Source organism: Molossus molossus, unplaced genomic scaffold (assembly GCF_014108415.1).
Source record: "Molossus molossus isolate mMolMol1 unplaced genomic scaffold, mMolMol1.p scaffold_m16_p_1, whole genome shotgun sequence".
In the NCBI taxonomy this organism is placed as follows: domain Eukaryota; kingdom Metazoa; phylum Chordata; class Mammalia; order Chiroptera; family Molossidae; genus Molossus; species Molossus molossus.
The window spans coordinates 157289419-157356773 of NW_023425344.1; the positions used below are offsets into that span (position 1 = coordinate 157289419).

A 67355-nucleotide genomic window follows, 5' to 3' on the forward strand; every position below is an offset into this window, starting at 1 on the left:
CTAGCATTCTGTGTAGGGCTGTGCTGACTCCGCCTCTGTCCGTTAGAACAGCTCACTGCGCATCTCGAGCAGGAGTGCGGAGGACTTCTGGTCTGAGAAAGGGGTTAGGGATGCTTCCAGCCACTGGGAACATGGAATGGTGTCCCTTCCAGAAATGTTGAGTGACCTGTCAGCAGAGGCAGCCAGGCATTTTGTCCCCCAACTCACAGGGTTCCTGTAAGGACTGTTGCTCCTGTCTGCTGTTATGTCCCTGGCCTCTCCAGGCCACGGTATCTGGGTGTAAAAGAATGTGTTGGAGGGTCAGGGGAGGGATTTCTGGCTATATTGACTCCTGGTGAAAATATTCATGGTTCTAACTAAAGCCAAGTTATGCTGGCTATAAATCCCTAAAATGCATGACACCACATCTCTAGTCATCCCATGCCAGGTGTTTGCCAAGGTTTTCTTTAAAATGTTTCTTCTATTCTTTTTGAAAAACTTTGTTTGTTTGTTTTCTACTTTTATACACAAGTCACATTCCCAGAAAGCAAAGAGTGAAAAAGCTTCTTTCCTCATACACATGCTGCTAAGAAAATAGTTTTATACACAGAATTTCAACAGGAGAGAGAAAAGGGCCAGGGAGGAAGGGAGGGTGCAGGAGAGGTGCTGAGGGCGAGGGACGGTGGCAGCAAGAGCAGGACAGGGCAGAGCAGCTCCTAGCCTCCTGTCTGCATTGTAATGGGATTTTTGGCATCATCAGAATGACTAATTCCACCCCACCCTGGTTTGCTAGAGTTGGAGTTTTTAATTTTAGAAATGAAGGGGACCGGGGGTGAGATTCACAGAACATATAGGAACTAGGGACAGCCATTTTCCTCCCCCTCTCCCATTCCGTCTTTTCTGCACATGAGCCACTGCTTTGGTATAACGTGTTCACAGAGTGGAGTGACAGGCTGGGAAAGCCAGATCCAGGGCTGGCTGACTAGGTGCACAGGAAACGGAGAATGGGAGTGGAAGCCTGACGTCTGGAAGCAGACTCCCTCGAGAGAGTTCTGAGGGGCAAGGGTAGTAGGAAAAACTGTCTGGAGGACTGGGAAGGTTGGGAGGCTTTTCTTTGCTCAAATAAAACACCTGCTTCTGCACCGTATTTCCCTTTAGCTGGGCTTTGGGGTTGCCACACTTACCACCTGATGCTTATAGAGATAATTCGGAGTTGGGGAGCCCTGTGTCAGTTCATTCCCCTTCTGTTGGTTCCCCTGGTGATATCACCCTATCAGAGATTCACCTTGTGCTTCTGTCCTCTCCTTGCCCACTCGTCTTCCCTGCAGTCATGTTCTGGCCCCCATGGGCCTCACCACAGGCCCTGGCTCCTTTTGGGGTATCCCCAGCAGCTGCTGCTTACTGGAGGGGCTGGGCTGAAAGGAACAGGCGCCAGGGCAGAGGACAAGGGGGAAGACCACAGATGGGGAACAAGGGTCCCCAAAGGCAAGGAGGTTTAAGAAGTGACCAAAAAATGTAAAGGGGCCCATAGGGAGGGAAATAGGGGTAGGGGTTTGTGAAAGAAGTGAGTGAGAAGAAACGGTGGTTTGCTACATTGAAAGGAAGCATTCAGAAACCAAACTGCCCTGTCCAGCCCTTTCCTCCTGGCACTGCCAAGATATTTTTGGCAGCACTGGCTTTCCTAACTCACAGCTGGGAATGAGGGGATGTTACCTCTCCTAATAAATACTCAGTCCTAGGGCAAGGATGGGTCTCCCAGTCTCTAGGCTTCTCCCCATTACCAGTCCCTCCTCCCCACCGCTGGGCATGACCAGGGCAAGGCTGAGTTGCTTTGCCCCAGGATCACCGTACCCATGCAAGGACTTAAAGCCATTTGATCTTCCAAAGATGAGGTGCTTTAAAGAAACCCTTAAAATGGGGGGAAGTGACACAAACAGGAAAAAACCACTTGTTTGATGGAAGAGTTTTCAGGGTTGGTTTTTTTTGTTTGTTTGTTTTTCCTGTATTTTCCAAGTTTGTTTCTCTTCAGTTCATTCCTCTGGTCTATCCATCTCTTGCTCCTGCGCACATGTGTGTGCTCTCTTTTTTGGTTGTGTGTGTGTTTCAGTTTTTTTTTAAGAACTTTGGATTTGCCATTGGTGGGCAGCGCCAGTCCCAGAGGCTGGACCCTGACGTGGCAGGGCTGGGACAAGGGGCAGGCCCACGGCTGCTGAGAGGATCTCTATGTTTAAAGCCTTTGAGAATAAGTTACTGCAGTTCCCAGGGTGCTGGGTGGGGGTTGGCAGAGGGGTTCCTGGTGGCAGCTTCCCCTGGAGTCCAGGCCACAGGGGCTCCCTGTCAGGCAAGGTTAGGAGGGAGGGATGTGGGGAGAGTGAGCTGGGAGCACTTCTCCCCCTGCCAACCTAAAGTTTGGTTAGTTTTCTGGGCTCCCTGCCCATCCCAGGCTCCAACCTTGGGAGCCAACTGGGTATTTGGAAAGTTTTTTGAGCAGTATGGTGCTCTAGACAAGGGGCAGGAAGGAGAAAGGGGATGACAGTTTATTTTCCTTCACCCTTGTTGTCTTGGGGTTTCTTTTTTCCTTTCATCTTCTTTTTTTCTTTTCTTTCTTTCATTCTTTTTTTTTTTTTTTTTTGGTGTTTTCTCAGTCAGTGGAACAGCATGGGAGAACATGTATTTGTGTGTGTGTGTGTTCATAGAAGTTGGGGTATGACTGGGAATTCATTGGGGAAAAAGGGTGTAGGAAGATCAAGGACAGAGTCTGTGTGTGGTGGGCAGGGCAGACATGAATGAATAATCAAGATAAGATGAGAGTGATCTATGAAGACATAGGGCAAGGAGTTGTGGAGAAGTGTGTTTGGGGAGGGGAGGAGGCAGGACTCTGCTGGAGGTGGGGTGTGTGAAGCCCACGGAGGGTGGGAATTGAAAGATTCCCAAAAGGTGGGCAGAGCTGAAGGTTGGGGTGAGGGATTTGAGCTCCCACCAAATACCCCTTGGGGTAAGAGAGGGAGCTCCAGGCCCTCCCCTCTCCCCAGATCTTGGTTTATCTGTTTATAAAGCTAGAAGTGTAGAGGTAGTAGTAGTTTTTGGGTTGGAGTCCGTGTGAGGTAATCTTGCTTCCTCTTTGGCAAAGGCCACAGCAGCTGGGGCAGCAGTGGCGGCGTTGGTGACAGTGATGGGTGGGCCCCCTGGGGGTGGGGCCGCCTTTCGCCTGTGGGCCGAGGAGCGCAGGTGGGAGGCCAGGGCTTCACGCCCACTCAGCAGCACCTCACATGCCAGGCAGTGGTAGGTGCAGATGGGCACCCGAAGTGGGGGGGGCACTGAACCCCCAGAGCCCCGCCCAAAGAAGCAGAAGGATCTCTGATGAGCAGCAGCTGGGGCCTCCCCTTCAAATGCCATCTTGCATTGGCGGCACAGGTAGCGGTGGGTCACATCCACGGTGGAGATGCCAGTGCTGCCTGTCAGCAGCTCGTCCGCCTCCCCGGCCTCCCCGTCCCCTGGAGTGGGCAGTTCAGGAGGCTTTGGTGGTGCTGTGGCTGTGGGCTCAAGGGGCTGGGATGGTGGCTGGAGGAGGGTGTTGGGGAGCAGTCCGATGAGGGTCTGAGGTATCACGGGGTTCATGGGAAATAGCCCCTTCTTCATGCCATAAAGCTGTTGGAAGTAGGCTCCCTGTAACTGGGGGCCAAAGACAGCCGGTGGTGTGGCCCCTCCTGCAGGGGGCAGTGGGAAGGGCAGGAACTGGCCTCCCAACAGGGCTGGGACAGTGGCCTTCAATGCTTTGAGGTTCTTGAGGGCATCAGTGGAGGAGTTGGTGGGGGCTGCAGTTGGTTTTCGCTCACCAGAGACCTTGTCCCCAGAGGGCTCAGGAGGCAGGCCTGGGGCAGGGTCAGCGGGGCCTGCTGTGGAGGTGATGACTTGGTCGGGCACAGGTCTCTGAGGTAAGGAGCAGCCTGGGCCAGCAGACTGGACCACTGTGGAAGCAGGCAGGACCGAAGTGGCGAGGCCAAGGAGGCCTGAGGAGGCCGCAGGGCCTAGGAAGATGAAAGGAGTGATGAAGGATTAGCCACTTCCTGGCCCCTCATCCTTCCTGCTATAGGCCACCTCCAGCCTCCCTCACCCATTCCCACCACTAGCTTCCATGCTCCCTTTCCTCCCTTCTTTTCCCCAAGAGCCTGAAACAAAGGAAGGCCACAGGAGACTGGAGATGGGAAGAGTCAAGAAGGAAAAGGAAGGGCATGATATTAGAGGAAAATGCTCTCTGAATTCCAACTCCCACCAAACTTTCACTCACCTGAATTGAAAGGAGCTAAGCTGCCCAATGGGGGCTGGGCCAGAGCTGGGCTGGACAAAAGAACTGGGGCCAAGCGAGGCAAGGCTGGGGCAGCCCCAAGGGGCATAGAAGCAGGTGTGGTAGTAGGTGGGGCCTTGGGGGCCGGGGATGCCTCAGGTGCTGGGGCCAAGTCGTAGCACTTGCTTTCACTCTTCAGCTGGGCTCGGACCGCCTCCTTGAGCTTGGCCAGGTGCTGGCGGGAAAAGAGATGGCCGCGGCAGGAGACGTAGAAATCATACTTGACATCACAGTAGGGACAGTCAGTGCGCTGGGCTCCCAAGGGGCCCTCACTGCTGCCCCCAGCCCCACCAACTGCTGCCCCCTGCAGTTTGGCCTTCTTTTCCTTGGCACGAGCATTCTGGAACCAGACCTGGATGACTCTCTTGGGCAGCCCAATCTCCTCCCCCAGCACCTCGCACTCCTGCATGGTGGGGGTGCGGTAGGCTTCATAGCAGGCTTTCATGATCTTCAGCTGCAGGCTGCTCATCTGGGTCCTGTAGCGTCGCTGCCCCATTCCATCTGGAACCCCGGCCCCACCTCCTGGTCCCCCATTGGTCCCTCCAGCCCCAGGGGACTCTGGTTCAGCCAGGCTGGAAGCAGAAGAATCGCTTAGATCCCCTGCAGATGGACTGCAAGCCTCACTCTCAGGAGAAACTTTCACAGGTTCTTCTGGGCCCTCATCCTCACTGGGGGGAGGGGGAGGTGGGAGAGGGAGAGGTGACTCTGGTGTTGGGGTGGTGACCTCTTTCCCAGGAGGCAGGAATGGCAGGGGCCCTGCAGTAGGGGTGACTGTGGGGTAGGGAAAAGCAGGTGCTTCTCTCTTTGGGGCCTCCCTCCCAGGCCCATCATCCACCTTGCCCAGCAAGAGGCTGAACTTGGGGAAGGGTGCAGGGGTGGGTGTGACAGGGGGCTTGACTGCTGGATTGGGCGCTCCCCCAGGGGTGCTTCGAAACTGGCCTTTCCTCTCTCGGGCCCTGGTATTCTGGAACCAGACCTGCACCACTCGCTTTTTGAGCCCCACCTCCTCGGAGATGCAGTCGAGCATCTTGCGCGTCGGGTTGGAGTCCTGCATGTACCAGCGGTACAGGATCTCCAGCTGCTCGGGCAGGATGGTGGTGCGCAGGCGCTTGTCCCTGGGGGGCTCACCCTCCCCTCCACCCCCTGCTTCACTGCCTGTGGGGGACAGGCTGCCATCCTCGTGCTTCCGTTTGAGGGGTGGCCCTGGCACTGGTGGAGTGCCTGCCACCAGCGGGTTTCGCTCTCCAAACACCAGCAAGGGCAGATCTAGGAGGTGGGGGGCAGCACTGGGCTGCACAGATGGCAGGAAATGTAGTCGGCGGTGACTGGTCAGGAGGTCCTGGCTGGGGAAAGATATGGCACACTGGTCACAGGTGTGGACTGGGGAAGGTGAGGGAGGAGCCCTCCCTTCGGGCTCTCTACCCTCTTGCTTTGTTGCTTCTGCTAGGCTCAGCTCTTCCCTGTCTGGAGGTTCTGGTGATGGGCCCTCGGGCTCTTTGGGGGGTTCCAGGCCTTGTTCCTCCTCTGCGTCTTCCTCCTCTACTTCATCCTCCTCTTCCCCTCTCTCTGCCTCTTCCTCTTCTTCTTCTGGGGGCTGGTCATCATAGCATTTCTTAAGGTGTCGCACCAACTCAAAAACACAGGAGAAGGTGGTGTGGCAGCGCCTGCAGCCAGAGACTCCCCCAGTGCCCCCTGCGGTTGGCGCAGGTCCCCCCTCACTGGCATTTTTGCGTGCTTTCTGGCGGGCATTCTGGAACCACACCACCACCACACGGCTAGCCAGGCCCAAGAGACTTGCGAGTCGCTCCACCTCTCCATCCTTGGGGTAGGCACTGGTCTCAAAGAAAGACTGCAGGGCTTGGGTCTGGAACTCTGTGAACTTGGTTCTGGAGAAGCGGCGGCCTGCTGGCACTAGGGGAGGAAGATTCCCTCTGGGGCTTTCTTCCTCCTCTGGGGGCCAGTGTCCTCCTGTCCGGCTTCGCTCCTCAGGAGGCTGAGCCCCCCCTGTCTCAGGCTCTGGCACCAGGAAAGGTGGACCCAGTTGGGGAGCAGGTGAGTCCAGAGACCCATCAGGAGGTTTAGGGGGCTCTGCAGGGGGTGGGTATAGGCTATCATAGCTCTTTCGAAACTGAGCAGCATAACGGCTCAGGGCCTCAAAGGGCAGAAAGCGACGGTGGACATGCTCCTCGTGTGTCTTGAGGATGAGCATATTAGAGAAGAGTTTCCCACAGGCCCTGCAGGCCAGCTTATCCCTGCCCCCAAGGGCCTCTGGTGGGGGTGGGGTCGGAGGAGGGGGCACAGCCTGCTTCCCTTCGTTGTACTGGATCACCAGCTCAAAACCAAAATTTTCTAGAAGGGCTTTGGCTGCGGTACGGGCTGCCTCGTTGGGTGTTGGTTGGGGAGGTGAGGCTGTCCCTGCCTCAGTTCCCTCTTCAGCCATGGGGGGCCGCTCCCATTCCTGCTCAGCCAGCTCAGCCTTTTGGGGTGGAGGTTGGGGAGGAGGGGTGGCAGCTGGCAGGGACAGTAGGGGCGCAGGCCCAGCCAATGCCAGCTTAGGCCCAACCTTGAGGTCATGGAGGTAGAAGGGCAGGAGCAGCTGCTGCTGCTGGAGCTTAAACAGTGATTCGGGCACCAAAGGGAAAGGGGGCAGGACTGGTGGGCTGAAGAGAGGGGCTGGGAACCGGTGCAGGTCCAAGGGAGGGGGAGGAGGGGACAGGAAGGGCAATCCAGACATGAAGCCACTGGGGTCGGGGCCTTTCTTCTCAGTGCCTGCCTCCCCCTCAGTCTCGCCTTCTTTGGACTCTTCTTGGCCACGCTCTGGCCCCTCAGCCTTGGCATCAATCTTGGCGCCCCGTGATCGAGTCTGGTGCAGAACTGAGCGCATGTGGATCTCCAGGGTGGAGCTCTGGTTGTAAGAGACTCGGCAGACTGTGCACTTAAAGGGCTTGTCTGCAGCAGCAGCTGTGGCAGGCGCTGTGCCCGCCTCTCCCCGGGCAGGGCCAGAGGGGTCAATGGCAGCCTTCTTCATCTTGTGCAGGTGGGAGACAGAGTTATAATGGACTAGGAGGATATTCTTCTGTGTGAAGGACTCTTTACACACAGTGCACTTATAGGGCCGGGCAGGGTCTAGAAACTTGTCCAGGGCAAAGTTGGTGGTCTTCCGGTAGGTCAAAGGGTGGCGAGAGTCAGCTGGAGCTGGTTCTGCAGGGCGGGGCTCTCCAGCAGTCCCCTCTTCTTCCTCAGCCATAGGGGGAGGCAGAACCATTTCTTCAGCCTGGGCATCAGGTCTTGGGGCTGGAGAGGGGGCTGGAGAGGGGGGTTGGTCAGGGCTTCCTGTGGGCTTGTCTGGGGCCTCAGCTGAGGGTAGGGGAGGCTCAGGAAGAGGATCAGGACTCGCTTCTGGGGTCAGGTGAGGGCCTTCTGGGGAAGAGAAGGGGTTGCAATGAGAAGGGAACTTTAAGTCAGACCCACCCAATCAATACCTAGGGCAACTGATCCTTGCCTCAGTTGCCTTCAGGCCTTCTTGGTCTGTGGAGCCCAGGTCCCCTTTCCTGCCACCTTGGTCCTTACCTGCTGCCTGATCTCTGCTGAGTGCAGGCTCTGGCCCGGGAGCCAGGGGCTCTGGGCCATCCTCCAGAGGGCTTAGAGAGGGCCCAGGCAGCACTTTGGTCATAAAGGTCATCTCTACAGTTGTGGCCTGTAATGGAAGAAATCCTAGTGACTTTCCTCCCGCTCTCTGGCTACTCCTGTGCCTGTGCCCAGCCCCTTTTCACAGCTCCCAAGCCTCTTCTCTGGACAAACCTCCCACCTAACGTCTGCTTTTCCCACAGAGGAGAGGGCCTGGGCTGCACCTCTCCTGCCTGGCAGCCCAGGCCTGCTGTTGAATAGTTCTTCTCAGGACCTAGTGGAAGTGAAGGAAATGCTTGACTCTTACAGGCGAATAGAGGCAGCTAGATAAGCCTACTCTGAGGTTCCCTCCAACTCTAACATCCACCTTCAAATCTGTGAAATGCTGTTTCCTTCACCAACACCCCACCACCAACACCACTCCAACATGTACACGCTGCCCAGAGCCCTGCCTCTGCTTCTCCTCTTGCCCTTCCTGCCCGGCCCTGACAGGGCCCCAGGGCTGGATCCTCACCCAGCCTGTACTCACCACAAGCAGCAGCTTCTCAACACACTCAGGCACCACGTTGTGAAGGTGACTTAGGTGGAAGTGCAGGGCAGGCCGGCCCACCAGCTGCTCCTGGCACAGTGGGCATCTGTACTTGGGCTGCACTGCATGCTGGGACAGTGCATGAGCCCTCACCTGCTCAGACTCTGGGCTCAGGAAGCTGCAGTATGGACAGCAGTATACCTGAGGGGCACATGGCAGTGGAGAGGGTGTCAGGGATGGGGGGACCTACCATCACTCAGCCTGTGGCTCCTGGACACAGCCAGTCCCCCACTCATTCCCAATAAAGGAGGAGAGAGTCCAGGAGGAAGGCTTCACTGCAGACCCAGCCAGACCTAAAAGCTGGGCCCTCCCTCGTTTTCCATGGACTGGGACAAAGGCCTGAGCTAGGCCACCACCTTGCCTTCTTTCTTTGTCTGTCCCTCTCCCTCCATCCTGGCCTCTCTGTCTCTGCTGCCCTGCTCAGTTCTCCAGCTGACAGGGTGGACCTATACCTTCCTCCCTGGGATTTAGTTTTCTTTTCTCAACCATCTCACACTGCCTGTATCTTCTCCCTGAGACGGCTCCCCTTCCCTCCAGCACTTCCTGGACCCATAGTCTCCCTTGTCCTAACACACTGTGGCTCTCAGGGTCTCTGAACTAAATGTCTCAGGTAGGGTCCTCCCTACCTGACTCTCTGCTCTATCTGCTCAGAAGCCAGCTCATTCTCCCTCAGAGGTCAGCAGTTCCCACTTTCTTCCTTCTTGTCTTTTTCTTCCCTTCTTAATGCCAACCCTCTCCATAGCTCCCCTAGTGGCTCAGGAAATTCTAGCCCAGCGCATTCCCACCCACACCTCTGAAGGGTGGGACTGGGGCACCTGGGGTGGGGACTTGGAGGCCCCTGTCTCTGCCTTAGTCTCCTGACTGCCTGACCTCCAGCCTGCATTTACCTCCCTGGCTCACTTCCTTTCCTGCCCCCACACCCCCGTGGGCCAGGAGGGGGACCGCTCCTCTGAATGCACCTAGGCCAAGGAGCAGACATCGAGTGGGTCTGTTGAGGGACTAGGAGTTAGGAAGAGGGGAAGCTGAGGACATAAGCCATTATTACTGCAGCACGTTGCAGGAAGGCAGTCATGATAAATACTGCGTACTGCAGTTCCCGTTTGGAGAGCTGTGAGCACAGGATGGCACCTCAAGACCAAAGGCTGGGAGTTCCCTCAAAATCAACATTTTCAGGCCCCAGAGCTAAACCACTCCTGGGCCTGCCTAGGTCAGGCAGAGGCTTGGGTCCTGGAGACTTAGAGATTTGCAGAGCTTGCTGACTGGGTGCATCATGTGGGTTGGTGCCTCCACCCTCATGGAGGAGGTGCCAGGACACTTCCGTACAGGCTCAGGGCTTTCTGTAGGAGATGAACATCCATAGCTCGTCTTTCTGCTCATAACAGAAATAAAGAGCTGGGCAGTAGCTAGTTTTTTGCTTTTGCCTTTCTTCATTTCTTCACTTCTTTCCTCCTCTCTTCCCTCCACCCATCTCCAGTCTTTCCTACTCTCAGTACAGTTTCTCTCTTCACCTTTCCCTCAAATTCCTGCCCTCCCTCCCTCTGTGGCCATTCCTGGGGGCCAGCGCTGCCCCCTGTTGGTGCTGAACATCCATAACTGGGCCCAGGTGGAATTTCTTAAAGGTTGTATTCTAAGTAAAATAAGTCATAAGCGCAACAAAATTAGGTCTACCTTTGGTCTGAAATCTCTGTAAAGCTCTGCTGATTAGAATTTCAGCCTTTAGAGCATGAGCAGATCTCAGTAAAACTAGACCCCCTCAGCCCTTCCCAGTTACCCCAGTTCTGACCGTGGTCTGGTTGGCACTGTCTCCAGGAGGACCGGTCTTGTTCTCTGCCTCTTCAGAAGCTGAAGATGAAAGGAGAGGAGATTAATAGACTCTACAGACCCTCCTCTTCCTTTCACAGACCCCAGCTCTTAAGATGACCTGATTTGTAGAGCACAGCTTCCAGGGTGGAGGTGGGCTCTGGGGAGAGGGAGAAAGGGCAACACAGTGCAGAGCTATACCAGGAACAGTGAGGGGTCTGGCTCAGCGGGCTGACCCCAGGTTAGCGGGATGGGTCAGGTTTGGGTCCTCGCAGAGAACAGAAGCACCCAGCCTTCCGTAGCTCTACCATCCTTCCCTGATGTGTCCTTTCTTTTAATCACTTTTAATCCAGGCCTTGCTGGGTGTCTGGACTACTGCAGGGTCCTATAAGCATCTCAGAATGTATAGGATTAGGGATGGGGAGGGCAAGGAATGGAGGGAAATGGACCAGATGAGCAACTCACCCAACTGTTCTGTCTTGTTCTGGGCCTCTTTCTCAGGGGTGGGTAGCTCAGCTAAGGGGGCAACAGGAGCCTTCCCTGTGTAGAATGAGAGGAGAGTCAGCTTACAAGGATGAAGCATCAGGAAAGGCAGGAGAGAAAGCAGGACAAGCAGCCAGGCAGTGAGGGAGAAAGTGGATGGATGCATCAATAGGCAGAGGACGACAAAAAGAAATACAGAGGATGATGCGGGGACTGGGGGGAGAATTCAGTGTTAGAACTGAGAGGGCCTAAGAAATCATCTTTGGGAGTCCAGCCTCTGTCACTTGAAGATGAGCAAACAAATCCAGTGGTAGGTGACAGGAACAGGACCAAACTCGGCTCCTTGTCTTGGAAGTGAGAAGCCCAGAAATGAGGGAGCTGAAGAAGGAAGGTGAGGTTGAAAGGAAGCAGTTGTGGTGAGCGGGAGGCGGCAGGTCTAACTGGGAGAGGAGATTACCACTCAAGGAAGAATTGACAGATGTGTAGGAATTTATTTTCGGTGGTGGCCTAATTAAAGTGTTAAAGTTCTTTAACTCCATTCAGCCTAGCGCCAGGATCGTTAGCTATTGATCTGGGCCCCTCCGGCACTTAACTCCAGCCAGCATATTGGCAATTCAATTAGAACCAGTCAATGCTGCCTGTTCCTGGTTCCTGCTGCCCCTGCCCTCACCCTCGCCCACCACTGGCCTCTATGAAGCCCGGACGCTGTGCCCACCTCTGACAGCCGCTTCCGGGCCCTTCTCCTACACCCTCTGGATCAGTGGCACCTGGTGGGCCCTTGTCAGTTTCTGCAGGTACAACTGAGCTGCCTAAGGGGAACCCCCAGCCCAGCCTTCAGGCTGACGACCTCCTAGGAAACGGGAGAAGGCTGGGGAGCTTGTGAAGGGCTCCCCACCTATGCTGTCTTCAGACCATGCCCTAGCTCCCATCAGTCTCTGGCATGTCATAGCCCACTCTTTTCTGTCTTTCTGATTCTTCGTCCTTCCAAACCAGCTCCTGCCCACCCCCCACACCCAGCATTGCTAGGACACTGGTCACTACTTGGAATCACTGAGTGACTCCTCATCTCTCTTCCTGTTCTCTAGTCTCCACCCAGCAAAGTCCCTGCCCTTCTCTGCCTTCTCCCTCCAACAGCTTCTTGTTCCCTCCTTCACTCGGCAGCACCACTGCTCCTGAAATCTGGTTTTGTCACCCCTTCCAGCCCCTTTCCACCTGAATGCCCAGACCCATTCCTCCTTCCTTGTATCACTTTCTTGTCAGCTGCCCTACCTACTGGCCCTTCCTCTCCAGTCCCCTTTCTCACCTGGAGTCCGGAGTGGCCCATGGCTGAAGCTCAGGATGCTCTGAAGAGCAGAGAGCCCTTCCTCGGCTGCCGGGCCACTCTGCAGCAGCTGCAGGCGCCGCTGGGCCTGGGCATCTCGGTGGGCCGGGGCCCGAAGGTGCTGCAACACGGCCAGGCGGGAGGGTGTCTCCCAGGCACACAGCAGGCAGCGGAACAGCCCCAGCTCCGCCCCCGCTGCTGCCCCCTCCATCTCCAGCAGAAACTGGAAAAATGGAAAGAAGTGGCTCAGGCAAGAACAGATACCTCCAGATCTCGGGGGACTCCTTTGCCTTCCCCAGGGGAGCCTGACCAGCCGCACCCTCTCCCCTTCCAGCCCTTCCACCCTCTTGAGCGCCCCTATTCCTTTCCTTCCTAAGGCCGTCTGAGTATCACTGCTTTTTCTCCCCGATCTCCTCTTTCTCCCACCCATCCGGGACTCTCTCGTAGTTTGTGAATGGAATCTGGTTCTGTTCGCAAACTTCTGAGAAGACGGACTGAGCGGAGGCAGATTCCTTCCTCCAGCCACACACCAGAAAAGCTGAATAAAGCATTCGATTCGCTTTGTTGGAGTCCACCATCCCGGTCTTTCTCCATCTCTTTTTTCTAAACAGTGTATTACCTGGTGCATCCGGGTCTGTTTTGCCAGTTCTGCTTCCCTGGGTTTTCCCATCACTTTCCCATTCTGCATATCCATCCCCATCTCCTTCCCACTCCCCAGAGGCTGTCTGCTCTGCCCTTCACCCCAGGCCCCTGCCCCTCTCACCTTATAGACCTGGCTGTTCTCCTCGTGGGCAGCCCCCTGGGCATGCAGCTGCATCTTCTCCTTGCTGTTGGACTCAAAGTCACAGATGTTGCAGCGCAGATGCAGGGGGGGCACAGACCCATAAGGAGCCCCATCTCCCAGGGGCATGGGGGAGGGAGTGCCCGTGGCCCCACCGCCCTCCCTCAGGTGGGCTGCCAGCTGGTACTTCTGAGCGTGTTTGTCAGTCTTGAGGTGGAGCTGGAAGTTGGCCTTGAGCTGGGTGCCATAGCAGCAGAGCTTGCAGCGGTGGGTGTCACCGGCCACCTCCTTCCACTCGGCCTCTGGGAGACTGCGGCCCATGCTGCAGTGGTAGAGCAGGAGCTCCAGGCTGTCCGTGCTGAAGGCCTGGCACACGAGGCAGCGGAACACCTTCAGAGACTGGCCGTCATCTGGGGGCGGCGAGGTGGGCAGGCCATCCGACAGGGAGCCCAGGAGCTGACTTTGAGGCAGGTGAGCGTCCGGGGAGAGGCTGCCAGGGGCTAAGGGACAAACAGATTAGTGGCTCAAGGAAGGAGTGGAGCAGGGTAAATGAGGATACTGCTGAGGGCATTGGGGTTACCTAAGTGGGGGGCTGGCCCTCGGGAGAGGGCAGGTAATCCAGTTTGAACCTGGAAAGGTTAAGAGGAGCAGAGCCCAGGGAGCTTACCAGGTGTAGGGAACTTTCGGGCAGGTGCCCCGAGGTGGTGGAAGCCATTGAGAAGCAGCTGGGTTTCCAAGGGCTTGTCTGGCCTCAGCGCAGGGCCAGGCAAGGGAGTCTGGGGCTGCCCTAGGGCCTGCGGTCCGAAGTACTGGAAGAGGTCAGGGGGAGTGGCGGGGGCAGCCCCAGCTGGGGGCGGAGGGCCTGGCCCCACCAGCCCAGGTGGCAGGCCCAGCGGCAGCCCCTGGTGGAGCATGAGGACATTCTGCATGTGCTTCTCAGAGGTCATGTGGATCCGCAAGTTGCGAGAGATGTTGGTCTCATAGCTGCACACCTTGCACTGCCAGGACGATTTGGTCTTGGGCTCCTTGTCCCCTGCAGAGGGTGGGAGCGATGCCTCTGGGGGACTTCCCTGCCCACCAGGCCCTGCCTGGAAGCCCTGCAGGTTGGCCAGGTGCTTGTCAGACTGCATGTGGATGCTGAGGTTGCCCTTGGTGGTGGTGGAGTAGTTGCAGATGTCGCAGCGGTAGGGCTTGTAGCCACAGTTGTAGCTCTCTCCACGAGCAAGGCGGGGGTGGGCCCCCCCAGCGCTGCAGTAGCTGCAGTGACTGTTGCTCTCGGGGTGCTTCTCCCGCATGTGCACATCCAGGGTCTGCTGGTACTTGTAGTGCCAGTTGCACTTGGGACACTTGAGCGTCTTGCAGGAGTTGCGCGAGTGTAGCAGAGACATGTGGCTGGACAGGCTGAGGCCCTGGAAGGCTGCAGGCGCTGGAGTGTAGTCGTCAGCTAGGCGGTAGGGCTGGGGTGGGTCACTGGGGTCTTCGAGAGAGCCCACTGGAACAGGGAGAGTGCCCCCCTCCTTGGAGGTGGGTGAGCTTTGGTTGAGTGGGGGGCAGAGCCCTCCATCCTCTTCTTGCCCCTCAGGGAACCAATCTGGCCCTGCCTTGCCTGCTGCCGTTGGTGATTCTTTGGCTTGGGTTTGGCTGGGGTCCCATGTCGCTGGGGTTGTGGAAGGGGAGGGTGGGCTGAGGGCCATGACTTCTTCTGTGTGCAGAACAAGAGCCTGGGTTTCTGCCTCAGAGGGGCCATCCTCGGTCTGGGCTACATTTGCCGCCTCCAGGTTCACTGTGCTGCTGTTGTCAAGGGGTATTTCTGAAGGTGGGCAAGCAGGTGGTTTTGGTTCCAGAAAGCTTAGGAGGGCCATGCAGCCCTCGTCCCCCTCCTGGAGCACAGCTGGGTTGCCCAGCAGGCCCTGGTGTTGAGCAGGGGTCAACTTTACACCATGAGACTGTGTATGACCCACAAAGGCCTGGGGCCGGCTGAAACCCAGGCGGCACAGGAGGCAGAGCCAGAACAGTGCCCTCTGGTCTCCCCCCCTGCTCCCGATGGGGCCATCTTTGGGATCTCTGGGTGGGTTTGGTGCCAGCTGGTAGCTCCAGAAGGCTCCATCCCTTCCCTCACAGGCGGCCGGAGATGGCGCTGAGGTATCATGGGACAGAATTTGGTCAGAAGAGCTAAAGCCTTGGATTGAGTCAAAGCCATGTTGGATGTGAAGGGCAGTGAGGTGTGCAGGGGGCGGGTGGGGTAGGCTGGGCTCTTCCTTGATGCCCGCCGCGCCCCAGGGGAAGCCCTTTGGTAACAACAGTTCACTGCCACCTGGCAGGGACAGCTTGGCCACGAGGCAGGCCTCGCCGCCAGCTGTGAAGAATAAATGGTTGCTGAGGTCCACAGGAGGGAGCCTTCCTCCTTCCTCCTCCTGCTCCTTGTCCTCTTCCACCCCCAAGTCCTTTGGTGGGAAGCCAGCACAGCCAGGCTCTTCTTGGGGCTCCCCAATCTCCTTTGGTGGGACAAGGCTAAAGCCCGACTCCAGGGGCTGTCCCCCTGGTTCTGAGGGCCTCATGCTCTCAGAGGTGGAGGGGGCAGCAGGGGGATCTTTGGTGACAAGATCAGGGGGGGTGCCTGGGAAGGAGGTGTGCGGAGGCGGGGGCGGGGCATTGTGCCCAGGGGGTGGGGTGGTGTCAGCAGCCGAGGATGAGCTAAGGGTGGCCATGGCAGACGGAGCAGTGCTGGGTGTTCATTTCAGCGCGACAGCCAGTACCCTGTAAGGGAAACACAGGGGGAGCCGGGTTGTCAGGTAGCAGGGGAGACAGTGGGCAGCGGACTCTCCTGCTACTCCAGCCCCACCCTCTACCCTGAGCCCCAGACTCAGGCACCCATTTGCCACACTGAAGCTTCACTTAGTGCCTGACAGCCTTCAAACGTAACATGTCTGGCCCTGGCCGGTTTGGCTCAGGGGTTAGAGCGTCGTCCTGCAGTCCAGAGAGACCAGGGTTCGGCCCTCCTGGCCCAGCCATTCTCATCTCTCTCCTGAGCTGAGGCAGTGGGTTCCACCTTGGCCTCCGCTGTCTCCACTGCCCCTCCAATCCACTTTCCTCTCACCCAGCATCCAGAATGTGCTTTCATTTAATTCTCAATTATGAAAAATGTCAAACATAAAAGTAGGCCAAAGGAATACCTCTGTCCTCATCACCCAGCATCAACAGTCACCAACTCATGGCCAGTCTTGTTTTATCTATGTCCTCACCCACTTCCCCTTTTTCCTACATTGTTTAAAAGCAAATTTCAGGCATCATAAAGAATCATCTTTTAACATGTAAATCATACTATATTCTGCTTAAAACCCATCAATGATTTCTCACTGCTCTGTGAGTAAAATCCAAACTCCTTTCCCTGATTTGCAAAAGGGTCTGTCTGATCTGCTGCCTGCTTGCCTGTTCCTCACGCTGCTGCCTGGCTGGCCAGCTCTAGCCAACTAGCCCTGTTTCTCAGACACACCAAGCTCATTCCTACCTTAGGGACTTGCCCAAGCTGTTTACTCTGCCTGTAATGCTCTTCCTCCAGACCTCTGCCTGGTGGCTCCTTGTCATTCAAGCCTCTGCTTAAATATAGCCCCTTCCAAGGGGCCTTGGCTCTCTACAGCAGCTACACTCCACCCCGGGCGGGGGTCACTTCCTTAGGGATTTAATACTACCTGATATCTCCTGCTTTCTCTCTCCTAGAAGGGAAGTTGCATGAGGGAGGGACTGTCTGCTTTATTTGTTGCTCTAGCTAGCACTAGAAAGATGCCTACCTGCTAGTCAGTATATCTGCTGAATGAATGAGCTCTGGGGAAGACCCTCAGATTTTCCAAGTCCTCAAGAGGTAATTTCCCTAAGTCAAGGTCCTCTTGCCAGAGAGGTTACAGTGAAATTTCCATGAGTCTGTAAACACCTTCCCGACTCATCTCTGGTCACAAGCATGTGGAATTGGTAAGAGCTTCCCTGGCCAGTTGAAAGACAACAGGTTTTTTTTTTTTTTTTTTATCCTTACCCGAGGACATTTTTTGTTCAGGTAGAGTGGGAGGGAGAGAGAGGAAGAGAGAGAGAGAGAGAGAGAAACATCGATGTGAAAGGGACACATTGAGTGGCTGCCACCCGCACGACCCATCAGGGCCGGGGACAAACTGCAACCGAGGTACATGCCCTTAGCGGGAACCGAACCCGGGTCTCTCGGGACCGCAGGCTGATGCTCTAACCGCTGAGCCAAACCAGCCAGGGCGAAAGACAACAGCTTTTATATGATTAGCCTCCTCCTCCCCCACAAAGAGATAAAAGATAATAAATAATAGTAATAATATTACTAATAGCTGTAGCTATTAAGGTACGTACGTATACTATGGTTGGTCCTGGCACTGTGCTAAATGCTTTACATCATCATTTACTCTCACAACAACCTTCTTTCACACAAGGCAGCCAAGAACCAGAGAGGTTGAGTGAGGTGCTGATGGTCGCTCAGCTCCAAGGTGGTGAAACTAGAAAAGGACTGGCAAGGCAGAGCAGTGTCCCAAAGCTATGGCCTGGGCTCGTCCATCCAGACCGTCCCTCAGACACAGTACAGGCAATGGGCCTCCAAAGGTCTAGCCATCAGGATCCCTGGGCTCCCTCTAGCTGACTAGAAGCACCAAGCCTCAACATGCTGCTCCCAACCTTTTCATCTTGACATGCCCCCCCACCCCAAACTCGCCAGTTCCCCATGCCTCACCATTCTATACTCCTCCCAGTGTCCCGAGTGGCCTACGACCTCTCCAGTTCTTAACATCAGCAGATCTCTACATTAAACCGTTAGCGCTCGGGCCAGAGTGTTTCAAGGAAGGGATGAGGTGTATGGCCTCTTCTTCCCTGGGCCACCTCTAACCCTTGCCTCAAGATTCCTGGATTTGGAATGGGTCCTTGGTCTGGCCCCACCTGGCCGCAGGCCCTATTCCCGATTCTCTCTCCCCTCCTGGGAGACTAGCCAGGCGTGAAGTGGAAGCCATTAAGGAGCTCCAAGTGGGGCTGGATCAGCATGCTAATGAAAATGCAAATCTGCACCTGGGCAGGGGGTGGAGGAATTAGGGGGTGTGGGGGGGAGGCTTGAGAACCAAAAAGGAAGTGAAGGAATTAGATGGATGGGAGTCCATCCTAAACGACCAGGGAGAAGCCCTGAAGTGGGACAAGGGATTCCCCCTACGCAATCCCGGGGTGGGATAAGTGTGTGAGAATCTGAGATTCTACCGTCCCCTACCCCCATAGCAGGGCCCAGGGCCCATTCACTCACTGCCCCACCTGATGGGAAGAACTGAGGCCAAGCAGGAGGGGCCTCTCCAGGGCCCTGTCACTGAGGGCTGGACCCGGTGGTGCTGTCTTTCCTGGGCCCACCCTGCCTGTATCACATCGATCGGCTCCTTCTCTCTGGCCCCTGACTTACAACTCTAGATCCAACTTCAGAGGACAGTGAGGAAGATCTAAGCCCCACATCCTCTCTCCAAAGCTGCTACTTCCCAAAACAAGGGGGAAAGCCAGCTGATTTGTAGCTAGAAGCCCTAGGAGCTGAGCTTCGGGCGGGCCTGTGTGTGAGACCCAGATTGCCGAGGGTAGGTCGGCAGCTATTTAAACTTGCAAATCTCTTCCCCGCCTCCCAACCTGCCCCTCCTCCTCCTCAGCAAAGAATTTCAATTGCAAATTTATCTCTGCCTCAGTGCACCCCCCAACTCCCCCTTCCCCTCCCTTCTCTGTGCTTCTCCCATCACCCACTATTTATTGCAAACCTTTAACTGCAGCAATTCTTTTTTTCATTTTTTCCCTCCATTTCCCTCCTCCTCATTCTTTTCTTCCTCCCCTCTCTGAATCTCATGTCCCTTTCTTTGCCCTTCCTACCTTGAACTCAGTTTTCATCTTTCTGGAGATGATGCAGAACCAGATGACAAGCCTAAAAGTTACCCCCTCTAGAGTTCTGCTCTTCGGACCACAGCCATTCCTCTTAGTTCTGGGCTTTCCTTAAGAGCCTCTCTTCTCCCTTTGGGCACATCTTAGGGAGAAAGCAACCCCTCAAAGGCCCTGGCATTCCTGCCTCTGGGGGAGGGAAGGGGGAAGAGGGTGGATCAGGGGTAGGGTGGAGGTAGGGGGGACAGTCAAAAGGAAAGAGCTGGGTAGGGGCAAGGACTAGGGGGCCCATGAGGAGAGGGTGAGGGGAGACTAGCAGGCAGTGGCGGCGGTGTGATTAGAACGGAGATTGATGTGAAGGGGCGCCACAGACGGCAGAGAGAGTCAATAAAACGAGAGGATCACATTAGAGGCGACAGAGAGAGCTTTAAATTACAAGGCTGCTGCCACCGAGGGGGATGGGAGGAGGCAGGCCTGGAGCCAAGGGAGGGTGGAGAGTTCTGAGGGTTTAGTCATCTCCCAAGATGAATCTTCCAACTCCTAACCTGAAAGGCCCTCCACTCCAGACCACCCTTGCTGTCCCCTCATTCCATCTCCCTCCCTATGCTTCCTACCCTCACAGCATGACAAGAGGAGAAAGCTATGGAGAAGTAGGAGAGATTTTTTTTTTTTGGTCTTGGTATTGCCCTCCTCCACCTTCCAGATGGGAAAGGAAGTATGGAAGGGCTACTTTCAAAGCTCAGCTAGGAGGGTTGTCGCCTAATTATTGAACTGCAAATGTTCTTTGGGAAGTGGACAGAAAGGCACCCCACAAATAGCTGGTTGAAAATCCCTATTTCTTGATATGCACTTCCTGTTCAGAGGGCAGACACACAGTACTTAGAAGTGGGAGAAGCCAGGGAGTCAGGAGGCTCCCAGGTGGACAGCAGGACCCAGAAAGCTACAGAGATAGAGATGTTAGGAGATAGAGAGACTCAGTGTGAAGTTGTGGGTAGCTGAAAGGTGGGCTCCGAAACCACCCAAGCCAGGAAGATTACAGGGAGACTTCAGAACCAGAGAATTACAGAAGCCAAAGGGGCAAGGGCAAAGGAAGGATGAAAAACTGAAGTCTGAGGAAAGAGACTCTGCCCCTTACCGAGGAGCCGGGCATGGGTGCAGGATGGCTGGCATAACTGGAGGCAAAGCCAGGGAGGGGCTCGCCCTCTGGAACCCCCGTAAGACCAGGACTCCCCTTGGGTAGAGTCCCCCTCACCTCCCACCAACCAGGAGAGGAAAAGAAACACTACTGCTCCCTAGTGGTTACAGAGGGAACATCACCTAGGAGAGGACTGGCCTGAAGGGGACAGACAGGCTTTCTCCTCTGGGCTCCCCTCCTTAAAACAAAAAAAACAAAAACCCCTCTCCTTTTTTTAAAACTTGACAAGGCAAAGGCTTCCTCAGCAAAGTCTGCCAGAGGACACCAACACGTTAGCTTAAAATTTGCATACAGTGATCTCTCTCTCCCATTTGGGGGGGAGGGGGAGACAACCAAATTTTTGGTGGCCTTGTTTTGACAAGGCAAAAAAAAAAAAAAAAAAAATTGCATACAATGATTTCCACATTAGAGCCTTCCAGATATTTTTTTGCTTCACTTATCCAGTAGTTCAGACTATCCTCTTTCCCTAATTCAGAGTCAAATTTTAGGGCCTTTTTCCTCTGAAATCCTCGCCTGAGGCACTCTCTTTCACACTCACTTCCCCTTCCCTCTCTCCCCTTTTTGACTCAACCTGTTCCTTTCAATAGGCTGCCGCCATGGAGAGGAGGGAAGGGAACAGGACAGATGGAGTGTGTGCACCCTGTGTAGGGGGCAGTGTTTGGTATAAACAGCAAACAAACTTTAACTAGATGAGCTATATTTTTTAAGGCAGTGGAGAACCTGGGCTTTGGATTCATACAGACCCAGCTGGGATCAATCCTGGCTACCCCACTCAGCTATGCAACCTCAGTAAGTTACCAAGAGTCCCAGTTTCCTTATCTGGAAAAATGGGAATAAGATACCTTCCTTACCAGTTGTGGTGAGGACTAAACTAGGTAACCTGTGCAAGTGCAGTCAGGTTAGTTATTTTCCTTCTCTCTTGACTATCTCCTCCGATAGAACAGAGCAAGGTGTTTGCAGGTAGGCTGACAACTTTCCTTCTACCTTGCCCCTTCTTGACCAGGATTCATTGTCAGCTGCCCTTTTCAATTGAGGGCAGATTCTTTGGTGGGCAGGATTTAAATCTAGCCTGCCCAGCAGCAGAGTTCATTTCTCACTTGGCCCTCCCGACTGCTGGGCCTATAGATACCCCATTAACCCAGAGCAGAGATTGGAAACTTTGCCCAGACTCACACTTTGCCTGGGTGCAGAAGCAGCTAATACTTGGATCAGACTAGTATGATCTCACCCTGGCTGGTTTGGCTCAAAGGTCGGAGCTTCTGCCTGCGGACCAATGAGTCTTGGGTTCGATTCCAGTCAAGGGCACATACCTCGGTTGTAGTTCCTCGGCTCTGGTCTGGCAGCCAGTCGATGTGTCTCTCTCACATCGACGTTTCTCTCACATCGACGTTTCTCTCTCTGTCTCCCTCTCTCCCACTCTATCTGAAGATAAATAGAAAAATATCCTTGGGTGAGTATTAAAAAAAAAAAAAAATAGTATGACCTTGGCCCCGGCTGGGTAGCTCAGTTGGTTGGAGCACAGTCCCGATAAACCAAGGTTTTGGGTGTGATCTCCGATCAGGGAACATATAATCAACAACCAATTAATGTATAAATAAGTGGAACAACAAATCGATGTTTCTTTTTCTCTCTCTTCCTTGTCTCTCTAAAATCAATCAATAAATCAATAAAAGAATTTAAAAATATAGTATGAAATCTCCCTGCATTTAAAACTATCATTTTCTGTCTCTAAATCTTACCTTCTATATTTAAAACAAAAGGAGGTACTCTTATTTCTCCATTTTAATTCTACCTAGCTCTCCTAGACCTCTTCCTCTCCCCCCAAAATACCTGGGGAGTGCTTACTTTGCGCAAGATAAATTTTGTCCAAAAGAGAATGGCAGGAAAAGGAGTGTCATAGAGGGTAAAAAAAAGAGAAGGCAGAGAAAAGGGAGGAAGAGGGGAGGGAGAAGGAAAGGTGGGGAAGTGTGTGGGGGCCAGTGAGAGGGATGGAGCAGGAGGCTGTGTCTTTTTTTCTTTATTGATTTTGGAGAGAGGAAGGGAGGAGAGAGAGACAGAAACATCGATGAGAGAGAACATCAGTTGGCCACCTCCTGCATGCCCTGCATTGGAGATCAGGCCCACAACCTGGGCATGTGCCCTGACCGGGAATAGAACCCGCAATCTCCTGGTGCCTGGGTCGACGCTCAACCACTGAGCCACAGCAGCCACGCAAGGAGGTTGTGTCTTATACCTTGCAAGATGCTTAAGGTAGGCATGAGGGAACTGGGTGAGGTGTGAGGAGGGAGAAGAAGCTGAGAGAAAGAAGATGGGAGATGGATAGGGAGTAGACAGAGGAGCAGACAGGGGTAAAAGGGAAGCTATGGGCTAAAAGCACAACCCAAGAGTTGAACATCCATCCACATTTGCATGGCTGTGTTGAGGTATACTCCAGGGAGGACTGGAGACTCTTGCCCATGCATCTCCCTCAATGAGGCCACAGTGTTAGGACAGCCATGTGGAGCACTGGAGCGACTCAGGCTTAGACCACTACACAGGGCCAGCTCTGAACCCTTTTTCTACATGAGCACTTGGGAATGAGGGACAGGAAGTGGTGCTCTTGAATTCAGATTCAGGATCTTATCTGATCCTGGCATGGGAACCTCCATAGAAGACCTTTGATCTCCCAGGACCTGAAAGGAGTCACATGCAATTCTTCTAGAATTATCTGGAAGGATACCATTGAAGTGACTGTGTATCTAAATAAACCCTTCTAGTTCTTTGATTCTACATGACCGCTTGTGATGGTAATAATGACTCCATTTAAATACTATTACAACAATAACTAATATTAGTAATAAAATAACATCTTCAAATGTTTACCACATGCCAGGCACTGTGCTGAGCCCTCTGCAAGCATCACATCACCTACTCGTCCACTACAAGCTGATGAAATAGATAGAGCTATCCACAGCCATCTTACAAACATGGAAACAGGCTTAGATGGGCTAATATTTAGAGTCTCTCACTAGGAAAGAAGTAGAGTCAAGACTGGACTCAGAGCTCGCTCAGCTGGTGTGGCTCAGCTGGTCGAGCATTGTCCTATGCACCAAGAGGTCATCGAGTTTGAGTCCTGGTCAGGGCACATGCCCAGGTTTTGGGCTCTATCTCCAGTAGGGGGTATGTAGGAGGAAGCCAAGATCAGTGGATGTTTCTGTCTCTCTCTCCCTTTCCTTTCCCCTTTATCTAAAATATCAGTAAAAACATTTTTAAAAAAGATTGGACTCAGATAGTTTGACCCCAGGGCTCTGCTCTTGAGTTAATTTGTAAGCTTCTAAACTCTGGCTGGCATGCATTTTGAATGAAGACTTTGAGTTTGTTACTCTGCCCTTATGCATATGTACTATCATGCTACTCTTTGAGCTTGAAGGCCTTAGATGGCAGTCTCCCTGTTAGTTTCTTAGTATAAGATGGGCCAGAACAGGCCCACTGCTTTGTGCAACTCCAGTGGGTGCCATCCACATTGTAGTCTATGCAGGGGCCATGGCCACTGTGTGTGGGGGGGGTGGGGGTAGGGTGCGCACACATATGTTTGGGGCTGGGATTGGAGTGAGCAGAGATAGATATCAAAGGTTGAGTTATTTGCCCAGCTGATATGGCCCAATGGATTGAGTGTCATCCTCTGGACTGAGAGGTCCCGGTTTGATTCCCTGTCAGGGCACATGCCTTGGTTTCAGGCTCCATCCCCAGTAGGGGGTGTGCAGGAGGCAGCCAATCAATGTTTCTCTCTCACATGGATGTTTCTATCTTTCTCCCTTCCCCTCTCTCTAAAAAAATCAATAAAAACATATATTTTTTTAAAAAGGTTGAGTTATTTGACTGATGATGTGTGTACTTGTTTGTGATGTCTCTTAAAGCTGAACGTCTACACATGTGTATCCATAACAGAATATCAACTTCATCAGACAAATGGTATAGTATTAAAAATACAGCCTTCAGGGTCAGACAGACCTGGAATAAAATTTAATTTTACTCCTTATTATGTACATGACCTCGGGTGGGTTGCTTAAAGCCTATTTCTTCATATATAGAATGGGAAATAGTTCCTTATGGAGCTGTGTCCATTGAGATGATCATTACTGAGACTGGCCCTTTGTATGTGATTAATAAATAAAAACAATTATTCAACCACATGCCTTATTTCCTGAGTTGGGGTGTACGCATATGTTTATTGTTTTTTGATTATACGAGTGGCTGAGGTCCTGGGTGTAGCCCTGTCCCAGCACCTCTTCCAGGTTAGGAAGCTGCTGGCTCTCAGGCCTGGGGCTGGGCCTCCCCAGCCGTCGGTTACACCGTGGGGGCCCTGGGGGTCACTCAGCGGCGGGGTGCCCTGGGGTGTGCTGCCGAGGGCCTGTTTGTGCTCAGAGGCCCGGCTGGCGCGGGCGTGTTTGGGGTGGTGGTAATTACTGGGATGGCCCAGCCCTAATGAGTGTGATCTCGTTACACTCTCACCGCCTCTAATGGAGCTAACCTCATTTCACAGCCATTAGAGATGGAGATGAGGCCCCGCCCCCTGGCCCCGCCAGCTGCAGCTATTTCAGCCCAGGCCACGTTCTGTCCCTCCGCTCGCCATTTCCCCCGTCCACCTCTCCTCCCCCGTTCTGCTCCTCCTTCCAGGCTTCCCTCTCCTGCTCCCCATTGTTCTGTTCCCGTTCCTCGTTCTGCGTCTCCCTTGCCTCTCCTCGCCTCCATCCCTGGTCCCTCTTCCCTTCACTCAGCACCCCCCTCTTCCTTCCGCAGGTCTGTCTGTCCTCCCCACCTCCATCTCCCGCCCCCTTCTCCGTGCCCCTCCCCCGCCTTTCTCTGCGGCGGTCCTTCCCTTCCCCCACGTCGCCCCGTCTGGCCAAAGGACAAATCTCAAGGGGGAAACCAGCAAAGACAAACAAGGAGTAGTGACTTCATTATTGTTCTTAATTTGCCACTTCGGTTCCTCCCACAAGGGTCAAAGTCAGCACGGCTTGAACTCAGGACTGACAAGGAGGCTGAGACTGCTCCCGCCTGCCTTGGCCACGTTAGGTCTTCCATAAACACAAGTCCTCCTTCTCCTGGCCTTCATTTCCCTGCAGGGACTCAGGGTCCGGGTTCCTCTCTTCCAGTTTGTTCGCAATCCTACCGCCTTCCTCTTTTCATTTAAATTGTGGCCTTCTCTCAGCACCCCCTCCCTGGAAGTCACATGGCTTTTACCTTACACTCCCTCTCCTCATCCTCTGCTGGCTGGCTTCTCCCACTGCTCTCTGCCCCAACCGTCCTGAACGTCTTTCTTGTCCTGCCCTTTCTTCTCTCTTTCTAACCTCAAGTGCACTCCTTTCCCTAAAGCACCAGGATTTAACTCTAGGTTTCAGAAACCATGTTGCATGAAAAAAAGCTGGAGTTGGGAGAAAGAAGGCATTTATGATCCAAGCAGGTCAGTGACACAGAACATGGAAGTGGCTGGATAGAAAGGAAGACAACTGCAATGTCAGGGGAAGCAGCAGAATCCAGACTGAGACATCCAAGACCCGAGACTCCAGATTAAACAGCTTCCCCTAAACCAAAGGTAAAGGAAGACAGAGCCAGAGGGCCTTGGTCTTGAGACTGGGGTCACAGACAAAACAAGGATAAAAAATTTGAGGCTTGAAATGGCATGTATGCCATCAGTTCCTCAGGGAAACACCATCTAACACTCCTGTCCCACCCTCTCCCCTCCTTCACTGAGAAGCCAGATGACTGGCAATTGACTCTTGACCTTCAGCCCAATCCCAGCCCCAAAGGGAGAAGCTGAGGGTAGCTGGCTGTGACTGGAGGAGACACTAGGGAAATGTCCACACATGAAGTAAAAATTCCTGGCCCACACCCACCCTGCCCCACTGACCACGTCAACATGCTACACAGGACCAGATACTGCACCTATACCTTCTTCCCTCCAAAGAGAACTCTTGCTATTTATGTCCTGCTAATAAGCACCATTCCAGTGGGTGGTCCTCCTGTGATTTCAAGGCCAAAAGCATAATCCCATATTCCTGCCCAAATATGGAGACGAGCTCCTGTTCTCTCATTTGACTTTGAAAAAAAATATTTTGAGGGATGCTGAGCTATCCCAGGAGGAATTAGAAAAGGATGTCTTCCTCCAGGGCTATGCAGTTCACATGCCAGTGGTACAGCTTGGTGACAGGAGAGCAGGTGGACCTCTGCCCTGTCACCCTTTAACCAGGCATCCTAAACAACCATGCACAGAGGCCCTGGTCTCTGGACTAGTTCCTGCATGATGGGAACACAGAGAGCCAATGGGATTATCTCAGAGTGTTAGAAGGCACCTCTAAATCTTTTACCCCTGTCTGACCAGCCTGGGGTGGAGGAAGGATGGGCAGGTGGTCCCCTGGGGCTTTCCCCAGAGAGGCAAGGGGCTCTGGGAAAGTGAGTGGTGGGATGACTGAGAAGCCAGAGAAGAAAGATGGAAAAATCAATGAAATGAGTTTCTAACGGTGAGGTAAGGGACCGCTGTGTCGACAGCCTGTCGCCTGCTGCAAAATATGAGTTGCCTAAGTCCATGGCAGCCGCTGACAGTGCATCCAGCCACTACCACCCTCCCTTCAGGCCCCTGCCCACCAGTCCCTTCTCCAGCTGTCCTGGCCTTTTTTATTAGAGCCCCTAGGGCTCCCAGCTTGCTCACTCTCTTCCTGCTCTTCCTAGAGTCCTCAACCTAGTCAGGGTCTTTCTGACTTATCACCAGGGGAACAGGACAGGTTATAATCCCTGACAGAGTGCTCTATGGCTTCTGTGTATTTAGACTTCCCGTCTGCAGATTTCACTCAGAGCTGCAGTGAGCTCTACATTTCTTGCCTCCCTCTGTTCTCCTAGATACCTCTGAACTCATTCAACAACAGGCAGTCAGTGGCAAGGCAAGCCCTTACAGGGTTCCTTACATCCAGCTCCGTGCTATCTTCCTTTTGGCCCACTTGGCCAATGCTGACTTCCTTGTAAATGCCTGGATTAGGACAGGGTGTTTAGGATGGGCTTAGTATTGATGTATGAACATTTTATTTGTGACCAGTGTATAAATATGGGTATGACCAATTCAGTTGTGGTTTCATGATAGGGGTGGGGATGCTACTCTGAGTTCAAATCTGCCTGCCAACTCTGTCTTTTAAAATAACTCTTAACCTTTTCTAGAAACCACTTTCTTTCTCTACCCTTCTCCGCATCTTCCTCTTGGGCTCCTACGACTGTTCATTCGTGTTTTCCTCCCATTATCTCTATAAAGACTCCCCAGATCAGCCCCTAGAGTGCACCCTGGCTACCTCCAACTGGGCCCCTAACCCAGTCTGTCCTCTCAGATCTGTTTCTTGGTTAACTCTCCTCCAGCCCTTTACTTCAGTTTCTGATTTCCCAACTTGCCCATTTATGTAGACTGAAGGGTGGGGTGAGAGAAAGGCAAGCAACTCTTTCCCTTAGCCTCTTCCTATTCACTCAATATTTGATCAACAGACATTTACTAAGCATCTTCCGTGTGACCGACACTATGCTAGGTGCTGGAAAACAGTAAGAAACTAGACAGATGCAGCCCCTGCTCATAAACCATCAGGACTAACCCGCGGTCTCTCACCAGAGAGCTTTATCTATCTGACTCGGAGTCCCATTTTTTTCTTTCTCTACAGTCAAATTCCATTGTGCCCTCTGGCAATTCAGAACCCTTCTCTTTTCTCTATTCCTGCATCATTTTACGCTCTCACATAGCTCTGATCCCTGCTTCTCTGCATGTCCAGCTTCAGTCTCCATTCCTAAACCCAAAGAGGTGCATTATATGTTTTTTATTAAGCCTCCTCCCTGCTTACATTCTGTAACTGCCATTTCCAGTTCTCTTCCCTGCCTGCCTTTCAGTCCTACCACTCCATTCTCCATGTCCCCATCTCCCCAGGTTCCTTCCTCTTGCTCCTGTAGGCCCTCGTGAACCTCAGGCACTCATAAACAAATCCTCATTCTGAGCTAAGTACAGCCCCAGGAAGGCAAGGTCAAGCTACCAGACCCAGAAATCCTACAGATCTGACTTAGGTCCTGGCCCCCTAAGTGTACAGCTCCCCAGCAAAGCAGCAAGTTGTTCTTCTGTGGGTTTCAAGGTAACACCAGCCGCTCTGACATCATGGAGGGAGGAACCCAGTCAGGTTGCCAAGGCAACACCAGCAATTTATGACATCAGAGGCCTGAGGTCTTTGGTTCTCAGGGGGCTAGAAAGATTCAAGTTCCTGTCAGCTAAAGTAAATAGGAATTCTACTTTTTCATCTCTTCACTTGTGTTCCCCTGGCTCGGGAATGAAATGCAAAGGCCTTTAGTGGGGTACTGAATGATTTAGCCAAAAGAATGAATGCTTGTGAGGTGCTTTCTCTCCCTTTCTCTTCACCAGATAGCTCTGCATGCTCTCTCTCCCTCTCCTTTGGCATCTCTCTCTTTTGGGGCTTCGCCCAGTGGTATTTCTGCTCTGCCTTTTTTTCCAAATCACCCCTCCTGCAGCGCTCTCTTTGCATCCGTCATGCTGTGTCCTCCTCACACCAGAGGCATTTGTTTCCTTTGATACTTCACCCTCTCCTCTTTCCCCCTACCAAGCTCTGTACAGCTCTGATCTGCTCCAGCACTCCTCGTTTGCCTTCCATTTACCTTCTTTGTACCACACTCGTCTTAGTCTCCAATTTCTCCCTTCCCCCACTTTATCATTGTATTCATCTCATATTGCTTTTTCTGTTGACCTCCTCTTTAGGAATATTCTATCATTTCTCTTCCTCTTTTCTTCTGTACTATCATTGAATCATTTTTTATTTCATTCTCCTAGTTTTTCATTAATCACCCCTTGGTTCCTCCCCTGCCTCTCATTCCACATGGATTTTCTTCCCTTCCTTTGCACGTTCTTCATGGCATGCATTTTTTTCCATCCCACACATCTATGGCAGCCAGTCTCTCCTTCCTTTCTGTAACTCTATTCATCTCTGAAATCTTCCATCTTCTGTCCATATCTACCTCTTCCTTTTACCTTCTAAACTCCTGATGTCTGGAAAAACAAGGATGGGCTTAAAACAAGGTAAACTTTCCAGACTCTTTATCCACCTTTCCCATTCTTTAGCATTCTGAATGAACCTGGCCCTCTGCATAAGATAGCTTCTGTCACACTAATGAAAACTGCCTCCAAAAGAAATCATGCTGAATCCATATATGATAACAGCAGGGTCACAGTATGAAAACAAACTGGAAAGTAAAGAAGCCATTTGAATAAACTGAAGGATAAGGGGCAACCAAGCAGGGTGGAGCTCAGAGTCCTAGAGAATGTCCCCTTCCAAAATCATAGTTGACAGTTAACCAACATAATAGCTCTGACTGATAAAGGGGTTAGATGCCCCTGGAAACCCATTAAATTGATTTCCTGGCCTGTTTATGTGCCTTCACAAACCATATTCTCAACCTCTCCCAGACCCTTTTGCGGCTGGGGTTATTAAAATGCTGGGTGAGAGGATAAGAGATAAAAGGAACTTAGGGTAACCAAGGAGAAAAGGTAGAAAGATCACAGGTTATGGGAACAAAGGTGGAGAATAGGGAAGGGAGATCATGGGAGATGGAGATGGAAAAAAAAGCGTGAAACAAAATGGGGAAAGGAAAAATATACAATAGTAAAGTGAGGGTAGTGAGGAAAATCAAGTGAGCAAGAAGAGGTTTGTGGTGGGGAGCCCCAGGAGAGGCAGAGGACAGGAGACCAGAGATAAGGTCCTAATAGAGGAGACAGGCACATGGCAAAGGGGACAGTCAACAAAGCTAGCAAGTTCCAAAGCTTCCTGGTGAAGGTGGACATGGAGGCTGTCCTGGCTGTGCTGAAAGGGGAGTCCTTAGGGGAGATATGTCTGCTCATCTCTGGACTCTTCCAGGCCCCTGACCAGAGACTACCACAATCATGACTGATAAGCAAACTCCAGAGTAGCCTGAAAAGGCCAGAGAAATCCATAAGGACCCTGAAGGACAGGGCATGTAGTCCTAGACAGGCAGAACAGTTAGGCAGCCAAGGCATGACACACAGTGGCAGGGACACACAGGGAGAGGATCACTTGGGTGGGAAAAATCACATGTGGAGACAGTGACACACAGAGATGGATGGGTGGAGAGAATGAATGAGGTGAAGAATGGCAAAATCAAGAGGCAGGGACACATGGACGGGAATCAGCTGGGCTACAGGCACAGAGAGACGACGCGTGGTCAAGTGCTCAAAAATGATAGGGCTCCTCAGAGGGGCTGACAGAGCGGATGGAGACTTAGGGGGCCAGGAGAGACACGCTTCACCTTGAATGGGGCAGTGGCCTCCCCTCACCTCGCACCTTTCCAAAAAAAAAAAAAGCAAAAACAAAAAACAACTCAACTTCAGGCAAAAACGAAGATCGAAGATTAAGGGTATCCACATCCCCTCCCAACAACCCCCACCCACAGCGCGGTAGCCGATCCTTCAGCCCGCTCGCCTGCCAGGGTTTCTCCCCCATCCCGCCGCCGGCGGGGGGCCGCCGAGACCCAGGCCCCTTCGGGCTGACAGCTCCGAGCCCTCGCACTCACCCGGCCTCCCCTTCCCTCCGGGATCCCTGCTCCCCGCACAGCTCGGCGCGGTCCGTCTAGGCTCTCGTTACCCTCCGTCTGTCCGGCTGGCTCCCAGTCCAGCCTCGATGCCTTTCCCTTCCCCGTCTCTCCTCCCCCCCCTGCATCTCTCTCGTCCCCCATCCCCGCTCACAAGCCTCTCCCTCCCACAACCCTAGAGCCTTCTCAAGCTCTAAGTCTGTCTGTCGGTCCGTCCGTGTCCCCTCCCCCAGCCCCTTCAATCCCTCTCCGTGCCCTCCAGCGGCAGTCTCCGAGCGCCTCCTCTCCCCTCCGTCTCAAGCTTCCAAAGAGCAAGGAAGGGAAGAGAGGGAGAAGAGAAAAAAAAAAAAAAAAAAACCAACCCAGCAGCATCGGAAATCGATGCACTTACACCTCAGCTGGAAGCAGGGACGGGAGTCGAACCGCGGCCGCCGAGCAGCGCGAGGCGGGGAGGGGAGGGGGCGGCTCTTGGAAGGGACTTCTCCGATGTGTTGATTCCTTTTTTTTTTTTTTTTCCCCTCCTCCTCCCTCCCTCCAGCGCTCACTCCGGGGCGTCGGGGACGGAGATGGAAAAAATAAATAAATAAATTCACGGCGGTGAGGGAAGTGAAGGAAAATAATCAATGCTATTTGGCTGCGGCTGAAGTGTTTTCCCGGCTTCGTGAGGGGGTTTCCATTGATTCACCCAGGGCACTCGCTCGCTCTCAGCCTCCTCCTCCTCCTCCTCCTCCTCCTCCTCCTCCTCCTCGCCCACCTCCTCCTCCTCCTCCTCCACCTCCTCCACCTCCTCGCCCTCACTCCTCCGCCTCATTCACTGGCTGGAGCCGAGGCGTCCCACACAATGGGATAATCAATACCCAGGCGCCCGGGGCGGCCCCACTGAGCAGGTGCAGCGGCCCGCCCGCCCCGGTGAATGCCGGGAGTTGTAGTCCACCCGCCAGCCCGCGCGGACTCGGCCAGCCTAGCTGAACCGTAGGCGGGACCCCAGGCCCCATGGCATGGCCGAGCAGTGGGCCTGGCCACCTGCTCAACTCTGGCGCCAGGTCCAAGCTGGTGCCTGCAAAGAGGACAGGCTCCTTTAAACTCTTTCCCATCTTCTCCTCCTCCTCTTTCTGCCTACAGAAACCATACGTGTGTTTTGTTTTGTTTTAAATCATCTCTAGAGCAAGCCCTGGCTTCTACCAGCTTCCCAGAACCGCCCGAGGCCTCTCTTTTTCCACTTCCTTCTTCCTGCCATATTAGTTCCCCTCCCTTCCAACTGGGTAGTAGAAACTTCTCTTTCACAGCATGTACTCTGAAGTCTCAACCCGCTCTCATGCTCGCTCGCGCTCTCCCTCCTCCATGCTCTCTCCCTCCTCCACGCAGTCAGAGTCCCCAGAGTTGGGGGGAGGGGAGATTCTGGCTCCTTGGGTTCATTTTCAGTGTATCAACTCATAAGCTCACCTATATTCTAGTAACAATTACTAAGATTTATGGAATGCACAAGGACAGTTCCAACCACCTTTACATATATTAACTAATTTAGTCCTCACAACTAGTCCCCATTTTACAGCTGAGGAAACTCTGGCACAAACAAGTTAATTAGCTGGCCCAAGCCATGGGTCAATAAGTGACAGAGCCAAGATTCAAACCTCAATGGTCTGGCCCCAGAGCCCATATTAGCTACTATAGCCCACTTATCTTTAAAAAAAAGAAAAGAAGAAACCCTGGAGTTCATAGGAGAAAACTAAGGAGAAAGTAACATTCATAATCTCTAGTATGTGACAGTATGTCACTGACTCGTCACACATAACTGTGAGGCAGTCCACGTTTTGCCAATGAGAAAACAGGTTTAGGGAGGCAGAGTAGCTTATCCAAAGCCAAACACCTAGAAAGTGAAGCTGGGAGTAACCCCAGTTCTGTCTGGTTCCAAAGTCTAGTCTTTCCTTTCTGTTAAACTGCTCTCTCTGCCCACTGGGATTGGATTTTTATAACTCAGGGAAGAGATTAGGTCTTCTTCCCCTGGACAACAAAACTGAAAAGCAAAGGATAGATGAAAAGCAAGCCAGTGAGAGGAGTTAGGGGCTTGGGACCCTCCCCTCCCTGCCCATTGGTGCTTATCCTGTCATGGGGTGAGGGATGCATCCCAGACATCCCAAGTTCAAAATACCCTGTCTGTAAACCAGTGTCCTCCCTCAATACTTATCATGGGTCATGTATTTCCAGAAACATACTGGGGAGAGGACAGGTGTTGAGAACCTAGCACTTCTCACCAATCATAGAAGGGAGTCTAGGAGTTGGTAAGAGCCACTGTTCCTCAGCAAGCTACCACATCTAGAGTGTCAGACATACAGTTGACTCCTCCAGGTAACCATAGTCCTCAGAGGGAGTAAGGAGTAGGATTCTCTATTTTGTCTCTCAAAGCAGTCAAACCCCCATGTCTTCCTATATTTTATCCTCACCCGAGGACATTTTTTTTGTTGTTGTTCAGATAGAGAGGGAGGGAGAGAGAGGAAGAGAGAGAGAGAGAAACATCGACGTGAAGGGACACATCGAGTGGCTGCCACCCGCACGACCAACCAGGGCCGGGGACAAACTGCAACTGAGGTACGTGCCCTTAGCGGGAACCGAACCCGGGCCTCTCGGGACCGCAGGCCGACGCTCTAACCGCTGAGCCAAACCGGCCAGGGCTTCCTATATTTTAAATGACCACGAGTGTTTCTCCTACTTCTGACAAAGCTCGCTCCGGGACCATTGAAGACGCAGTGACAAAGTACTCAGTCTGGCATTCAGGGCCTTTTCCAATGTGCTCCTCAACTGTATTTTTAGCTTCATCTCCTTCCACACTGGCCAGGTGCTCTCCAGCTTCTGGGTCTTCACTCATGCTGTTCCTGTCTCCATCTGAGTCTCCAGCGGTTGAAATCCCATCATTTAGTTCCCATCCAAAATATCACTTCCTCCTCGGACAGAAAGTTTCCCACCCACCCTTACCCTGAACATTCATGCCTAGAGGTATTAAATCCCCTCTAAAACTCCAGAATAGCTAAACTGGTCGTAGTTATGCATTTATCAGCCCATTGCCATTGGCCAGCATTTAGTGGGCCCCCTAATAGTCAATAAAATATCTGCTGGGCAGTGTCTGAACGAATGGCTTGTATTCCACGCCCATCTGCTTATGGAGTGAGGGGTTTGGAGGAGACTGGAGCCTCAGCTTCTCCCACCCTAGTCTACCCACAGCCCCAGCTCAACTTTGGATAGTCTCCCTGGCACTAATCGCAGCTTTCTTGTCACCATAGTGACGGCGATGGTGGGGGGCGGGGAGCAAAGTCTCCTTTGGAACTACATTTCCCATCATGCGTCCAGGCCCCAGGGTGCCAGGCTCAGCCTGAAGCCCGAGACCCAGGCCGACCCCCGGGAAGCGGGAAAGGTCGAGATGTAGAGCAGAGCACCGAGGGACAGGCAGGCTCGCTCCCGTCGCACTGCGGAGGTCCCGGCCCCTTTAAACCTAGCAGGCCTCTCCGTGGCACCACCGGGCCTAATATGGCCGCTCGCGCTGGGACTAGCCTGGCGCGCACAGCCGGGCCGAGGTCCGGAGCCTGGGACTGTTCCCGGCATTCCTCGCGGGCGTGGCGTGGGCTCTCGTCCCCCATCTCCAGGTCCCGCGAGAGGGAGACCCTCGGGCTTTGAGGTGAGACCCGAGGCTCTGCTGCACCGCGCTGTGGCCGGGAAGGGCTGGGTCGGCCGGGAAGGGCTGGGTCGGGCGGGGTCATCCCGGGCAGCGAGCTCCCGGCCTCCCAGGGTAACGAGGTGTAGAGGGGAGCGTTGAAAAGACACCGGCCACGTGGCCTGCTTTCCAGGGAGCCCTTTGGATTGAGGACATCATCAGCGGTGCAAGGGATCTTACTGGAGACCTGTCACTGTTGCAGTCTTAACACATCAGACAGACTGGGGCCTTCCATCACAGGGGCAGGGAGAAAGGGCTGCAGCACCAACTGTGACAGTGTGTCTCCTAAGTTCTTCCAGGGGTGGTGGTGGGGGGGGGGGGGGGAGTTCTTTGCTGAGCAGTCGCTCTGCAAGGCTGAGCTCCCAGCACTCTTGGGAGCTCAGCAAATGATTGTTGATTGACTAATTGCAGGTAGTATGGCCCTGATTGAGGTGGAGCGAAAGTTTGTTCCTGGGCCTGAAACAGAGGACCGGCTGCAGGAGTTGGGGGGCACCCTGGAGCACCGGGTCACCTTCCGAGACAGCTACTATGACACCCCTGAGCTGAGCCTGATGCGTGCTGATCACTGGCTGCGACAGCGAGAAAATAGTGGATGGGAGCTCAAATGTCCTGGAACGGCAGGTGTCTCAGGACCCCACACTGAGTACAGGGAACTCACAGATGAACCTACAATTGTGGCCCAGCTCTATGAGGTGCTGGGGACTGAGGTCCTGGGGGCTGGAGGTGTGATTGCTGTGCTGGGCCCACTGGGGCTGCAGGAAGTAGCTAGTTTTGTGACAAGTCGTAGTGCCTGGAAAGTGGTGCTATCCAGAGTTGACAAAGAGGAGCATTCACTCAAAGTGGACCTGGATACAGCCGACTTTGGCTATGCTGTGGGTGAAATAGAGGCCCTGGTGAACGAGGAGGCTGAAGTCCCGGCTGCCCTAGAGAAGATCAACAAGCTCAGCAGCATGCTTGGTGAGGGAGAGACTCTTATGTGCTTTCCCTGTTCCTCTTCTGGATACACCCACTGGGCGTTATTAGGGAGGATCTTGGGATTTTGTCTCTAATGGGAATTGTTTTAGCAACTTTCTAGAAGACCCAGTTTGCTTACAGCTCTATCAGGTCTCATTTCCTCTTATGCAGTAGCTATCTAATCTGGATTTAATTCTTCCAAGTGTCTCTTAATCTGTCCCAGTCATTCTACCTGATTTAGTTATCATACCTCTAGCCACTCCAAGTATCCTTCAGTTCCATTTGTCAGTTCTCTGCTACAGTCCTTCTCCCATCTCCTATCTCCTCAATTTTACAACTACCTAGATCTTCCTTTAATATGTCCTGTTAGCTTTGAGTAAAAGGTAATGATGTATTTATGAGAGACAGCGGGGCAAGCACTGGCAGATTTCTTTTTTTCTGTTCCTAGGCTTAGTGCACTTATAGACAGTTCATCCACACAAGTATGGGGTTGTACATCCCATGGGGCCCTGGAATACTATTCTCGCTTCCTTGGCAAACATATACTGAGTTCCCAGTTAGGTGCCCGTTAGGTGCTCAGTATGCTCTCAGGTACTACCAATAAGACACTGGCTTATCATGGCTCCACCACATAGAGGCTAGAATTCTGAGTCCCACCCCATGGCTATAGCTACTTCTCTCCTTTTTAAAATTCCTTTTAATCTTGGAGAAAGAGGAGGGGGTGGGTGAGAGAGAGAACATCCATGTGAGAAACACTGATCAGTTGCCTCCTGAATGCGCTCCAACTGGGGATTGAACCTGCAACCAGGGTATGTACCCTGCAACCCTTTGGTGCACGGGATGTCACTCCAACCAACAGAACCACATTGGCTAGGGCTCTCCTCTTCTTTCTGCATCCCTCAGTTTCTCTTTTTGTGCATCTCTGCATGTGCTTCATCACCAAGTGGGCTTTGGCCTGCCTAGAGGGACTTTAATCTTGTTTGGGAGACAGGAGCAATAACTGAAATTGGTCAGTATTTAGGCACCCTCTGTCTTCATGGTGCCTGGGTGCCTTTTTACCATTTCTCCTTGCTGGAGGAGCTTATGCTTGGCTTCCCAGCCTCATTCCTGCCTGAAGTGGACCTTTTAGGCCCCACTTCCACAGGCCAGTCAGGGAGTGGGCTGGTGAGTTACAGAAGCTGGTTGGATGGAGTTCAGAATCCCAGTGCTGCCTTGGAAACAACTTTGGGGTCTGGCTGCGTGGGCAGAGTAGACTTAAAGCATTTGCAGCTCTATCTGGTTCTCCTCTTATTCTCCATTTGCTTATAGGTGTGCTGGCACAGGAGAAGGCACCTGCCAAGCTGATCATGTACCTACAGCGTTTCCGGCCTCAGGACTATCAGCGCCTGCTAGAAGTACACAGCTCCAGAGAGAAGCCGCAGGGAACTAAAGATGCCCGACAGTAGCCTAGGCTAGGGTGTCACTTCAACAACAACAGGGAAGAGAACTCTGAGCCTAATAGGGTTCATTCCTTTGCTCACTGTGCCTGTTCCCCTGGCTTCCCTTTCCACAGTGACTCCTCTCTCACCAGCTCTGCCTGTTCCTCCAGCCTACCCTCAGCTATCCTTTGTGGAGCCCTCCCAGGCTGCCTCCTCTCCCTCATCCGTCAGATGCAATCTGTGGGCCGCCCCTCTCCCCTGGCCGCTAAGCAGCCTCCATTGATTTCCGCTCGTGTTTATAGGATTTCCACTTAGCCGTGATCAGTAGTTAAGCACAGGAAAATCCCTTGCCACCCCCCCTCCCTTGGTCGATGCCATTGATTCTGCCAGCGGCTCCTAAACCACCTTACAGCTGAGTTAGAGATGAGGGGAGGCAGCAGGGATTTCCCTGCTTTGGGGTGTGGGGAATAGCGGCAGATTGGGGAAATGGGTGGGAATCCCTGTTGGAAATCTAGAAATTTTGGTTAGATTTTGCCACTATGTCCTGCTCTGGCCCAGATGGTAGAGTGCCTCCTGTAGGTCAGATTTGTCCCCTACCCTGGAGAGGGGTAGAAAGAAAACCCTCCTTTATTGAAACAGGTTCCTAAGGCCAAGGGAAGACACATATTTCCTGTTGCTGTTATTTATATATATATTTCTACCTCAAATATACACAAATATGACTTTCCCCCCCCCTCAGGCTTTTTTATTAGGCTTTCATTATTTGTCAGGGAGGGGAGCAGTCCCCTCCAGTTTTTGCAGTGGCAAGCACATGACCAGAGCGCCACCTGCTGGTAGTGCTCAGATGTAGGCTCCAAGAAGCTGGGAACCCAGGGATTTGGGACACACAGGATTTCAGCTGTGGGTGGAGGCTGAGTTACCGCCATGTCTCCACAGGCAAGTTGTTCACCTCAAAGATCTCCTGCACCGACTGGCCAAAGTGGTTGTAGGTGAGGCGCAGCTTTAACCGCAAGGGGACCTAGGAGTAGGAGAGTGGAGACCAAGGTTGGCACAGATGACTTCTCCCTTCCCTGGACCTTATCCACAGGGCCTGGAGCTCACCTTGTTAGGATTGAGGATTCGGAGGAGCTGGGTCACTGGAAGGCCACCCTGAGCTGGAACTGTGTCCCCACTAGGGGCCTGTAGCTGCAGCTGGAAACTCTGAACATGGGAGGTTGGGCAGAGGTAGCTAGGTTCAGGCAAGCCCTGCACACTCAATAGTTTCAAACCCTCTTCCCATAATTCCCCAAGTGTTCATCTTTGCACGTCACTCCCTTCTCATCTCATTCTCTCTCCCACCCATCTCCTGTACTTAATTGGCCTTTTCTCCTGGAGTGCCCAGGCCACCTGTTAATCCTGGTCTTCTACAAACCTTGGGCACAGCGGCCTGGCAGATGAAATGGGTGACATCACCCTCTGACGCGTTGGTAGCAGTGACAGTGATTAAGAGCAAATCAGGGGTTCCAGGGGGTCTAACAAAAGACAGATTCAGCTGTAGTCCTTCACGCTCAAACACTTTGAGATTTGGGATGGGAGCTAGAGTAGGGAGAGAGAAACAGCTCACTATATGGGCCAAAGATTAGTTCATTCATTCATTCGTTCAACAAAAATTAAGTGAGCACTCATTGGGTGCGGGGCACTACTTGAGATGCCAGTGACAAAGTAGATAAGAAGCTGGAGCTGACAGTGTAGTTGGGGGAGAGAATAAGTAAGAAAAGCAAGGTAATCACAAACTGTAGTTGGTGCTAGAAGGAAATAAACTAGGCCAGAATAACTGGGAGCAAATAACTAAAATTGGAGTGGTAGGGGAAACACCTGACATTTTAGCTGAGGCTTAAAGAGTAAGGATAAGCCAGTCATTTGGTATGCTGGGGAAAGAATATTCCATGTAAAAACATGAATTGCCAAGCGCTTGCTGTGAGAGGGTCTGAGGAGCTGAGGCCGGGCCAGTGGAGTGGGTAATAGGAAAGTATATGAGCCTGGCTGGTGTGGATCAATGGGTTGGGTGTCGTCCCATTCAACAAGGGTGGCTGGTTCGACTCCTGAACAGGGCACGACCCTGGGTTGCAGTCTTGATCCTCAGTAGGGGGCGTGCAGGAGGCAGCTGATCAATTTTTCTCTCCCTCTCTAACTAAAAATCAATAAAAACATATTTTAAAAAGAAAAAAAAATATATGAGATGGGCTGGGGAGGAAGCAGGGCCCGCAGGCCAGGGATTCTGGAACAAAGGGAAGACATTGAAGGGAGTCTGGGAAGGGAATACATGATCTAACGAACCCTTTTACCAACTAAGATGGAGATATGATCAGGGACACACAGCAGGGAAGAGGGTACCTGAACCTCAGTCCCTGGCTAAGGAGAAGAAGCACATTTCTGCCCCCTCCCCTAGACATCTCCCTTTTACTGAGGCTCACCTGGGGCTGAGGGAGCACAGGGAAGGTCCAGCAGGTGTATTAAAGTACCTTCTGGGGAGGGACCCAGAGGGGGAGGCTTCTGGGCATCCCCAGAAGTGCCATCTAGGAGATCTAACAGATCCAAGAGCTTCGAGGCCTGGGGGAAAGGGCAGAAGGAAGAGGGGAGTAGGTATGGAAGCCCAACCAAGTCCTCTCCACCCTGGGCATCTGGCCTCCTCACCTGGGGCTCTGTGGGGACAGGGGCTGGTTCCAAAAGCTGGGCTACTTCTTTGCTTTCCTTTACTTCCTCATCAACCTGAGGGCCACCTCGATCCACAAGAGGCATCTTTTCTAGGATGGCAGCCCTGAGAGGATGGAACGCAGGGGTCTCTCAGGGTGGACCCCGTGCTTTCTACAAGGGGCATGTGGGAGGAAGGGTGAGAACAAGGAGAGCCTGGGCACTTGGTGGGTTGGAAGTGCCCCTCTGGTTTTCTTTCTTTTTTTTTTTTAATTAATTTTTTTTTGTTGTTCTTTTGTTTTGTTTGTAGTATGTGCCCCTAGCAGGAACCGAACCCAGGACTCTCTGGTCTGCAGGCCGACTCTCAACCGCTGAGCCAAACTGGCCAGGGCTTTTATTAATTTTTGTTACAGATGTTTCTCCTTTTTCCTGCACTGATTCTCCCCTCCCGACCCTCTGGTTTTCTAAGGTGGCACACAGTTGCTGGTTCCCAGATGACCAAGGTTTGGAAGCCAGCTTAGCTTCAGTGAACTGTGGATGGGAGGCTCTGACTGGAGGAGGAGGGTGTAGTGAGGTTGAGCTCCTTGTACCCAGAAAGGGACTTTGGGGAGAGGACAGGAGTTTGGGTCCTCTGCTGTGGCAGAGTGCCAAGCGCACCTCATGTGGTCGAACTTCCGGAACAGTGTGCTGTACTCCACAGCCCGCTGCTGCAGCTCCACGTCGAGGCAGCTTCCGTAGATGGACACCACCTGGCGGATGCGGCTGGGCCATAGGATGGTGTGTGAGTGGCAATGGCAGTCTGCTTTGCCTTTCAACTCCAGGATGTGGCAGAGAAGGGAGAGGCCCCACAGAGCAGGGAGATACCCATGATACTTGGTTCAAAAGGAAGAACCTAAGAATTGGGGGTAATGGGGGTGTGCCTGGAGAGAAACTCAGAACTGATAGGCACAGTGAAGGGACATCTCTTACTGAAGGCACCAGAGAGGGTTTTCGGGAGGGGCTTGGACCCTTTCTTACTTGTTGTCCCCATGAAGCCGGGTGCTAAGCTTCATTAGGGCTGTGAGGGCGTATCCTCGGGTGGCCGGCAGGGACATATGGGACTGCAGTACCCTTTCCAGTAATGCCAACACCTCTTCTTCCTCCACCTTAGCAAGGGGGGTGGGGGGGATACAGGCAGTGACCCTGGGACCAGCCCTGCCTTCCCTGACAAGTCCCTCCTCAGTGTACCCTCAATGCAGGTCTCACCTGAAGTGGCTCGGTTTCCTCACAGCTCCCCTCCAGCAGAAGGTCCCCGTATTCCCCAATGCACCAGGCTGCCACTTGTACCAGTGGTTGCTGGGTGGGATAAGAAACATGTTGGGGCCTGGCTCGTGTGGCTCAGGGGTTGAGCATCGACCCATGCACCAAAGGGTTGCCAATTCGATTCCTGGTCAGGGCACATGCCCAGGTTGTGGGCCAAATCCCCAGTGGGGGGCATGCAGGAGGTGGCCAATTGATGTTCTCTCTCATCGATGGTTCTAGCTCTCTCTCTCCTTTACTCTCTCCAAAATCAATAAAAAAAAAAAAAAAAGAAAGAAACATGCCCTGGCCGGGTTTCTCAGTGGTTAGAGCATTGGCCTGCAGACCAGAGTCCTGGGTTTGGTTCCCACTAAGGGCACGTACCTCGGTTGCAGTTTGTCCCCTCCCCGGTTGGGGTCGTGTGGGTGGCAACCAGTTGATGTGTCTCTCTCTCTCTTTGACCCCCCTCTCCCTCCTGCTCTGAGGATAAATGCAAAAATGTGAGGATAAAAAAAAGAAAAAAAGACATGCTGGGCCAGAGTCTGGGTCCTCTCCTCACTTTTAGACCCTCTGACATCTCTTTAGGTGGGGTTTGGAGGGGTGGGTAAAGGGCCTTAGCACAAGGAGCAGTTCTGTTAGTTTGTCCCCTCGCTGTCCTGGCTCCTGAGCTTCCTCTGCCCTCTGGTGGCCAAGCATCAGGACTACATGGTCTAACCACAAGGGGGCAGGAGGATGAAGTGAGGGTCCCTCGAGAAGGGGTGGATGGTTTCTGCCCACCCTACTTAATATGGAAAGGGGGCTATAGATCTGCCTGGCACCCATTAATTCACTCAGCATTTAGGTAATAAAAAAACCTAATGCATGCAGAAAGATTTTTGATCTCATTTGATCCACAAAGACAGCTCTAGGAGGCGAGCAGGGTAGAAAGCTGAGTGTGCTAAGCATAAAGAAAGTTAAATTAGTCATCTGGTTACACAACCAGTAGATATAAGAACCAGGACAGAAGTCCAGGTGTTCTTACTAAAAATAGGGCTCTGTCTTTGTCTCCTCCACTAAGTAGAAAGTATGATTTTGAGGGGAAAACCAATGGGAAGTAGGTATGAGGAGTCTTTGGCCCAGGAAGGGCTGGGAGGGTTGGGCAGCCCTGAACCTGGGTGGTGGAAACATTACCTGAGAGATGTCCTGGGCCAGGGCACTGTACAGGCGGCGCACAGAGTAGGTGTGTAGTTCCTGGGCCCCGCCAATCAGCTGGATCAGGTTGGCCACCGCGTCATCCCGAACATGGGTGCCTGCCTGGAGCGGTGGACGTGGCCAAGTCAGTGTGAGCCCTGCCCACTCCTGCCCTATCCTCTCAGACCAGCCCTTGCCTCACCGTTGTCAGCACTTGCAGGATGGTGTCTATGTGCCATCGCTTGGTTGGGGCAAACCTAGGGGACATAAGGAATTTCAGTCCTGGCACTGACCCTCCCCAGATTCCACCTTCTCTACCTCATGGGCACCTGTCACCTCACCTCTCTGCTGCCAGCAGGATGCCTGAGGCACAGTCTGCCCGCAGATCAACGGGGCAGGACTCCAGAAAGCCTTGAAGTTCTTTTGTCATGGCTCGCACATTGGAGCTGTTCACCAGAGCCAGGCTCAGTTCCAGGGCCCGCCTGCCAGGAGAAAGATTTGTGTGTAGCCCAGGCCCTCCCCTTCCCCAGGCACTTGCCTCTTAGTCCCTTTACTCCAGCTGCTCTGAGATGGTCCAGGTCGTGGCCATCAGGAGCTGGCAGGGCCCTCTATCTTACTCACCGGCTGAGGGAGGCGTCAGGTTCCCGAAGACATTCCACCACGGTGGGCCGGTGTCGCTGCACAGCACTGTGATCAGACTGCACCAGTCGCAGCAATGACGTCAGGGCTACGTACCTGGACAGAATGGGAGAGGCCCCATCACACAAGGCCTCCCCTCCACACCGTTCTGCCCTGAGTACGGGGATAAGAATGAATTGGGAGAAGGAAGGCAGAGGGCCAGGGACTCAGTGGCACAACCCAGCCAGATACCTGGAATGTTTACCTAATATTCTTGTCACTGTTGAGCAGGAAGCGGCCAAGAATGTTGACAGCCAGAACCTATGGGAGGCAGAGGTTGAGGACAGTTAGGGAAGGAGCAATCTGCTCATTCAGGAGTGGGAACTGTCTGGCACGGGACCTGTCTTCCCCGCTGGGGTGGGTGGGTGAGGCCACAGTGGGAGAGGCATATGAGATGATACCCGCAGGCCAGCTGCAGAGCGGATGTCCATGATGGTGAGCACAGTCTCAAACAGGACTGCACTGCCCGCATTTCGGCTGGTATCTGTGTTAGTGGCCACCTGAGTGGATGGGAGAGAAGATGCATGTAAAATGGGCTCTGTCCTCTCCTCAGGTCTCTGGATGGTCTCCACGTCATTCAATCCTCAACCAGCTAACAAAGTTCCCTGAGGCCCATACACTTTGTGCCAGGGACTACGATACCGAGGCAGACTGTCTCTGTCCTCGTGGAGACCACAGTCTGGAGGGAAACGGGGATGTGTTGATATGGCCACCTCATGGTGAGTTGCCATGTGAGGGATGCCCAGGTGGGATCACAGAATAACATACTTAACCAGTTCCCCACCTGGGCCAGCAAGTCATTCATGATCTCACTGCTGTCCTCGTGGTTCCGGCCCAGAATCCGAAGCAGACGAAGTATCTGGACCTGTGGTTGGGTTAAAGGTGGAGAGGTGGAGGGGTTCTTAGGGTAAGGAGTCATGGGGCTGAGGAGAAAAATCTGACATTGAGGGGAGCACTGGAAGGGGATCAGAGATATGTGAGGCTAGGGGATTTGGGGAAAGGTTGTTTTTTTATTGTTAGTAGACTGCATTTTTTGACCTTCAGGCATCCTTTCCCCATACTGGTCCTGGGATGGCCTGGGTAGTCCTATGCCTGCTACCCTGCCCAAGACACTAACTGAGCCAGTGTTTTCTGGAAGGTGACCACTGGCCATGGGCTTACTGCCAAGCTCTTTGTTCCAGGGATACAGCAGAGAAGGGTCAGCCCACCTGGAGGAAGGGGTCACTGACTCCAGATATGCTATGTTCTGTGGAGTATCCTGTCGTCACCAGAGTCCGGAGGATCTGTACCAGCTGGGGCACCACCTGTAGGGAGGGCACAGCCTTATCTGGGCATTCTTCCTAATCTTCTCAACCATCAGCCCCATTCCAACCCCACTGCCCTTCTTTTCCTGACCCAGGGCCTGTCCCTTCACCAGCCCACCTTTCGAAAGTGCTTGAGGGCTGCAGGGCTTCGTTCGCAGAGCTCTGTGATCAGCGTGATGGTGCCCAGCAGGACGCCTGGTGTCAGGGCAGGGGAAGTGAATGGTGGGCCAGGGGCACAGGAGAGTCTACTGTGTGTGTGCACATACTACCCTTCTCCAGTGAGCTAAGGTTCCTGTCCCATTTTCCACCTTTGGCCATAGCCAGAGCTGAGGCAGGGAATGGGGAGCCCCATGGCCTTACCATGGTGGCGTTCATGAAGCAGTTTGGCACAAACTGGGAGGAAGATGTCGGAGAGCTCAGGGACCTTTCGGATCATGTGCACTGCAGTCAGAACAGCCTGCAGAAGTCAGGGGGCTCAGAGAGGGTAGGGGTCTGCCAGGATGGCCCCCCTGCCTCCACCTCTGCCACATGGCAAACAGGACCGTTTCTGGGGGGTGGGGGCAAGGGCCTAGTGTCCCACCAGCTCACCTTCTTGCGCACATAAGGGCTTCGCTCCAGGAGCAGTTTCTCCACCTCAGTGGCCAGATCCCGGCACATCTCAGCAGAGCCCATGGTGCTCAGAGTGCACAGGGCCAGGCCTTGTACGGCATGAATACCCTGGCTCAGGTCACTGTGGAGTTTTGGGAGGAGAGTCTGTCAAGCCTCTGAGAAATCTAGTCCTTCTATCACCTACAGCAGGCAGCCCTCTGGGATTTCCCGCTTCCCCACTCTCCCATCCCCCTAGTTCCAAGTGCTTCCCAGAACCCTCTCACTTCTTGATGCTGTTGGTAATGAGCAGGTGGGCATCCTGCCTCTCATCCAGTAGAAGCATGGCCCCCAGGTAGCCCACCCTCTTGTCTGTGAACCTGGGGGAGGCGATCAGTTTCAGGCACTCCATCTATATGGAAAGAGGCAGACCAGGAAGGGACAGGAGTGAAACCAGAGGCACTAACATCCCTTTTCTATCTTCCTCCTTAAAACCAGGTTAACTTGTCAGGGCACCACATCTCATCATTCTCCCTTTAACAAAAGGGGAGGCTTAGAAGAGTTAGTGGAAAATAGAAGAACATAGGAGTTGAGGAGAATGGGAGAAGAGAGAAGGAGGTGCCCTGAATGGGGCTGGTCAGAGAATGTAGGGTTCAGTCCAGCTGATGACCAACAGGGGTTGTAATGGGAAAGAAGGTCTGCGGGGCATGCTGTGAGGGCTCGGAACATTGTAAAATTTAAAAAGGGGTACAGATAGGTGAGCCTCAGTAGCCTCCCTCATCAAACTCGGAAGGGAGGCATCCCTGACCGGTACCTGTCCAAAGTGGGCGGGGTAGCCCAGCATGTGGACGTAGAGCAGTTTGGCCAGCTGGCGGTGCCTATGCAGAGGGTCCCCATCGCGGAAGGAGGCCCGGATGTGGGCACACTCCTTCTGGATCACTTCCCGTTCCTGGGCCTGGGTCTTGGCCTCACGAATCTCCTCGATTAGATCTTGAAGCTTCCGCGAAGGCACCACCATCCTGGGGGGGTGAGCGCCGGAGAATGGGGAGGGCGTCAGCCCCCTGGCCGGGGGAGTCTGGCCTTTCTGCCCAGGCTTGCCCTGTGCCAAGATCCTGACGGCCGGCTCCACAGCTACTCCCAGCCCGAGCCCGCCTTCACCTTTCCCCACGTTCGGGTCCAAGCCCCGCCCCTCCGCCCCGCCCGAGGAGCGCCCCACCACGCATGCGTCCACGCCCCACCCTGCGGTTCCCACCGACCCTGCGCCGGAACCCCGCCTATCCGCCCCCCCACCGCCCCCTGGTTCCCCATCCCTAGCTCAGCCGTCCCCTTCCTTCCAGGACCCTGCGCTCTTTCTCCCGCGGGAATCCGCCCCACGTTCACATCTCTGGCGCCCCAGCTCCCCCACAACAGGCCGCCAGCCTCACCTGGCTCGTGTCTCAGCTCCGTGCCGCTCCCCCCGCGTTTCCTGGTACAGGGCCGGGCGGGGCTTGGTGCTCCGTGTGGTCCGCCCCTCTCCCCGCCCCCACCGCGGACCCGCCCTCCCGGGCCGCCCCGCGGGCCGTCTTGGGTACTCTGACCTCAGCGCGGGCCCCGGGTCGAGGGGAAGGACTGCACCGCACGGGGCCTCCCCGCGAGGGCTCCGCGCAGTCTCACCACCCGGGGAGCTTCAGAGACCTTGGGGTTGAAGCCATCGCACCCCAAAGGAGATGACAATCCCCCCTTTTTTGAACTTTTTTATTAATATATTTTTTTTGTTAAATTTCTTTGTATTTTTTTTCCTGCAAGACTTGGTGTTGGCGGCACTGTTGTAGTTTAACTTCAATCCCAAATTCCATGAAATAGAAATCAGAAGGAAAGGTTGAGAAGGGAGGAAGGAGGGAGGCAGGCCAAGGAGTAAACAGTTGGACTAGAAAAAAAGAGGGTGTGTGTGTGGTGGGCATTCCCAGGCAAGGCCATTCCTTGAGGGAGGGGTTTGGCAGGCAGCTTGCCTCTGCCTCATGCAGGGGAGGGAGGAAAGATCCCCTGGGGACCTCACAGTCCCCTCTTCCTAGGGCTTCCTGCCCCCAGGGGAAAAGTTAGTACCAGGGATCAGCCAGACCTCAAACAGGGCTCTCCACCCACCTCTGCCCTGCCTGGAAAGTGTATGACAGATTGGCTTCCTGTGATCCCCTCCTTCTGTTTACCCATTTTACAAGATTCTGATATGATGCGGGGAGAGATATAACCCACTTAGAGACTAAGCTTGTCACAACTTTTGCTGCCCTGTGAGTTCCTGTTAACTGGTCTGGTTCCATTCCCTAAAACTGCCTCCCCCAACACAACACCAGAGTCGGGGAGTGGGGTCCTTGCTCAAGTGCCTCTAACCCTCTGCAGTAGGAATGTCTTCTTCAGGCCCCTTAGAAATTTAATCAAAGGCCACAAGTGAGTCCAGACCATCCAAATAAACTTTTAGGGGGGAGAAGGGTGGGAGAGATCAGTGGGTGGACTCAGCTGCATTGGGCTCTTTCTTTCCTTTCCACATTGCTCTTGACATGGCATGCCACCCTTGAGGGTTGGACAAGGGACTGGCTGTTGAGGAAAGAAAGTGGGAGATGCTAGGGAGTCGTCCTACTTTTCATTTCCCTTTATATCCCTTTCAGGGAAGGATGGAATTAGGCAAGAACCTATCTTGGTGCTTGGAAGGGAGATAGACTTCTCCAGAGCGAGAGATGGCGGCTGTACCTCCTCCAGTTTTTTCATCAGGCCTCAGAGGGACACCGGGTCCCTGGGTTAGGGAGCCACAGAACTCAACCAGTGCCTTGCCCAGTATAGGCACTCCTCCATTTTTTTCCTCCTTTCTACTCAGCTTCCAGGAGACTCCTCAGGACACCAACCCCCCACTCTCATCCAAGTTCAGGTCTAAATAAAAGGTGGGGAGGGTGTGGGGCAATGGTCTGACTTAGATTTGTGTGTCTCAGAGAAGAGAGCAACTCTGAGCAAGAAAAGCCCTTCATATGTAAACAATCTAGAGAAAGGAAGAGTTGGGGTAGGAAAGGGAGTAAGGAAGACAGAGACAGATCTAGGATAAATGAGATAATCTGAAAGGAGCGCAGGGAAAAAAAAGCAAGAGACAAAAACAAAGGGAGACGGAAAAGAAAGGAAAGGGAGAAGAGAAAAAAAGGATAGGAGAAAAAACACAGAAGGAGGTAAAGAAAAAAAAGGCAGATCAAAAGAGTGAACAGGCAGCAACCAAAGCCAGAATGAGGCCAGGCAGGAGCCTTAGGTGAGGAGCTGGGAGAACAGGAACGCCAGGCTGAGGTCCAGGAGAGCCACGGCTCCCACCACCAGGGGGTTGGCAGCTCCCTAGAGAGATGGGAGAAATGTAGTCTCAGTAACTGAGGACCAGGTCCAGTGACAGCTTCCACCTTCCTGCCCTGGACAAGGTGGCAAAGCTGAAGGGTCCCAGGCACCTCTCCTCAGAGGCCAGAGCAGGAAGATCACCAATCTTTGTTTTGGATTGCAAAATACCTCTCTTCTCCTAGCCAGGGCCCCACCTTCCCACTGGCTCCTTCAAATCAGGAATAGCCCTTCCTCCCTCCTCCCTCCACGCTGCTCCCACAAGCGTGTCACGTGGCCCAGGCAGAAGGTGCCTGGCCTTAGTAGCATACATTGGCAGCAGCAGCTGATACTGCAGTAAAGCAGAAAGGGATGAAGGGGTGAGGATGTAGTTGCTAGGAAACAGAAGGCCTGGAGTCCAATCAGAATATAGAGTTCAGGGGAAGCTCCACCCCTCCTGGTTTTCTGCCTTCTTTCCTATTTCCCTTCTTCCCAGGAGAAGGGGAGGGGGGGGAGTCAGGGTAGGGAGGGAACAGCTTTTCCTTTTTTATTTCTGGGCACCAAAGAGAGAAAGTGTGGAGGTGGGGTGGGGGTGGAGTAGGAAACTGGGAGCTGGAAATGATATGGAAGAACAGGGAAAGATGTTCTGGCACTACCATTAATTATTCGTTTGTAACCTTGGGCAAGTTACTTTAAGTGCTCTGTGCCTCAGTTTCCCTTTCTGTCAAAAGAGGGAGTTGTATATGAAGGAAGGTCTCTAAGATTTCTTCCAGCTTTTAAGTTTTTATTTAATTAGTTTTGAGGTAAGATATGGTTTAAGATTGGGCAGGCACAGAGTAAGCTGAATCCAAATCAAAGTCCCTCAGGGTATCAGAGAGAGATCTGGAAAGGATGAGAGGCAAGGCTTTGAGAAGAGGGGTCAGAAAGGAGCTGGGACTCAGAGGGCAAAAGGCGGAATGAAGGGTGTCTGTCTCACCGGCTGGGCGGGCCTCTCGGTTGCAGCTGGCTCCTCAAGCTCTTCCATCAGACACCCGGCTTCAGGACCCCTTGAGGACGGGCCCCTCGGGACTGGTGTGGCCATGGGCTCAGGCTCCAAGGCCCCTGGGGTCCGCATGGGGGGCAAGGGCTCTTCATCTTCCCCCTCCTCCTCACGAAGACTTCCGGAACTGTCACTGCAGCCTCCAAGAAGTGGGGAACCGGCTCTGGGTCCTGGGCCCTGGATCCCAGCCTCATCCTCGGCCTCATAGCCAGCTAGTTCCTCTGCCTGCTCACCTCGGCCCCCCCACTCCTCAGGCCAAGTTTTGGGGCTGCAGAAGGGACCCCGGTCCCCTCCAGGAGGCAGTGGGTTCCGGCAGGCAGGGTGTCGCCAGGGTTGGCGGGAGGAGGCAGGACTGCTGGGCAGTTCAGGGGAGCCCTCTGAGGGGGTCAGTCCATTCTCGTACACCCCAGGGCTGTCCTCATCCAAGGGCTCTGTGTCGGAACCTTCTGAGTCCTGCCTGGGTCTGCGGCCTGGGGCAGGGATAGCTAAGAATCAGAGGGGCCTAACTGGCTTTGGACATCAAAGGCTACCACTTTAACCCCGCCTCCCGCTCCCCCCCCCCCAGCCCCAGCCAACTGGAGACCTCCCAGGATTTTAGTATTCCCCGGCTTACAGCCTCTCAATGCAAGACCCCAACTCCTTGTCCTTATTACCCTACTTCAGCACTTCCCAGTTCTATTCCCTACCCTCCCACCTTCTGTCCCCTCAGACCCTCATAACTTGGTTTCTCCATCCCTAGCCTCCTGTGAGGATTCCCTTCCCCTTTCCCTTCCAGCTCCCCAGGGGGCCCACCCCCCACCCCAGGCTACCCATACCTCACCTGGGGCTTCTAACATGGGTTGCAGGTCCTGGGCTATCAGTTTGGCCATTCGAGCAGCTTCCACAGCCTTCTCAGCAACACTGCTAGCTGCTACTGCCTTTAGAAGGGCGTCTGCTGCCCTGTCAGGTTCCAGGGACAGGGACTTAGCAGACCTGTTCAGATGCTCCAGCCACCTGGCCCCTGGCCCCACCACAGCACATCCCTGGCCCAGCAGAGCAGCTGGCCTTTGGTTTCCTTCCCTAGACCTGGGCGGTGCCTGCTGTGATCACATGCTCCTGGTCCTCTCACACTTTCCACCTTTATGTTCTGTAGTAACACTTCCCTTCTTCCAGCTACAGGGCCTGGCCCTCCCCAGTTGCCCTCAACTCTGTTATCCCATTTCTGTCCTGCTCCCTTCCCAGCGACAATTGAGACCTTACTTTCTTAGCATATCCTTCTGCTTGGTGCGTATAAGCTATGCCTGCCCACCCTCTTTGCTGTTGTTATCAACTCCTCTCACACTTCCTGGGGTCATACAGCTCTCTGTGGGTCCCAGGGTCCTTTCCTGTACCTCAGTCCTGCCCTTCTAACAGCTTCGCTCCTCCGCATGCCCTTGATCTGTGCCACTCTCTCCCAGTGTTAGGAACCTTTGCCTCCTTGTCCCTCAGCACTGCTAGCCCTTATTGAATCCTGCCTCTCCTTGTGTATTTCCTGACATGAGAATCTCACATCTTGCTCTTCCTCAGCCTCTTCTGTTAACATTTTCTCCCCCCTTCCTCACTGCCACTGCTCCCCACCCCACCTCATCCTTTCTGAACGCTGGAACTGGAGTAAGGGTGGGCCCCCTTTCTGCTATTATCCATGCCCTCTCCCTGCCAACATGCATGCTGTGATTATATCGTCTGGGTAAGCTCCCAGTCTCCCTTCTACAGCTCCCCTCCTATCCTACCCTGCTCCTTAGGTACAGGTTACCTTGTGAAGCAATGTCAGTCCTTTCCCTACTGTTGTTTCCCAGTTCTCCCTCTGACGTCAGACCCTTTCTCAATTTTCCCTTTTCTTTCACCCTCTGCTGTTAATGCTAGATGTCTTATAATCATTAATTAGTTCTGTAATTCTGACTGATATACTTGCCATAGGATTGAATGAGTCAAGACCCATGACTCCTTCTTGCCCCAGGCCTGTTTAATCTGGTCTAGGAAGGCAGTCTGGGTTATGGAGGTGGAAAGAAGGGTGGTGGTGCCCACTGCGTACTTAGGTCCACCTGTTCTGTATGTACCTTGGAAGATATGGTCAGCCTTCTCCCATCAAACATGGAGGGTCAAGGGCCATTAAAGCCTGCTTGGAGGGACCTCAGATAATGCTATTCTTCCATCTTAGGGCTTTCAGACTCTATATGACTAGCCCTGTCATATGGAGTTGGTCTTAGGGTTTAGGGCAGGGGATGAGGATCACAATCTTGGGTTACTTTGAGTTCTGTTGGTGGTAAAGAAACTGCAACACTGACAAGGGCCTGTGTTTTGGAGTTGGGAGGGTATGATGATCAAGTCCTAGGCAGTAGACCCAGTCTGTGCTTAGGCATCAGGCCATGCTCAGGCTACCTGGCAGAGGCACCTGCTGCTGAGGTTCTGCTGTTTCCATGGCAGCTCACAGCCAATCAGGTTTGCCCGGCCTGTTGCTGGGGAGACCAACCAGCCTCCTCCCACTGCCTGATCCTCCAGCTACTGAGATCAGTTTTTCCTGCATATGCCTGCTCCTCATCTAGCTTAAAGTGCTCCCTGGTGCTCTGCCTTTCCCCTTCCCTGGCTTAAGGCCCTGGACTCTAACCATTCAGATGCTCAGATATGTGTACAGATAGACATTCTCTGGCTGAGGCATGTCTCTGAATATGACATGGACACACACACACACACACACACACACACACCCATACACACACACATATATATACACATCCCTCGTCACCCACTATACAAACCCACTGAAGCATATTTAGACATATCTTGACCTCTGATCCTCTGAAACAGTTCTCAAAATTAAATAAAATCCTTCAACTGTGCCCCCCCCTCAAATAAAATCCAATATATAAAAATTCAGTGTGTGAGTTGCATAAATCAGGGGCCTGTGAATCTCATTACAAATGGATTTTTGGCTTTCTTTAGATTTGGGCTATCTACTCCAGTCATCACAAGTCATATGTAGCTGTTAAGCACTTAAAACATGTCTAGCCTGAATTGAAACGATGTACTGTAAGTGTAAAAAACATATTAAATATCAAAGACAGTGTAAGAAATGGGGGAGTGGAGTGTAAAATATCTCATTTATAATTCTATACTGATTATAGGTTGAAATGGTATTTTGGATATTTTGGCTTACATGAAAATATATTATTTAAATTCATTTTATCCGTTTCTTTTTATTCTTAATATGGTTACTAGAATATTTTAAATTATGTATTTGCCTTGCATTGTATTCCTATCCGACAGCACTGCTTTAAATAACAAGGTTCTTGATGCATGGAAATGTAATCTGATTTACATGGGAAATATTTTTTTCATTTACCAGCAAGCCTCCTCCCTTAAAATCTTTATCAGTAGGTAAAGAACAGGGGGGCAGAGGAGGTAAAGCTGAGAGAGACTGTCTTTTTAGGTGGATAGGTCATCTGTACAAACTAGACTTCCCCAAGGCACCAGGCTGAAATATCAGATGTGGGCAGGCTGATCTGTGGTTAGGAATGCACACTCTATCTTCCTGCCCAGGGCTGCTGCTCCGGGTCTGAGGCCTGGAGGCTGGATTAGCTGCAAGAAGAGAAAGACTAGGGACGTGTCTGAGTTCTAAGAGGTTTCTGGGCCTGTACAAGGCAACAATCCCACATTGCTAATCCCACACACAATGGCACGCGTACAGTCTAACAATGGCTTCCTTCAAATACCCAGCCACCCACAGTTACACCAATATCCACCTGTAGCCTCAGATATGAACACTCCAAACACCCAGGGCGACTGCCTGGCCATAGGCCTACTCTTCCCTACTAGGCCCTAGGCCATGTGTCTTGGTTCTCCTTTAGGCACCAACCCCCTTCCCTGTCCCCAGGGTACCTTCTCCCCTTAGCCCAGATTTGGCCTATGCACCCGATGCCCACCTGGCAGCGGCAATCTCCTGGCGCTGGCGGGCAGCACTCACTGCTCGACGGGCACCCTCGACAGCTCTGTCCACCTTCTCCTTGACTTTGCCGCGCCGAAGGGCCAGAGGCAGGAGGCTGCGCACGCGCCCCCCGTGCACCAGCCTGTTGCGCTTGTACTTGCCTTCTTCACGGGAGCCGTCGGGACGGGTGGTACGCCCGTAGCCGTGCCGCCGGTTGCCCAGCCACTCGCCCTCGTAGCGAAGCCCGTTGGAGCGTTGGCTCACGCCGTAGCCGCTGCGCCGGTCGGCGCGCCATTCGCCCGCATACACCTCAGTGGCAGAGCCCTCGATGAGGGCGGGCGGCGCTGGGGCCAGGGGCCCGCTGGCCTCGGAGCCCGGGGGCCCTGTACTGCCTACTTCGCTGCTCACCTCGCTACGCAGGGAGCCCCGCTTGCTGCCCAGCGAGCTGCGGCGCCCGCCTGCGCGGAGCCCGCTAAGCAGCAGCGAGCGGCGGAAGAAGCCGCCGGCCGCAGGGGTGCGCTTGCGAGAGGACACGCCGTCAGCGTCCCCAGGCCCGGCCAGCACGAAGCCGCCCCGCGAGCCGGAGGCCGGGCTGCCTCCCTCGTCGCCGGGCAGGGGCAGGGGCGGGGGCGGCGTCGGAGGGTCGCTGTGGCCGGAGTCCAGCGAAGTGCGGCGGGGCGAGCGCAGCAGCGCCGCCTGATGGTAGGGTACGCTCTGGCGCACCCCGTAGCCGTGGCGCTTGCCGGCCTGCCACTGGCCCTGGTAAGTGCCTGCAGGCGGGGTAGGAGAGGGAGAGAGAGGGTCAGCACCTGCTGCTCCTTGCACTCCAGGCCCCAAGCACCCCCGGAAGCCTTAGCGTGGAGGTCGGGGAAGGGCAGTAGGGCTGGGGATTGGCCAGGTTGGGTCGGAAGGTGTGGGAAAACGGAGTGAAGACGGACAAGTAGCAGGAGACCTGTGAATTTTGGCAATGTAAGTAGGCAAGGGAAGGGGAGAGGGGCAGGCAAGGCTGTGGTGTGTGGAGGGCAGACAGTCCAGAAGGTGTAAGGGGCAGGCTGACGGTGTGTATGAGATAGCCATGTGACAAGCAAACAAGACTAGGAGGGGCAAGCTGACTGAGGAAATGTGAGGGGACGGATAGAGCAGAGGTATTAGGGACAGATAGGTGGAGAGGGAAGGTGTGTGGGACCGGCAGAGTGGAGGGGTGTAAGGGGCTGGCAGACAGGGTGTATGAGCGTCAGGTAGGCTGGCAGGGGGGTGGGCAGCGGTGAGGTACAGGTAGATTGGGGAGAGGGAAAAGCAGGCAGGGGGCAGACATACGAGCAAAGCGCGTGCGATGGTGGGAGGAGAGAGCAGAAAAATGGGCGCTGGGATGCTGTCGATGGGGATGGCGCATGGGAAAAGAGCGGGCATGGGGGTGGGGGAGCTATGGCGGGGAAAGGCATACGGGAGCCAGACCGACTGGGAGGCGTACGCGGACCAGCAGACAGACAGTAGTGGGCCGGGCCCCGCACCTCCGTCGGAGTAGGTCTCGGTGCCGTAGCCGTCCTGGAAGCCGTCCTTCCAGAGCCCGGCGTAGCGCAGGCCGGACACGCTCTCCCACACGCCGCTGCGCCCCTTCAGCCCGCCCAGCCACTCGCCGCGGTACGTCCAGCGGCTCTTGCGCTCCACGCCCAGCCCTTCACGCTTGCCCTGCTGCCAGTGGCCCTGGTAGCTGTGACCGCCGGGCCCCGTGAAGACGCCCAGTGACTCAAAGCCGTGTGCCCAGCAGCCGCTGTACTCGCCCTGGGCGCCGGGCCCGGTGCACACGCCGTAGCCATGTGCCCGCCCCGCCTCCCAGCCCCCCACGTAGCAGCCCCCGTCGTCAAAGTCGAACTTGCCCCCGGGGGACATGCATGTAGTTGGCGTGGCCTCAGCCCCCCGGCGGCTCAGCGCATCCTGGGGCTGGAGAGCCGGCTGGGGGCCTGGGAGCCGGGCGAGGCTTGGGGGCGGGGGCAGTTAGACCGGGGCCGGGCGGGAGGGCCCCAGCGCGGGCTGGCAGGGCCGGACCCTCATCCTGAGTGGCTGCGGAGAAAGAGGGGGGGAAGTGGTGAGCGAGGCCCCTCCTCTTTGCCCGCGGTTCCTTGGCCCAGTGGCTCCGGGGCATCAGCACCGCCCCCAACCCCCCACCTTCGGTAGCATCTTACAGCAGCCCTCAAGCTTTGGAGGCACGGGGGCTCCCCCACCTCTTTATTCATATAGAAGACCCCTCCCTTGACTTGGGGGGGTCCCATCCCCAAGCCGGAGTTCCACTTCTCCCATCTAGAACCCCAAAGTGTCCATAGTAGATGACAGTTTTGGGGAGGAGAGGGTCCTGAGAGGGGGCTGGGCAGAGTCTTAGGCCATCTGCTTCCTTGGCTGCTGTCAGGACCCCTCTGTCCCAGTTCTTTGGCTTCCCAGGAAGGGGGTGGGGTGTTGAAAATGTAGCAGGGGAGATCTGAACCAGGTGGGCAGAGGGGGAAAGGGTGGGGATGGGGGAAGCTCTGCAGGGCAAACGCGAGGGTGGGGATGGGCAAACAGGCAGGAGGGAGTGGGTAGGTTACTCACCATGTGGGCTGGGGCTCAGGCTGCCTCCCAGGCACGGCGTCCATGGCAGGATACCTCCACTCCCACCTCACCCTGACAAGCCAAGCCCCCTCCCTTTCCGGAGAGACTGCTCCAACCCAGAGAGCAAAGGTGGGAGAGCCGCAGGAGAGATCCCCCTCTCCCCAGCTGGAGGACCAGGCGGTGGGGGGGGGGGGGAGGTAGTGGCAGGGTGTAGGGGGGAGATGAGAACAGTGTAGGGAAAAAATTCTGCCTTGGATGGAGATAGGGAAGAGGAGCTGGGAACTGGGTGGGAAGGGAGAGGGGGCTATCAAAAGGGGGTGTTTTTATTATGTTTTTTCTTCTTATGGTTGGGAGAGGAAAAAAAATCAAAATTCCGATTCCATCCCAGCACAAATCAATGTTTGCTCCATCCCAGCATCACGGGGGAGGCTGGGCCAGGCAGATTTAAAGGGGCAGGGAGAAGAGAGGAGAGGAGAGGGTGGGGAGAGGAGATAGAAGAGACAGTGGCGATGATAGCGGTGGTGGGAGATGCCCAGGCAGAAAAGGATGGATGCCTGATAAACCTGCCTGAGGGAGGAGGCAGGTAGACGGTAGAATGAGAGGCACAGAGACCCCCACGGTGGAAAAAAACCCTGGGATTCTGGCAGGGAGTGGGGTGAGGCCGAGGGGAGGGGAGAGGAGTAAGGGGGAGGAGACTAGCTGAAGATGGGGAGGCTGTGGGAGGCCCAAGCCTGGCGGGGGAGGAGAGATGCTGGGGAGGCCGGGAGAGGGCGAGAGGAATACAAAGAAAGAGGTGCAGGGGTGAGAGCTGAAGAGGGAGATACTGGCAGAGAGGGGGGAAGGGAGGGAGACCCATTCTGGGGCTAGTGAAGGATGGTAGAGAGGAGAAAAGCAGTGGAGGAGGAGAAGGAGGGAGGGAAAAAATTTTATATATATATATATATATATATATATATATATATGGAGACTGAGAGTGAAATAAAGGTTGTGAAGGGAGAGAGAGAGAAAGCTGCACAGGGAAGGGCAGACATAGGCATAGAAATCCAGGGAGGAAGAGTCCAAGCAGAGGCTGGAGTGCCGGAAGTGGTGTTGTGGGACTCTGGGGAGAAGGATGAACCTGTCAGCGGCTTGGACTGAAGCCAAGAAACCTTTGATGCCTGTGTCCACCAAGTCCCTATCCTCCCTAAGAAACCACTGCAGGAGGACCAGGAGGCTCCCCCACTTGTACTTTCTAAGGAAGCTTGAAACGGGCCCTGCCAGGAAGCCTCCATCCCCCCACCAACTATTTCTCCTGGGTAGTCCATCTGAAGGGGGAGGGCTGGCATGAGGGTGTATTGTTTTGACTGGGAAGCAGGGGGTCATGCTTGGTAGTGCCTTGAAGGTCCTGAGGCTTCAGAGTCTTCTTTTTGCAAACCTGGGAGACCAAGACACATAGGCATGTGTGGGTGGGCCCTTACTGAGGCAAGGTCCCCTGCAGCCTGCCACCACTCCCTGACCACTTACCAGAGGGGTGGCACATGCTGGGCCTTACTGTTTACAGCTGGAAATAGGCACATGCTGTCTTCCCTGACCCCTCAGCTGACTTAGAGATTGCATCTATGCTGCCCCTAAGTATCTAGGAAGAGGACACCGTCGGCATAAATAGTCAAATGCGCTCATTTGCTTTTGTTCTCATTACAAGGTCTGGTTCACCCCATCATTTTACAGAGAAGAGAACTGAGGCCCAGAAAAGGATGTCACTCACTGGAGGTCACACAGCAGAGGTGGCAGAGCTGGGATTAGAACACTAGACTTCAGACCTTTATTTATTTATTCATTTTTTTTCCTTTATTGATTTTAGAGAGAAAGGAAAAGAGGAGAGATAGAAACATGGATGAGAGAGAACATCGATTGGCCGCCTCCTGCATGTCCCCCACTGGGAATCAGGCCCACAACCTGAGCATGTGTCCTGACCGGGAATCTAGCCGGTGACCTCGTGTGCATGGGTCCACGCTCAACCACTGAGCCACACCGGCCAGAGGACTTTAGGCCTTTTGAGTCTCAAAATTTCTCCTAGGATTCCATGTGCTCAAGAACGTCCCTTAGATTCAGGCTCCATTTTGAGTACTTTGGTAAAATAAAGAACATGAGGTTTGGAGTCAACAGAAATTTCCCTTGCACTTTGTTTTCCTAAAGGTGAATATGAGATTGGAGAAACATGTAAATTTTAAGTCTTTAGAGCAGGGACCACATCTCAATGCTTAGTATGGAACAGGGCAGCTGTGAGTCCATTTGGAACAAGACTGGAGGAGAAGAGGTCCTTTCTTCCTCCCTCCCTCGCTTCCTTCTTTCCTGCATTCATCAAACGTTTACATAGTTTACTGATACCAGGCACATTGTCCGAGGCTAGAGATACAGTGGTGAACACTGGTGCCCCCTCTCATGGAGCTTACTGTCTAGTAGAGAAGGCAGACGACTAACAAGCAATTCTAAGGCAGTCAGATAGGTTCCAGGGGTGGAAATGGGGAACAGGGATGGACCCTAACTTAGGCTGGCTCCCTGGGGCAGGAGGCATTTAAGATGAGTCCAGAAGGGCACTCTGGGGCAGGCTGCATCATGCCACTCACTTCTTGGTGTTCAAGCTGCCTCCGCACAGTGCCTTGTTCTGCTCAGCCCTTGATATTCTGCTTTTCTCCAAGAAAAGGGAAAACAAGAAAAGAAGACCAGTCTATGGGCCTGGTGAGACCGGTGCTCTGTTTCGGAGGAAGGGTGGCAGGGTAAATGGAAGGTGGGGGTGATGCCTTGTTGGTAGAGTGACTCTGGACTGAATTCTCAGCTGCAAATGAAGGTGTGGGGTCTGAAGAATCCCTGAAGAAGTAACTGACAGAACTATGTTGGAACTTTTGGGTGCACATTCCCAGCCCCCCATATCTCCCTGAGTGAGGCAGCTTTTCAGCTCTTCTCTTGTCTGTTCATACAGGTCTCCTTTTTTTGAATCCTCACCTGAGGATATGTTGTTGTTGTTTTTTTAATCCTCACCCAAGGACATTTTTGCATTCATCTTTAGAGAGAGTGGGAGGGAGAGAAGGAGGAAGAGAGAGAGAAACATGGACTGGTTGCCACCCATACGACCCCAACTGGGGCCAGGGACAAATTGCAACCGAGATATGTGCCCTTAGCGGGAACCAAACCTGGACACTATGGTCCACAGGCCGACGCTCTAACCTTCAAACTGGCCATGGCTTGAGGCTATGTTTTTATTGGTTTTTAGAGAGAGAGGAGGGGGCGGGGGAGAGAGAGAGAGAGAGATCAATGAGAGAGAGAAACATGGATTGGTTGCTGCCGACTGGGGATCAAACCCACAACCTGGGTATGTGCCCTGACCAGGAATCAGACTCACAAACTTTTGGTGTACGGGTCAGTGCTTCAACCAACTGAGCCATCAGGCAAGGACTGTGATTTGTTCTTTTTGGACAGAATCTCTTTTTCCTGAGGGGACATTGGTTTGTTTTGGCATACTTTACCAATGTCTAGGGGTCATAGAAAAGGGAGGCAACATTAAATGGCACCACTCTGTGCTTGGAGCCAGGCACTGTGTGTGGCACTCCACCCACATTCCTTCATTCAGTCCTCACAACCGTAGCTGAGCAGCCCAGGCTGGGGCCCAAGAGCTGGGCTTTCAAAGATGGACAGACCTATGTCTGAACCTGCCTGTACTGCTGACTAGCCAGGTAAGCCTGAGCACATTCCCTAACTTTTCTGAACTGCAGTTTGTATATCTCTAAGATGGTAATACTATAAGCTACTCCAGAGTTTATTGTGAGGATTGAAATGATCATATATGAGAAGTATGTGTGATAATATGGGGGGGGGGGGAGACACTTGGGATAGTGCCTGCCTAGTGCATAGTAAATGTCCAGTAAATGGTGGCTTGAAAAATGCAATGGCATTATGCTGGTTTTATTGTTGAGGAATCTGAGGCCCAGAAGTTAATTAATTTGTTCAATGTTGCATAGCTAATATATGGCAGCTTTTGGTTTTGAGTGTATATCAGACTCTCACGTTAGTATTACTTTAACAAATACAACTTTTGGGTCTATTTATAAAAGTAAATACGTATTGTATAATTAGGAAAATAAAGCACAATATTAAGAATAAAATCACCCATAGTCTCACTGCATAACAAACACTTCACTGTGTTTCCACATAGTCTTCCCTTTTTTATTGCACTTTTTATTTAACATAATTGGCTAAATGTTGCATATACAATTTTGTATCCTACTTATTCACTTTGCATTACACTGTAAGCATTTTCCCATGTCTTAAAAACATCCTTAAATTTTTAACAACTGCATAATATTCCACTGTTTGAATGCAGCATAATTTGTTTAACCATTCTACCATAGCACTTTTATATTGTTTGCACATTTTTTGCTATTACAATTTGATATATTTTATACAAATCTTTGCATATCTGATGCTTTCCTTTAAAAATGTTTTATTGCTCACCTGGTGTGGCTCACTGGTGGGGCATCAACCCATGCACCAAGGAGCTGCTGGTTCGATTCCCGGTCAGGGCACATGCCCACGTCGTGGGCCTGATCCCCAGTGGAGGGCATGCAGGAGGCAGCCAATAGATGTTCTCTCTCATCAATGTTTCTATCTCTCTCCCTCTCCCTTCCTCTCTCTAAAAATCAATAAAGAAAAAAAAATTTTTAATCAATAAATAAAAAATATTTAGAAAAAAAAAGTTTTATGATGGCAATTTCAAACATATACCAGAGTAGACAAAAATAGAACAAAGAATACCCATGTACCCAACCCCTGGCTTCAACAATGATCACTTCTGGCTAATCTTGTTTTCTCTTCTGCCATTTGCTTCAAATTCCAGGTATGATGTCCTTTCAATCCGTTGATTTCTTGAAGTTGGATTGTTAACAGTAGAATTACTAGGTCAGAGGACAGAAACACTTGGTAAGATTTTGGACTTACTTTGCTAGAATTGCTTTCAGAATGGGTGTACAAATTTGTTCTCTCACCAGTGTGCCTGAGAATGCTGGTTTTATTGAGCTCTGACCTGTCTTTGTAATTTTTATTTAAAAAAATTAAAACATTTTTTCAATTATGGCTGACATACAATATTAGTTTTAGCATAGTACACATAGTAGTTAGACATTTATATAGCTTACGAAGTGATCCCCCTGATAAGTCTAGTATTCTTCTGACAGCGTACACAGTTATTACAGCATTATTGACTATATTCCCTATGCTGCACTTTACATCCTGACTTTTTTATCACCCTGCATTGATCTTTAGTTGTAACACACACACACACACACACACACACACCCCTGCCAACTTAACAGGTAAAAAGTAAAAAGTAATGCTTTCTTCGTGTGTTTGATTGATTGCTGCACTTATATTGAAAAGGCGTCTGCTGACTACAGTGGAGTAACCCTCCTGAAGGACCCCTAGGAAACATGCTGGTATCTCCTGGGGACCCCAGCTGGGGCCTGTGGGGTTGGGAGTTCCTCTTCCTGTAGGGCTGGGACCTTCCCTTTGCCTCCAGAGCACAGGCCGATCTCACGCCTCATCCCATGGGCAGCCACCAGGGGTCAGGATGGGGCCAGAGATCCAGATGGTGGGAGAGGGTAAGACTGGCTAGCAGCCAGAGACTCCATTTCCTCTGTCTGGCCAATGCCGACTGGACACACAGCTCCACTCCGCTCATCAGATCATGATTCCAGAATGTTCTGCTGGCTGTCCTTCTCTGCCTAACCCCCACGGAAAAGGTGTTTGGGAACTCAGTTCTCCTTCTTTTGTTACACTCTCTGTGGGACTAAGTTCATTGTGGAACAGGGATTTTTTAACCTGAGGTCCATGGACTGAGGGACCTAAACATTGGACTTAGGGACTGTGAGTCCTCTGAAAATGGGTCATGGGTATTCATTCTGCCCCCCAACCCCAGGAAATGACAGTAGCTTTTGTGAGATTCTGGTTTCTTTCTTTTTTAATTTTTTTTATCCTCACCCGAGGACATTTTTCCATTTTTTGTTCAGATAGAGTGGAAGAGAGAGAGACAGAGAAACATTGACGTGAAAGGGACACATCGAGTGGCTGCCTCCTGCACAACCCCAACCGGGGCCAGGGACAAACTGCAACCGAGGTATGTACCCTTAGTGGGAACCAAACCCTGGTCTCTCTGGACCGTGGACAATGCTCTAACCACTGAGCCGAACCGGCCAGGTCTTTTGTGAGATTCTGAAAGGGGTATCCATGATCCTCAAAGTCTACTTTTTTCTCTCCAACCCCACGCCCAGCATCTTCTGATACACCCTCCTCCCTCCTAAGCCCATTTGCTTCTTATGGTGGCTGTGAAGAGAGCAGCTTGGTCATCAAAACAGGGGTGGTCTTGGGGGTTAGGCTAAGGAGTCGAGCCTTCCACATCATCCAGTGGAGCTGAGAGAGCCTGGATGTTCCCTGGGATGAGATGGAGTGGTGAAGTCTCTAACCCCCGGGTAGTCACGGGGCTATACTAGATTTGGGTACACACTGAGCTACCCTGCCTCACACGGAGGTGAACATGTTTGTGTGCTTTAAGGGGCCAGCGTGCGGAGCAGAAGATCAGGGGATCAGGGGAGGAGAGGCTGATCCCAGGCCAGTGATCCAGGAGCCCGTACCTCGGAGCCATGGGTGGCAGCAGGGGTAAGATGCTCAAGAGGTAGAGATCCCAGCCAGGTTACTTTAGACTAGGGCACTGCTCTAAGTCTGTTTTATCACAACTCACTCTAAGTCACAGCCCTTGTGTAAACGTGGACAGAAGGTGAGGTTGGAACCCCGAGATTCTCCAGCACTGCGGGCTGGCCCTACAGCAGAAAGAGGAGCTGGGGCTTGGAGAGGCTGAGAGTCAAGGCCAGTCATCTGGAACATCAGATATGAAGAAACAAACCCGATTGTTTCTAAATCCCACACTAGTACTCAGAATAATGATTTATATTTGTACAAAAAGATTACCTGAGGGTACAGCACATTGTGATCATTACCCACATCCCTGCTGGAAGCTGCATGAAGAGGAGGCAGCCGGTCGAGACCTAGTGGTGAAGCTACAGTTATTAGATGTATGTGAATACAAGACATTTGGCTTTAAGCGTCTTCATTTCTGCTGTTCACTCTGGACATAGTAGTTCACCCATCTTATTTTCCGGGGAGGAATTTCACCTCTTGCGGCTACAATTGCTAATGATCACAGAACTTCCTTATTAGAGGGGAAATTGGCATGTGTTAAAGACAGATTAACACTGAGTTGGCTGTGTCTGATCAAAACAGAAAAATTTAAAAAAATATTTAAAAAGTGATATCTTTGCCTGGCCAGTGTGGCTCAGTGGTCGAGCGTCGACCCATGCACAAAGAGGTGGCCGGTTCGATTCCTGGTCAGGGCACATGCCCGGGTAGTGGGCCTGATCCTCAGTGGGGGGCATGCAGGAGGCAGCCAATCAATGTTGTCTCTCATTGGTGTTTCTATCTCTCCCTCCCCCTTCTTCTCTCTCTAACATCAATAAAGAAAATAAATAAATAAATGAAAAAAGATATCTTTGGGGGAAAAAAACGGGAGCGAGTGTTCAAAATTCCATGTGCCAATAATGAATGCAGAGAGATTTCTGTGTCTGTGAAATTCATCTTCAGGTAAAGAGACTTTTCTGTCTGCCCCAGGGAGTCAGCAGCTGCTCCGGGTCTCCTCCCCTGCCCCTGTGCTGTGCCTCCTTCCTGACACAGCAACCACAGACTCACTTACTGCTGTTTACACTCCAGGTCCTCCTGGGCAAGGCTGCTCTTGGTAACCATAGAGACCAGAATGTGTCCCTGAACAATGTTAGGTGGAGAAAGAAGGGCGTTCACACGGTGAGGCTAGCCCCTCATGAGCTCTGTGTTTGCACAAGTCTCTGTCTGCACAAGCACATTTACTTGTCCAATCTATTATCGGATTCATAGCTTTCCAACGACCCTGGAATCTGCAGTGGTGGTGAGACACAGAGAAGTGGAGGTCGATTTCCCCTTTCAGTGAAGACTGAGCAGTAGTATGTCCCTGTTCGTGGTGTGGGAGATATAAGGGGAAGCTTCAACCTGACACCTTCACACAGCGGTATTTCCCAGCTGAGTCCTGAACCATGGTACCTCTTGGCGCCTCTGCCTCCCTGGCTACACAGTGAACACCCCTTGCTCCCCCAGGAGGAGGTGCACCCAGTATCTACCTGTCAGCACTGGGGTGCATCACAAGTGACACTGACTAGGTGGCCCAGGAAGAGGGCAACGCTAGCTCTGGATTCTTTTTGTTTTACAGATTAGGTGGGAGATAATAGTACTAATAACTGACATTCACTGAAGGCTTACTATGTACCAAGCCCCGTGCTAAGCTCTATGTTTTCAGTGTCTCTTTTAATCCTCACAATAACCCTATGAGGTAGGCACTATTATCTGCATTTTATTCTGCATTTTATTGCTGGAAACACTTTGCATTGCAATGGTTGGTAACTAAGTCCTAGATTAGTGAGTATACTGCAGAATCACCTGGAGAGCTTGATCCAACATACAGTGTAGGATCTCACCTCCAGCGTGTGATTCAGACATCTGGGGTGGGGCCCAAGAATTTGCATTTCTGTACATTTCCAGGTAAAGCTGATGCTGCTGGACCACACAAAGGGGGGCTGGACCACACTTTGAGAACCACTGCCTAAGGCCATACACCTACTAAGTGTAAAGTTTTGTCTTTAGAGTACTTCCTTTGGTCTCTAAAGCCTGTACTTTTTAACCACTGCACATATTACCTCAATACAGACCTTTCCATGCAGATTCCCTGAACCTGCCCTTGGAGAATATGAACTAGGAGAGGTGGGCAGCCAGCCCCTGTCTGTGGAGCCTAGTCATACCCATAGTTTTCTCCCTACCTGGAAGACTTGTCCCAGCTTCCTTGCTCTTTTTCCTTGTGGCTCTGTCACCCTGTTAGAAATACCTGCCTAACACACCATTTCACTTTCTCTGCCCTCAGTTCTGGAGCTGTCCTGGCCCCACCCAACGGATGGGAGGAGCAATGGCTGTCATTTGCTAGCTTGACTTCAAGGCAATGACTGCTGGCCTTGCTGGGATCCTTGTTGCTGGGGGCAGGGGAAGGGGCTCCTTCACACTTCCAGGTCTGATCTTGGCTTCATGATCCAATAGTGATTGAGGATCCAGTGTGAGGTGCCTACAGAGAGAACTCTCTGGATCACTGGAATCTCGGCGGGTCCCTGCCTGCAGCATCCTGTTGTGCTAAAGCAGGAGCAGTCCTGAATACGATCAGAGTGATTGACACCATTTCACTCTGACCATTCCAAGGGTCAGAATTCCATCCTTGGAGATGGGCTTCTCTTCACCTCAGCCACCACTGACTCCCTGTGCTGATAAGCTAGAAGAAAAAGGGGGAAAATTGCCCAGGCTGGTTTGGCTCAGCGGTGGGAGCATGGACTTGAGGACCGAGGAATCGGAGGTTCGATTCCAGTCAAGGGCACGTACCTTGGCTGCGATTTGGTCCCCAGCCCTGGTCAGGTTGTGCAGGAGGCAACCAGTCGATGTGTCTCTCTCACATCGATCTCTTTCTCTCTCTCTCTTTCTCCTTCCCACTCTAAAGATAAATGGAAAAATATCCTCAGGTGAGGATTTGAAAAAAAAAAAGCGGGGGTAGTTGACTTGTATTGCACAAATATTTAGTGGTGACCCCTGCGTCTCCTCCCACCAGAGCGAAGTGTTGGGGCGGGAATGAGGGTAGCCTGACCCTGCTGTACAACAGAGAGCACCATGTAGATTTGATTTTGAGGCTCTTGTCTTTATTAGGTTACCCTTGAACACCACCCCACCCCCACTACATTCTCTCCAGCTTCTGCATCACTTTTCAAGTAGCACATGGATTTAGGATCTAGGGCAGCTCAGGAAAAGCCTGATGAAAAGCTTCAGTAAGAAGCTGACGGCTCCGCATGACGGGGGGCTATGAGCCCCTCCCAGACCCTACTGGACTACCAGAGCCCTGGTTTTCTACCTTTGTTCTGAAATTCAAATCTTAAGCTACTCTCGCCAAACCACCATGCTGGAGTGGAGGAGGCAGGCAGGGAGAAGGGAGTGGGGGAGTGGGGGTGCTGCAGAACTGTGGTGGGAGCTGAGGACTGTTCCTTATGCTAGACTCCAGAGGCGCAAAGAAAAGAGGGAGTGTTGGTGAGAGGGGGAGAGAGATGCCCAAAGCCCTAGAGCCTGAGACAAGCCTCCAGCAGTTGTGGGAAAGAGGCCACTGGTAGCCCCAGCTGGGCTGGGCCCACTTCCCTTTGGAATAAATTCATGCTAATTAATACCATTATCAGATAGGTTTGGGATCTGACAGGCCCTAGGGTGGGAAGGGCAGAAGGCCTGGGGCCCCTGAAGAGGGGGTGAAATCACTTGATATTCTACTCTCCAGTAAGCATCTTATCCTCCCTTAGATGCAACTTAGGCCCGAGTTTGTCCACAGGCTCCACACAAGTGTCTGAGGCCCCTGCACGGGCTGCTGGGGGCCCTTCCCCGGTAGCATGGGTATCCGAGCAGGCTTTGGAGTCTGTAGTTTGCTTGTGTCTTTGGGAAATTTGCAGAACCTCTCTGAGACTCAGTTTTCTTATCTGTTGAATCTGGTGTAGTCACTACCTCATGAGTTTTTTAAAAAATATTTTTTTCTTTATTAATTTTAGAAAAAAAGGAAGGGAGAGGGAGAGACAGATAGAAACATCGATGAGAGAGAACATAGACTGGCTGCCTCCTGCATGCCCCCCACTGGGGATCAGGCCCATAACCTGGGCATGTGCCCTGACTGGGAATCGAACCAGAGACCTCGTGAGTGGCCGGGCGCCTCACGAGTTATTAAGAGGATTAAATTGCACAATGGGGAAGAACCTGGCAGAGTGTTTTTGGGCCTGGACTCCTTGTCCTCTCTTTTCTCTAGTTTCAGGTAGTCAGTGGTCAAGGAACTCCACAGGGTTGTCTGTCATAGTTTCTGGGCCAAGACCCTCATCCCCAGTCACTTTGGCCTCTCTGAGCCTTTGGCTGATTGTGTTTAGTTCCCAGGTCTCTGCCTGAGGCTCTGGAGCAGTAGGCTGGATACTGAGCCACAGACCCCTTGGGAATCCTCAAAGTTGGCATTTCCAAGCTTGGGAAGAGGGAGAAGGAATTTACTTCCACCTCTCTGCAGGGTAGGAAGTGGCTCAGGACTCTGTCCTGGCTCAGCCACCCAGGGTCTCCTGCTTCAAGGTTTCATTCTTTCTGGACCCAAGGCCATACAGGGACTCTCCATTTCCCACCAGGGAAGGGCACAGGAATTGGCTGTGGGGCCCTCAAGCCTTGGCCTTGCTCTGATCAGGTTGGGCTTGAGCTTGACAGGAAAGAAAGAGCTCTGGCGACGAGGAAGGAGGAATTAAAGAAGACCCCGCTACCCCCTGCACAATTCTGCTCAACCTTGGCCCTGAGTGTCTTCACTCCTGTGCAAATTGAGCCTAGGATGTCAGCCCTGGCCCAAAGCAAATCCAGAGATTCTTTTTTTTTTAAAACTCATCTTTATTGTTGAATATATTACAGACGTCCTCCCTTTTTTTCCCCATTGACCCCCTCCGCCCCAGTCCTGCCCCCCTCCTGCCTTCCCCACATTATTGTCGGTGTCCATTGGTTATGCATATATGCATAGAAGTTCTTTGGTTTATCTCATCCCACCCTCCCTTCTCCCTTCCCTTTGAGGCTTATCAGTCTAACAACCAATTTGTACTTTTTTTTTTTTTTAATATGGAACACTTCACGAATTTCCGTGTCATTCTTGTGCAGGGGCCACGCTAACCTTCTCTGTATTGCTCTGATTTTAATATATGTGCTGCCGAAGTGAGCACCAATTTGTAATTTTTTTTTATTGTTGTTACTATGATTATTAAGCCACAGACACGTAAAATCCACAAAATGGATTGGTGGCTTGGGAAATGCAATATCATATCAAAGGTGCAGACTGTTTCGACCAAAGCAAACCTCAACCCCACCAGCAGTGAACTGGCCCTGAGACCTTGGTAAAGACAGCATCG

The 67355-nt window shown here is 52.8% G+C and overlaps 4 protein-coding genes and 1 non-coding gene across 8 annotated transcripts; 1 reads left to right on the forward strand and 4 right to left on the reverse strand.

The window, feature by feature from the left end:
* Positions 1 to 2086: 2086 nt before the first annotated feature.
* On the reverse strand, positions 2087 to 15633 carry ZFHX2 (zinc finger homeobox 2). The gene is made up of 9 exons (XM_036274654.1): positions 13593 to 15633; positions 12908 to 13425; positions 12127 to 12367; positions 10806 to 10880; positions 10324 to 10382; positions 8481 to 8681; positions 7895 to 8021; positions 4268 to 7744; positions 2087 to 4007 (listed from the first exon to the last, which is right to left on the reverse strand). Exons 1-9 carry the CDS (start codon positions 15631 to 15633, stop codon positions 3028 to 3030), a joined length of 7719 nt encoding a protein of 2572 aa, XP_036130547.1. The 3' UTR covers positions 2087 to 3027.
* Positions 15634 to 33993: 18360 nt separating this feature from the next.
* Positions 33994 to 36798, forward strand: THTPA (thiamine triphosphatase). Of its 2 annotated transcripts, none has more exons than XM_036265949.1 (3): positions 33994 to 34296; positions 34744 to 35289; positions 36595 to 36798. In XM_036265949.1, the coding sequence occupies exons 2-3, from the start codon at positions 34749 to 34751 to the stop codon at positions 36729 to 36731; spliced, it is 678 nt and encodes a 225-aa protein (XP_036121842.1). In that variant the 5' UTR covers positions 33994 to 34296; positions 34744 to 34748; the 3' UTR covers positions 36732 to 36798. The 2 variants fall into 2 exon arrangements, with proteins under 2 accessions (XP_036121842.1, XP_036121849.1); XM_036265956.1 differs by having other exon boundaries at positions 34744 to 35024; positions 36595 to 36737.
* Positions 36799 to 36856: 58 nt separating this feature from the next.
* On the reverse strand, positions 36857 to 45857 carry AP1G2 (adaptor related protein complex 1 subunit gamma 2). Of its 3 annotated transcripts, XM_036265938.1 has the most exons (22): positions 45814 to 45857; positions 45204 to 45408; positions 44677 to 44801; positions 44393 to 44534; positions 44165 to 44261; positions 43923 to 43999; positions 43709 to 43804; positions 43285 to 43365; positions 42902 to 43000; positions 42706 to 42761; positions 42444 to 42557; positions 42164 to 42304; positions 42025 to 42079; positions 41823 to 41945; positions 40620 to 40709; positions 40392 to 40519; positions 40032 to 40136; positions 39378 to 39501; positions 39158 to 39293; positions 38116 to 38279; positions 37806 to 37904; positions 36857 to 37722 (listed from the first exon to the last, which is right to left on the reverse strand). In XM_036265938.1, the coding sequence occupies exons 2-22, from the start codon at positions 45405 to 45407 to the stop codon at positions 37621 to 37623; spliced, it is 2358 nt and encodes a 785-aa protein (XP_036121831.1). In that variant the 5' UTR covers position 45408; positions 45814 to 45857; the 3' UTR covers positions 36857 to 37620. The 3 variants fall into 3 exon arrangements, with proteins under 3 accessions (XP_036121831.1, XP_036121829.1, XP_036121835.1); XM_036265936.1 differs by having other exon boundaries at positions 39158 to 39501; XM_036265942.1 differs by lacking the exons at positions 43923 to 43999; positions 44677 to 44801; positions 45204 to 45408; positions 45814 to 45857 and having other exon boundaries at positions 42164 to 42557.
* A 249-nt stretch (positions 45858 to 46106) lies between these two features.
* JPH4 (junctophilin 4) lies at positions 46107 to 55883 on the reverse strand. Its single transcript, XM_036243385.1, has 6 exons — positions 55267 to 55883; positions 54195 to 54744; positions 52682 to 53453; positions 49564 to 49682; positions 48681 to 49213; positions 46107 to 47731 (listed from the first exon to the last, which is right to left on the reverse strand). Exons 2-6 carry the CDS (start codon positions 54571 to 54573, stop codon positions 47648 to 47650), a joined length of 1887 nt encoding a protein of 628 aa, XP_036099278.1. The 5' UTR covers positions 54574 to 54744; positions 55267 to 55883; the 3' UTR covers positions 46107 to 47647.
* Positions 55884 to 67062: 11179 nt separating this feature from the next.
* LOC118621552 lies at positions 67063 to 67169 on the reverse strand. The gene has a single exon (XR_004957724.1). It is a non-coding gene; the product is annotated as a U6 spliceosomal RNA (small nuclear RNA).
* Positions 67170 to 67355: the final 186 nt, after the last annotated feature.

Excerpts from the sequence above, each read along its gene's own strand:
- JPH4 (XM_036243385.1), bottom strand. The coding sequence starts at position 54,573 with ATGTCCCCCGGGGGCAAGTTCGACTTTGACGACGGGGGCTGCTACGTG. Across the intron at positions 53,454-54,194 it reads CGAGACCTACTCCGACGGAG|GCACTTACCAGGGCCAGTGG; the intron begins GTGCGGGGCCCG and ends CCCCGCCTGCAG. Across the intron at positions 49,683-52,681 it reads CAGGAGATTGCCGCTGCCAG|GGCAGCAGACGCCCTTCTAA; the intron begins GTGGGCATCGGG and ends GGAACCTGACAG.
- THTPA (XM_036265949.1), top strand. The coding sequence starts at position 34,749 with ATGGCCCTGATTGAGGTGGAGCGAAAGTTTGTTCCTGGGCCTGAAACA. Across the intron at positions 35,290-36,594 it reads CAAGCTCAGCAGCATGCTTG|GTGTGCTGGCACAGGAGAAG; the intron begins GTGAGGGAGAGA and ends ATTTGCTTATAG.
- ZFHX2 (XM_036274654.1), bottom strand. The coding sequence starts at position 15,633 with ATGGCCACCCTTAGCTCATCCTCGGCTGCTGACACCACCCCACCCCCT. Across the intron at positions 10,383-10,805 it reads GAACAAGACAGAACAGTTGG|CTTCTGAAGAGGCAGAGAAC; the intron begins GTGAGTTGCTCA and ends TTTCATCTTCAG. Across the intron at positions 4,008-4,267 it reads CTTAGCTCCTTTCAATTCAG|GCCCTGCGGCCTCCTCAGGC; the intron begins GTGAGTGAAAGT and ends TCATCTTCCTAG.
- AP1G2 (XM_036265936.1), bottom strand. The coding sequence starts at position 45,407 with ATGGTGGTGCCTTCGCGGAAGCTTCAAGATCTAATCGAGGAGATTCGT. Across the intron at positions 42,305-42,443 it reads CCTGACGCCTCCCTCAGCCG|GCGGGCCCTGGAACTGAGCC; the intron begins GTGAGTAAGATA and ends TTCTCCTGGCAG. Across the intron at positions 37,723-37,805 it reads GAATCCTCAATCCTAACAAG|GTCCCCTTGCGGTTAAAGCT; the intron begins GTGAGCTCCAGG and ends TCCTACTCCTAG.